The 71,890-nt window shown below is 48.3% G+C and overlaps 3 protein-coding genes across 5 annotated transcripts; 1 reads left to right on the top strand and 2 right to left on the bottom strand.

Annotated features, from left to right (window-relative positions):
* Nucleotides 1–19,794: 19,794 nt before the first annotated feature.
* Nucleotides 19,795–20,262, bottom strand: LOC136495629 (uncharacterized). Its single transcript, XM_066491509.1, has one exon. The coding sequence runs from the start codon at nt 20,260–20,262 to the stop codon at nt 19,795–19,797; it is 468 nt and encodes a 155-aa protein (XP_066347606.1).
* A 9,642-nt stretch (nt 20,263–29,904) lies between these two features.
* On the bottom strand, nt 29,905–60,425 carry LOC136497654 (prolyl 4-hydroxylase 1). Of its 3 annotated transcripts, XR_010769375.1 has the most exons (12): nt 60,284–60,425; nt 59,622–59,669; nt 59,362–59,408; nt 58,460–58,525; nt 45,841–45,915; nt 37,462–37,536; nt 31,504–31,574; nt 31,374–31,425; nt 31,179–31,268; nt 30,981–31,073; nt 30,667–30,865; nt 29,908–30,558 (listed from the first exon to the last, which is right to left on the bottom strand). XR_010769375.1 is itself a non-coding variant. In XM_066493494.1 (11 exons), the coding sequence occupies exons 1-11, from the start codon at nt 60,348–60,350 to the stop codon at nt 30,758–30,760; spliced, it is 792 nt and encodes a 263-aa protein (XP_066349591.1). In that variant the 5' UTR covers nt 60,351–60,425; the 3' UTR covers nt 29,908–30,757. The 3 variants fall into 3 exon arrangements, 2 of the variants coding, with proteins under 2 accessions (XP_066349592.1, XP_066349591.1); XM_066493494.1 differs by having other exon boundaries at nt 29,908–30,865; XM_066493495.1 differs by lacking the exon at nt 37,462–37,536 and having other exon boundaries at nt 29,905–30,865.
* A 9,846-nt stretch (nt 60,426–70,271) lies between these two features.
* LOC136495628 (uncharacterized) lies at nt 70,272–70,982 on the top strand. Its single transcript, XM_066491507.1, has one exon. The coding sequence runs from the start codon at nt 70,272–70,274 to the stop codon at nt 70,980–70,982; it is 711 nt and encodes a 236-aa protein (XP_066347604.1).
* Nucleotides 70,983–71,890: the final 908 nt, after the last annotated feature.

Genomic DNA, 71,890 nt, shown 5'->3' with positions numbered 1-71,890 from the left:
TAGGACCTTAGTTTTTCCTTTGAATATCCCAACATCAACCATATTTTGATCTCCTGGGAAAGGATTATCATCAACTTTCATCTTTTAAGGCGTATCGAACTTGAGCCTCCCTTGTTGAATACCCTCTGTATATGCTGCCAGAAAATTCTACACTCATTAGTGGAATGAGAAATAGCATTATGGAACTTGCAGAACTTCTTATTCTTCAACTGTTCAGGGGGCAACATAACATGATTGTCCAGCAATTTGATTTGGCCCTTCTCAAGTAAAAAGTCAAAGAGCTTGTCTGATTTTGTGACATCAAAGTCATAGCTCTCCTCGACTCCTCTTCCCTATGGATTTGGCACCATTACTGTCTTCTTGCTCTAATTCCATTCAGCTGCAGCAACCTCCTCTTCTTCATCTTCATAGCCATCATCTGCTGAGTATGGATCATAAGCTTCGGCTATGGTGGTATTCTTCTAGAATCGAGTGTCTCTGTGCATACTCTAGAATTGGCTATTGACCACTGCTACTTGTTGAGCCAATTGACCCAAGTTGTCAAATTCTTGTCCTAGCAGCTTTTCCTTCCACATTGGCAGCATTTCTTGGACAGCTAAAATAGCTAGCTGATCATCGGCCAAACTCAATGAGAAGCACAAATTCCTATTCTCTCGAAATCTCTGAAGAAACTCAGTGCCTGATTCATTAGTCCTCTATCTCATGGTCATCAGATTGGTGATCTTTTTTTCTCTAGTCCCAGTGTAAAAATATGTATGAAACTTCTTCTCCAGGTCAGCCCAATTGGCAATGGAGTTGACTGATAGTGACGAGAACCAAGTGAAGGCTAGCCCTGATAGGGATAAGGAGAACAAATGAATCCGATGGGCATCCTCAACTAATGCTTCACCCAATTGTGTAAGATACCGACTGACATGTTCTATTGTGCTTGTACTATCTTGACCAGTGAACTTGGTGAACTCTGGGAGCCTGTAATTTGTAGGAAGAGCGACCAAATCATACCATTCTGGATATGGATGTTTGTATGAAAAGGTCAGCCCTTTTAGTTTCAGACCAAACTGATTCTTCATCATCTCGGTTACCTTTAGCAGCAACTCATCAGCTTGTGGATTTGGATTTCTTGGTACTTGCTAACCCATCTGTGGATTGAAATCTTACATGCCTTGATATCCTGGATTTAGCATCATGTGGAGGGTGTTATAATCCGTGCCATAGTGATAGCCTTGTGGAATCTCAATCTATTGGGACCTTTGCTAGCTTGCTGCTTGTAGTCTCTGATTATAGACATAAGGATCTATATCTCTATGGATCTTTTGAATTGATGGTGCTATTTTTTGAGCCAACGACGGTATGTGGCCTGATGTGCCAAAATTGATCATCTAGTTATGACTTTGCCCCATCAACTATTGTACATGTTGTATTGATAGTATAGGATTGTACTGTACCTGATTCGTAGCAGTGCCTGGAGTTTGTTCAGATGAACCTTGAAGTGTCTGGACATCACCATTACTAGCTGGTACTGCTTCTTGGTGGCTGGTACCGACTTGATTAGTCCCTTGAGTCAATGGATCTAGAATGTTGTAACAAGTCGATCCAACCAGACCAACTGGAATCCCATGAATCGCCTCTTTCATGGCATTGTGAAATGCGTCAACAAAAGCTTCATTGTGGCTTGATATGGCATCATGAACAGATTTGTCTATGGCTTTTGTAAAGGAACACCTATCTTTAGCTTCAACTGTATTTGTCTGCCCATGTAGTAGAACTCTTGGTAGTGGAAATTTCTGAATAATTGTGTTGTCACGTGTTTTAGTGTAGGACAACAAACACTTTTTCTAAAATTCTTTTGTAGCCTTGCCAATGGTATCCTTATCCTCATTAGGTAGGTCTTCATAGTGTACCATAAGGATGTTGTCATTGTTGTGAGCCGCCATGACGATTGTGGGGTCCCACCGAGTGTGCCAGAAATGTGTGTCGACATAGAATTTTTGCCTTCGTGCTACGAACACCGTCAATGCTCAGGGTTCCCTCATTGACGCTTGTCTCCAAGACATCCTAGCCCACATTCAGGAGATTGCCCTCCACAGTGTTGGTCATGGTGCATTGGTGGCACTGACTGCGGCACAAGTTCAGATAGGGTACGAGCTCCACGCCATGGAGACCGATTTTCCAATGGGTGATGGTCCTGAGGAACATGAGGACTTGATAGAAGAATTCATCATAGCGGCGGAGGCCATTGTGGCAATCACATCCACGTAGGATGTGGTGAACAAAGTCTTTGATTAGATTATACTTAGAGAGAACCAATGAACAAAGACTCATGTTCTTTCATGAATGTGTCTCAGTGCAATGGCCTTGTGTATGACTGTTTTTGTTTTTATTCTTTGCTCTAGAGGCGATACATATCGTATTGGCTTTCATGTCTTTTAAGTTTTCTTCATTTCTTGAACTAGAGGTGATACCTTTCTAGTACCGGCTATTAGAGCCGACGACCAAATGAATCAACTATCAATGTTGATCAAATGCTAGGATAACATCCCTTTAAATATTTTGTCGTAGAACTTTTCATACCAAAGGTTAAATGATTGATCAACTTAGGTCAAGCATCCCATTAAGCAAAACAGAATTCCTTTAAGCAACCTGTCAACTCTGAATCACACTTACGATTCAACTTAGCATTCACATACGTCGGCCTAAACCCATCTCTAGGACTAATGCTTATTTTTTTCTTAATCCAATGGCCGACGTGAAGCTGTGACTTTTTACTAAAACAAACTCTTAGAGTTTATTGCTTGCATCGGCTGTTGGCTTTCATTACTAATTTTAATGAAGCCTCCTTCCCATAACTTGCCAGAAAAGCATTCAAAATCTCCTAATTCCTAGAAGACTAGATCAGCTGTTGCGATGCTCACAGATTCATTAGTATGAACTAGCTCGATATCATCTCCATGCCATTGACTCAAACACTGATGCATGGTTGATGGTACACAATAGTTTGCATGAATCCAATCATGACCAAGGACCAAACTATACGATCCTTTTCCATCGATGACGAAGAATGTGGTGAGCAAAGTCTTACTTTCAATTGTCAATTCAACGTTTATTGCCCCCGGGTCTTAGATGCATTACCTCTAAAATCCTTAAGCATCATGTCAGTCTCCATTAGATCTTCTGGTCCTTTGCCAAGTTTACAAAAAGTGGTGTAAAGCATAAGATTGACAGAAGCACCTCTGTCCACTAACATCTTGTTCATTGGCTTCCCATCAACAAAACATTTCATATATAAAGCCTTTAAGTGCTAATGCTTAGCTGGTTTATCAAATATTGCTTGTTGTACAACCGTCAACTTGGCAACTATCTCCTCATACTCCAATCCATCAAAATCTAAAAAAACTTCTTGATCTATCAGAGCTCTAAATTCTGATGGCAACAGAAAAGCCATTTGGATATTAGCCGATGATTGCTTTCTATTGGCTGTTTGCTTAGTACGCCATACTTGAGGTTTATCGGATGCCTAAACCTGTTTCAACTCTTTCTTCCTTAGGCATTGCACCTTTCTCTTCTAGCTTCTTATCAAACCTCTAGGACACCATTGGCCTTCATGCCAAACATATTCTCTTTCATTACCTTCTTCTTCATAATCATCCCAGTTTTGGTCAACAACTCATTTTCCAAGCCGATCATGAACACTTTTATTTTTTAAGCGTAGATCCATGTTATTATGATGATATGCATCTTGAGCATGGATAGACCAGCGGTTGGTTTGAGATTGTCTAAACTCCCAATATTGATTGTTGCATTCTGGACAGTCATGTCTGGTCAGCAACTTCAAACCTTTATTCTAGCAATATCTGAAGAAAGGACAATTCCAATGTGATTTGGCTTGTTTCCTTTCATACCTCTCTTTTTCTAGTTGACATTGGTATTCTTGATCCTTTAACGACGTTGATAATCATTTTTCTTCTGTCGCTGCCACTTATTCAATAGAATCCGAGATATAACTCGTGGCCTTGTCGCCCCTGACGTTCCTCCCTGCTCATATTGGCTCTTTTGCTTATCATGATGCCTTCTAATCTCTCTGTACTCATCAACCGATATTTGCATCTCGGGATCGACTGCTCTAGCTTCTCTTGATTTGGTCAATGTTAGGACCTTAGTTTTTCCTTTGATTAGTCTAGCATCAACCATGTTTTGATCTCCTAGAAAAGGATTATCATCAACTTTCATTTTCCAAGGTATGTCAAATTTGAGCCTTCCTTGCTGAATAGCCTTCTGTATATGTTGCCGAAAGATTCTACATTCATTAGTGGAATGAGAGGTAGTGTTATGGAACTTGTAGAACTTCTTATTCTTCAACTGATCAAGGGGCAACATAACATGACCATCGGCCAACTTGATCTGCCCCTTCTCAAGCAAGAAATCGAAGAGCTTGTCTGATTTGGTGACATCAAAGTCATAGCTCTCCTCGACTCCTCTTCCCCAAGGATTTGGCACCATTACTGTTTTCTTGCCCCAATTTCATTCAGCCATAGCAACCTCTTCTTCTTCATCTTCATAGTCATCATCGACTAAGTATGGATCATAAGCTTCGGCTACTATGGTACTCTTCTGAAATCGGGTATCTCTGCGCATACTCTAGAACTAGCTATTGAGCGTTGCCACTCATTGAGCCAATTGACCTAAGTTATCAAATTATTATCCCAGTAGTTTCTCTTTCCACATTGGCAACATTCCTTGAATGGCTAAAGCGGCTAGTTGATCATCAGCCAAGTTTAAGGAGAAGCACAAGTTCCTAGTCTCTCGGAACCTTTGAAGAAACTTAGTGCCTGATTCATTAGTCTTCTACCTTATAGTTGTCAGATTGGTAATCTTCTTTTCTCCAGTCCTAGTGCAAAAATATGTATGAAACTTCTTCCATAGGTCAGCCCAATTGGCAATGGAATTGACTGGTAGTGATGAAAACCAAGTGAAGGCTGGCCCTAATAGGGACAAGGAGAAGAAATGAACTTGATGGGCATCCTCAACTGATGCTTCGCCCAATTATGTAAGATACTGACTGACATGTTCTATCGTGCTTGTACTGTCTTGGCCAGTGAACTTAGCGAACTCTAGGAGCCTATAATTGGTGGGAAGAGCGACCAAATCATACCATTCTAGATATGGGCATTTATACAAGAAGGTCAGCCCTTTTGGCTTTAGACCGAACTGATTCTTCATCATCTCAGTCACCCTCAGCAACAACTCATCAACATTTGAATTTGGATTTCTTTGCACCTACTGACCCATCTATGGATTGAAATCCCATGTGCCTTGGTACCCTAGATTTGGAATCATGTGAAGGGTGTTATAATCTATGCGATAGTGATACCCTTATTGAATCTCTATTGGCTAGGTCCTTTGCTGGTTTGCTGCTTGAAGTCTCTGATTATAGACATAAGGATCTATATCTCTATGGATCCTTTTGAATTGAGGGTGCTATTTTTTGAGCCAACGATGGTATGTGGCTTGATGTGCCAAAATTGATTGCCTAGGTCTAACCTTGCCCTACCGGTTGTTGCACATGTTGTACTGATGGTCCAGGATTATACTGTATTTGATTCCTAGTAGTTCCTCAAGCTTGTTCAGATGAACCCTAAACTGCCTGGATATCACCATTATCAGCTGGTGCTGCTTCTTGATGGCTGGTGCTGACTTGATTAGTCCCTTGGGTTGATGGATCTAGAATGTTGTAATAAGCTGACCCAACTTGACCAACTAGAAACCCATGAATTACTTCTCTCATGGCGTTGTGGAATGTGTCTAAGAAAGCTTCATTATGGCTTGATATGGCATCATGAGCAGATTTATCTACAACTTTCATAAAGAAATGCCTATCTTTAGCTTGAGTTGTATCTGTCTGCCCATGTAATAGAACTCTTGGTAGTGGAAATTTTTGAACAATTGTGTTGTCACGTGTTTTGGTGTAGGACAACAAACATTTGCTCTGAAACTCTTTTGTAGCTTTGTCGATGACATCTTTATCTCCATCAGGTAGATCTTCATAATATATCATAAGGATGACGTTGTTGTTGTGAACCACCATGACAATTGTGGGCTCCCACCTGGTGTGCCAGAAATGTGTGTCGACAAGGAATTTTGTCCCGTGCTAAGGGCACACGAGCAAGCTAGAAGGGTCCGCTTGATGGAGCTGGAGATCCACCTAGCTTCAGCGCAGGGATGGTTGATCCTACTCACTCCTCTCGAGATGTGCCAGTCAATTTGACCCAGTAATTGACAAGGAGAGAAAGTTTATCAGTAATTTAGGGCGGAACATGCCGGTGTTGCCAGACAGTCCCGAATATGCGGCTCTGAGAGCTGATATGAAGGGAGATCGACTAAATAGTCGATTCTAGCATATTTATAAGAATAAATTAGTTAGAGCTCAAGGGGGTTGCGTAAGAAGAATCGGTTATCGTTCAGGATGAATATTATTTAGACAAATATCGGTCAATGGCAATAAGATGTCGACAGTAATTAGTTTATATTGAGCCAATGACTGCGAGTAACCGAACCGCTTTATAAAAGAAACAATTCATCATCATTTAACCATTTAATAGAGATAAATCTAATGAACATATTAGATCTCATCTATCGCTATGACTAGTGGGGCATGAGGCAGAATCATGCAGGCCATAGATACAACAACAGACTCGATGACCCTAACTTATTACTAATATCAGTGGGGCATGAGGAAGAATCATGCAGATCCTAATACAATAATAAGATCATGGGGCTAACACATCTTTCAATCTATCGCTACTTCAATGGTCTCGTGACATGAACTGTTCGTGAAAGCACTCGATATCGGCTAAAACAGCCGATTCAGGCATAGCGCACAGTTAAGGTCATGCCCTTTCTGGAACAGATCTACCAAATAATGATTCCCACTCCACGGTGCTAACAGTGAGGTGTGAGGCATAATCACATAGGCCATGATAACGGGCCATGAAATGGTTTTCGCTAGCCAATAGATCTACTCAAGATCAAACATGCCTTAACCGCACGCTATGCACGATCAAGATTGATATAAAACAGCTGATAAAAATATAACTCATCATTTAAAGTGCAGATTAGATCAGTTTAGATTAATAAATGATGGGTTAAACAAGATATAAGGCTGATCTAGATCAATCCCAATCGGGCGAAGTGATATTGCTGTAATTAAATAAATAATGGAAGCAATAACCAATATCGGTAACTTAATGAATCTATCCGAAAGGAATGCCACCCTTAGATAGAGCCGATAACTTGACCTTAATCTAGTTCGAGCAATGGAGGTCGATCAGATCGATGCAGCCATACTTGAACTAGACAAGAATCAATAACTAACTTATACCAGAGTCGTAGTGGAGGTCGACCAGATCGATGCAGCCATACGAATAGAGGTATAAGCCATGACGGTACTTACAGACAAGCAGTGGAGGTCGACTAGATCGATGTAGCCATACTTGCTGAAGAACTCGTCGAGATCTACTTTACTCCTACTCCTAAGGGGTGGCCGGAGCCGAAAAAAGTAAATAACTTGTATTTGATTGATTGTGTGTGTTTTACAATAGCCAGGCTTTGATATTTATACCCGAGACCTGCGCATGACTCCTATCTCAGCATGACTCCTCATAATCTTTGACCCTAGAGAATACATTCCTAATTTAAGATAACTTAGACTTTAATCTTTCCCTTTTATAGAGTCTGACATGTCTTGTCCCGATGCCGATTGTAGCCTTTGTCGTTATCTGCTAGCGCTACCTGAAGAAAGCCGATTCCCGTATTGCATTCGAATCAACTAATTCCGATCTGCACGCAATTGATTCCTTGATGACATGATTTTGGGAGCTTTTAAGTCCCTACGACTCTTCTTCCAAATTTTGGTGTAAACACTCTCTCACCTTTTGTCCACAATTTTAGTAGCTCCTCCATCAATGGCTCCAATAAGACATCGATGTCATTTCTAGCTTGCCTTGGCCCTTGGATTAGTATTGGCATCATAAGGTACATTTGTTTCATACATAGCCAAGGTGGAAGGTTGTAAATGCAAAGACTCACTGGCCAAGTGCTATGATTGCTGCTAACCATGTTAAACGGGTTCATCCCATCTGTGCTCAAACCAAACCTTATGTTCCTTATTTCATTTGAAGACGACCGCCTATAATTGTGATTAATAGCTCTCCATTGGGCGTCATCAGCTAGGTGTCACAACTTTCCATCATTCACTCGATCTTTCGCATGTCACCTCATTAGTTTCACTATCTTTGATGTGGCAAACAAATGGTTCAAGCGAGGAATTATAGGGAAATACCACATCATATTCATGGTCGGTCTTTTCTCGTGGCCAGCTTGCATCATGGCATCATTGCCAATTTTGTATCATGAGGCATGGCATCGAGGACACGAATAAAAGTCTTTGTAATCTCTATGAAACAATATGCAATCATTGGGACAAGCATGTATTTTCTATACTTCGAGCCCTGTAACAGAACCGTCCAATTTATAAGAGCACAAGTATAATAGCAACAACCAAGGCAGTCAAACCATCACACTTGAGCCCATATAAATCTGATAGTCCGTCGAGTATCACGAAGGATCTCGATTCAACAAACATACAAGCCAAGATCCTACTTGATTCAACACAACTAGTCACATGTTACATCACAATTCACAAATAGTTCACAAATATCTCACATACATCGGAGTTCACAAAGTTATTACAAACCAAGTTTAAATAGTGGAAGCAAAGTAGTTTAGCATCAACATCACACATAGTTTAATACATAGCCAGTTTTCATAGTCATCTCTAAGCAAAAGCACAAGGTGAGATGATATATAGAATGACCATGCCCATGGTCCTATTCCTCATCCACGCAGGAGCAAAGCAGTTCTTGTAGTAGCCGCGGTACATAACATTATCTACAACAATAGAAATAAAACCCTGAGTACAAGAAGGTACTCAGCTAGACTTACCCGTCATCAACTAAAATACTTAGATACCAAGGAGTATGCAAGGCTTTATAAGTAGAGTTGGTAGACATTATTTGCATAAAAAGCATTAGTTGTCCAAAATCTCTTAACTTGTGAATCACCATTTACTAATCCTATCTCATACTAGATTAGCAACTATCCTATTCCAAACATGTTGGTACCATTAAGTCAACACAATAATAACCATATCCAGTTGACTTCTTTCATAATCTCATAACCAACACTTCCATCAATTACTACGATGAAGTGTACTCCTATCAAGTTCTCACTATCCGGGAGAGACGGCGATTCAAATCGATTCTTACCCAGTTGGGGAATTATTCCTAACACACACCCATACTCCCCCCGTCGAGGTCGCATCAGGCCACCTTTGGTACAACTCAAGTTCAATCGCGGGTAAGACCAGCGCCGCACCCTCAAAGATACTACCAATCTACCAGGGAGCTCAGGACTCGAACCTGCCCTTGGACTTACGCCATTTGCTCTCCACGCATCCTTACTGCCTCTAGGGTGTGCACTTTAACTGCTCGTGTCCCTGGCCTTAGTTGAGCTACTTGGCTTCACGGTCGAAACGACTTATCTAGCCAACTATATGAGAGGCATGCATTCAACATGACAAGATGACCTCCAATGACCGGTCCTTAAACAACATAGGTGGAATCACTATGATTACCACAACATAAGACTCCGCTTGGTCTCTAATTATTCAATATCACCAGGTTATGTTCCATGATAGCACAATGAGAGAATTCCTTATTTGACACTGGGAAAATGAGTCGTTCCTTTCTTGGCCCTGAAATTTTCTTCGTTCCTTATTTGACACTGACTTCAACTTTCGTTCCTAATTTGACACTGCCGTCAATTCCGTTAGCTAACGGTGTTAACTGACCGTTAAAAAGACGTTTTTGCCCCTAGAAAAAAAACGGCGAAGCAAATTTGAGAAGAAAAAAAACCTGCGCCCGCCTCTGATGCATGCGCCCAGCTAAAAAAAAAAGGCGCAGGTTTTTTTTTCTCTCAAATTTGCTTCGCCGCTTTTTTTTCTAGGGGCAAAAATGTCTTTTTAACGGCCAGTTAACACCGTTAGCTAACGGATTTGACGGCAGTGTCAAATTAGGAACGAAAGTTGAAGTGAGTGTCAAATAGGGAACGAAGAAAATATCAGGGCCAAGAAAGGAACGACTCATTTTCCCAGTGTCAAATAAGGAATTCTCTCTAGCACAATATAGCCAACCATGATCAACTTATCGCCTATAGCTCGTAGGTGACAGGAAATCACCCGACTTCTACCGGTCTAAGTATAGCTAAGCGTAAGGAGCGTTCCTAGACTTAAATAGGATTCTAGGGTAGATATTTCTAGACAAGGAAAGGTAATATGCAGCAAGTGTTTCCAAACAACTCCTACCACGTAATGCAGCAATACGAGTAACTTAGGTGACATTAATAAAATAGAGAGACTTATAATGCTCCGGGGCTTGCCTTTCACGAACGTGGCAGGTTGATGATCTGGGCACTCAGGAAGATGATCAGCTTCAGGCTCTCCTTCTCTTGGAATCTTCTGGTACTGCACCTCTTGGCTCTACTCTTGTGGATCAGCGTCCAGTTCCACTAACGTGATCTTCTCGGCTACACCTATTGCATGCATATGCATAAGTAAGTTCCACGAATGTATAAAAAGGATCATGGATGATGTGACCTAGGAATGTACATGCTGTGATAATGAGGTTAAGTTACACAATGATAACAATGCTAACTCCCTGTTTACTGAGTAGGTGCATAACTATTCTCTATTAACATTCCAATATTCTTCACAAGACAATTTCTGAGCTACACATAGCAGTTACAAGTTTACATCATAACTGAAGTTCTACCTATCCAAATGCTGTGATTTTTTACTTTCTAGAAATCATATAAATTCTCCTACAACTCTTATTTAATCACCAAAAGCTAATTCAAATTCTATCCTAACCAAAATAGGCAATCTTTTCAGCTCTATCTAGAAATTCCAGATAACAAGCGTTTCGGGAGACCAACTATAAACAGCAAGAACTCCTAAACCATTTGGCCTATTGGTCTGAAATTTTGACACAAAATAGATGAAGAACTTCTCTACAACTTTGTTATTAACCATTTTTACAGTAAACTTCATTTTCACTATGAAAAATACCCAACAACAGAATCTATCCAAAAACACCTCAAAAATGAATTATAGAGCAATAATATTTTTACTGCATATAAGCATTCAAAATTGGACATCACTACATAAACCAACAGTTTAGGAATATCAAATACACTCAAGAAAACATAATGGTGAAGCCCAATTTATTTATTTAAATGCCTTTATTAATTTAATTAAATAATTAGATGAAATGACAAACATATACCAAATCTGCATAATAAATTCTCAGAAAATTACAGTAGCTTGCAAGTGATCCCAATAGACTACTGTAAACATTTCATACCATTTGAACATGTGTAACACCCTCTACAAAAATGAAAAGCTAGAAAGGTTTATTTTAGTGAAAATAGTTAACCCTATAGAAAAGTGTCAAACAATATATTTTACATTTTTCTTAGCTTCATCCTAGTGCCATAATACTATACAAAATTTTACATGGCAATATGTTACTTATTTTTATCCCTACAAATTTCCTCAAAAAACACCATTTATTAATAGATAAATAGAAAGGCCCTACTCCAATCAAGTTTACTACAAGTTTGTTATTTTTCCTATCTAGAACATGTGAACACAAGATCAGCAAAATTGGAATTACAATTTTATCACTTTCCTAGCTCAAGTTATACATTTTATAAGATTGCAAACATTCAAAAAGCACTTATCTAGCTAAATTTTAATAACCTTGAAAAGTACCATAAATAGTGCAACTCATATTTTTATAAAATACTACATTTCATGAGAAATCCAATAAAATTTGGTTCACCAAAATTGGACATTCCTAGCTCTATATATGATTTTCCAAAATTAGCACAAAATTCTAGAAAAGAAATAAAACAAAACCCTAACTGCAGTCGCTGACACATGGGACCCAAGGGTCAGCGGGTCCACCTGTCAGCCAAACAGAGATAGGGGAGCGAGTTTGACCAACACTAGCTCATCGGTGATGAGCTTTCTGCTGAAACCCACCCCACCATCGTACTCCACTCACTCTCCCATGTCAACAGGTATAGGTGGTGGAGGCACGGATGCACCGAAGAGGCTCGTCACCAGGCATGGCAGCACGGCGATGCTGTGTGGAGGTGCGTTGGTTGTTACTGGCTATGGCAAGGCCCTGCGAGAAGCACATGGGCTCCACGATGACCACATGAACCTACCTAGGCTACTTAGGTTACGTGGGAAACGCCGACGGGGTTCATCCACGTGCCTAGTGGTGCGGTGGTGAGAGCGCGGCGGCGCTGGCCATTGTTTTCAATGTCGACAAGGCTATAGTTCGCCATAAAGATCACACCTGAGGCTAGGCTACACCTGTATCTAGCGCTAACGCGACGAGGAAGAAAGAAGGAGCAAGGGAGCAGAGCAGCGGTGAGCTCACCGTGAAGGCGGCCATGGAGACCATGATTTCGACGAGGACAAGAACGGCGAATTTGCCCTCACCGTGGCTTGCCTGGCCCTGCTACTACGTTAAGGAGGTAGAGAGGAAGACAGCAAAATTGATGGTTAGCTGGAGGCGGCAATGGTGTAGTGGCGAGGGAACAAGGCGACGGCGGAGCAATGCGGTGGTGCGTCGGCGAATGCGCTTCTACTGTGCGCGAGATGGACACCAAGTGGTTCTACATCAAACAGAGTCACCCAATAATTCGATGCGACATCCACCACATCCCGGTGAACCATAGTAGCTGGTCGGAGAGACCCAATAGTGCTGACATGGAGCAAGTAATGGAGCTTCTTGACTTGATTAAGGGTGTGGAGCTTAGGGGTGAACTAGTTGCAGCTAGCTTCATAGTGCACCGCATCCAGCCCTGCAAAGAGAGGGCCCACCCGGTGTTTGACTACAAAGGTGATGATGATGGTACCTGAGAAAGCACAGATCGGCTGTCAAAGAAAGAAGTAATAGACTAGGCCATGGACCTATTCACTTCCAATATCTCATTTAGCTAGCCACAAGGAACGAAGGCCTTCAACTGCACCAATCCACCTCCCTAGGTAACAATTGCATTTCGCATTGATCAGGCAGTGATTGCCGAGTAGAGGACTGACTTACTTATGTAAAGATCCATTCACAGGATAGGGCAATATACTTTTCAAACGTGCTGAGAGCCGATTGGCCGAAAGGAGTAGACATTCGGTGGCCACTATAGCCCGAAGAGGAGGAGCTGAGCACCTCGTCGGATAGTCCATCCCTGGTATCAGAGAAGATCCATGGGAAAAGACCAGCGGTAGATGTGCCAGTCCAAAAAAGGAGAAAGACCGTAGGCTCCACTGCACACAAATCGGGCGGCATCTTGCTTGGTGATGACCGAACCGAACGACCACGAAGGACCATAGTGCTAGAGTGGTCTGACGATGATGAAAACCAGACAACGCATCCACCGAGCACAAAGGAGCCATCGAAGGGTGCTGAAGTCCCCGAGCAGCGAGCAAGGGAGAGTCATGCGCAAGCAATGATGGAAGTCTCGATGGTGCAGACGACTGGAGTCCCCGAGCACCAAGGGGGAATAACCGTAGAGTAGCACACAGAGGAGGCTCTAGGGCACCAAGTAGAGCAGCAGCCTACTGCAGAAGAGCAGGAACCCCCCCCCCCATTAGGCAGACCAAGCAGCAGCACCTGGGGGATCAGGAAGGCATCGCCGGTTCAAGAAGTTGAATTGGAAGACCAAACCGTAAGTATCTTTGTCTTGGAGTAATAATATTGTTCCTTGATTTCTTTTGGGTACTGACAGGCCGATATTATGTAGGGCAACACCGAGGCCTGGACCCTCAGTAGGGACAATACCGACTGCTCCCGTCCAAGAGTCCCTGAGTGCTCGACAAATAGAGGACGGGTCAGCTGCCGCTACCAGCGATCCTGGCGGTGGTGAATCCTTGGCGCACACAACGGGCGCATCGGCAACAGCGACCGAGGCTGTGACTGAAAATGTTGATATTTTGGAAATGGAAACTATAGCTGACGTTGATGTGCTGGAGGCTAAGGAGGTAACTCCGACGATGGCCGAGGAGCAACTTGCACTGCCCGCAGCGACATCAGGAGTTATCGGAGCGGCTGTCCGACCATAGAGTCCCCTAGTGGTGCCTCGAGCGACAAAGGAGGAGGATGAGGTTGAGGAGATCGAGCGTGCCAAACCTAAACCCCAGTCCATCTGGATTCTCTAAAAACACGGGGAAGAGGTAGTAGTTGTCGAGGAAGAAAACACCACCAGGGAGATAAAGAGGTTGAAATCCACCGTTGCTGGAGTTATGACTCAAATCGAGGTGAGTACCGCGCCTAAAATACTGATATATGTTGTTGGAGACCAAAGTTTATCACTAGCATTGTTCATCCATAGGGGATAGCTCGAACAGCCGAGCAACGACACCAAATGATGAAGAGGATGGAGCCCCTCGCCGAGGAGAACAAGAAACTCTGGGAGGCGTTAAATCTTTCAGAAAAGAGTATTAAGAGGGCCCAGCGCGAATGGGACCTTGCAGAGTCTAACTCACGGGACCTAGAACATCAGAAGGGCGTTCTGTCTGAGCAACTAATGGCTGCATCCGAGCAGCTGGAGAAGAAATCCGAACAAGTGGCGATTGTATCCGAGGAGCTAAAAAATATGTCCGAGCAATTGGGCAAGAAAACCGGATAGCTCAAAAGTAAATCCGAGCAGCTCGATCAGAAGTGCAAGCAGCTCGAGAATGTATCCAAGCAGAAATCTGGTATGCTTTATCAGCAAATGTACTTTTGTAATAGTTGGCCATCCGTATTTTCGATAGCTATTTTGCTTGCAGAGCAAGATGCAAAACTCAGCCAGCTACGCTAGACCGTCGAGCAAATCCAACAAGATAAAGTGAAAGAGTCGGAGTGAGCAAATAAACTGGTCGAGGAACTGAAAGGTAAATACCCCCTAGTTAGAAATAATGTTGTAGTACTTTTCTAGCATGATGAACCATTGTAATGCTTGTAGATTATCGCCATAAAGCCAAGACATAGTTCGATGTGCTGGTGCAGGAAGCCAAGGTCCAAAAAGACAACTTCAACACTATAACCACTGCAATAAAACCATTACTCGACTGCATCGATATTGAATCGGCACCTCATCCGGACGGCAGGCAGCAAGGGTCAGACACCATCATCCAAAGATGCAAGGCGGCGTGGGAGAATTTTAAGAACTTCAACCGCGACGTCGTTATGACCGCCGCTACTCATGCCCTTGCAGTGGTTCGGTCCCACTACCCGACTGTCGATATCCAGTCGATAGGGGGCGGGTTCACCGACGGGCTGAGCAACGCGGAAACCCAGCAGCTGGAGGATGATGTTGAAGATGTAGCAAAAATGCTTGTCGGCAACATAGACCTATTTGGCGAAATAGACGGTGTTGGCGAAGCTTAACAAACTGCTTGGATATTATCGCCTATACCACTTGCTTTATTTGGCGATGAAGAATCATTGTATTAACAACCCGATGCAATTATGCATAATATAAGCAGTGTCTAAGCAGTTAGTTTCACTAAACTCTATGCCTTAGCTAGCTCGTAGTCTGTAAGGCAGAGCGCGGAGCCCGAGCACATGTTGGAAAAACAAGCATGACCAAGGAACCGTAGCCTACCGCCCAATACGCAGAGCACGGAGCCCATAGCACGTGTAGGGGGATATTAGAGCCTTGGTATTCTCCATAAAGATCAGAGCAAAACACATGCTGCTCAGTGGCCAATTTGAGTAACTTGGCGAGAAAAAGTAGTTAAAGTGGCGTCCGAGCAGTTAGTTCATGCCTGAAATCTAGGCCTTGACTAGCCCATAGTCCATAACGTCAAGCGTAGAGACCCTGACACGTGTAGGATGAACAGGCATGACTAAGGAACCATAGCCGACCAACCATAACACATAGCGCGGAGCCCTAGGCACGTGTAGGAATTGATCGGAGACTGGGTCTTCTCCATAGAAAACAGAAAAGAAAACGTGTGCTGCTCGACGATCGGCGAGCTATGTTAGGAGATTTGGAGCGTAAAATCATCGTCGTTTTTAGGAGAAAAATTTATGTGATCTAGAGAAAACATAATCAGCGATTTTTGGAGAAATCGCGTTCAGCGATTTTTGGAGAAATCGTGTTCGGTGATTTGGAGAAATCATGTTCGGCGGTTTTTGGAGAAATCGTGTTCGGCGATTTGGAGAAATCGTGTTTGGCGGTTTTTGGAGAAATCGTGCTCGGCGATTTGGAGAAATCGTGCTCGGCGATTTGGAGAAATCATGCTCGGTGATTTGGAGAAATCATGTTCGGCGGTTTTTTTTGGAGTTATTGTGCTCGGCAATGTCGGCGTGTTTGGCGAGCGCATTGGAGATTGTCATGGAGTGGCGTATAGCCCGTCAACCGTAAGTGAAAATTATAATGGCGGAAAAAATGGAGGCAAATTATCGAGACCAGAACTTTATTAATCAGAAAGTAAATAATACATATCTGTGTTGTTTCAGGGATAGAAACATATAAGGTGCTCGATGTGCCAGGAGTTAGGAACATCAATTCCATCTAAGTCACATAAGCGGTAAGACCTTTGTCGAGTAACACCTTTGGCGACGTAAGGGCCCTCCTAGGGGGAAGATAGCTTGTGAAGCCCTTCGGTTTTTTGTTTCCTACGTAAGACGCCGATCACAAACGAACGACCTTTGATGTTGCGGTTGTAATACCTCCGCAAACCTTCGAGATACATGGCTATGCGAACGCAACTGATCAGACGTTCTTCCTCAGCCCGATCAATGTCTTCTGTCTGAATAGCTGTGGCTTGCTCTTCATCATAACTTTCTACTCTAGGTGCTCGAAAGGCAATATCCGCTGGAAGTATGGCCTCTGAGCCATAGACCAAAAAATATGGAGATACGCCGGTACTGCGACTAGCTTGAGTGCGCAGTCCCTAGACCACAGCTGGTAGTTCTTTGAGCCATCTGCCCGGATGCTTTTCTTCTTTTTGATAGAGCCTTTTTTTGAGAGCATCAAGGATCAAACCATTAGCCCGCTCGACCTAGCCATTAGCTCTAGGATGAGCAACGGAAACATATTTAACAGAGATGCACCGGTCTTCACAGAAGTCCCAAAAATGATGGCCAGTAAAAGTGGTCCCGAGGTCAGTGATGATGCTGTTTGAGAGACCGAATCTATGTATGATGTCTTCAAAGAGCTCGACTGCTTTCTTTGCAGTAGCTGAGATGAGTGGTTTGTACTCAATCCACTTGGAGAACTTATCAATGGCGACGTACACATACCGAAAACCTCTTGGCGCTGGCTTGAAAGGCCTGATCATATCTAGTCCCCAGCATGCGAATGGCCAGGAAGCTGGAATGGTCTACAGTTCTTGTGCCGGTACATCTATTTGCTTGGCAAAAAACTGGCAACCCTCACATCGTCGAACAAGATCTTCTGCATCAGAGATGGCCGTGGGCCAGTAAAAACCTGCTCGGAAAGCTTTGCCGACCAGAGTTCTCAAAGCCACGTGATTGCCACAGGAACCAGAGTGAATTTCAGAAAGTAGCTTCACACTGTTGTCTTGGATGATGCATTTCTGCAGTATCCCTTCCTTGGCACTTTTCCTCATCAGGTTACCGTCTACCAGCACGTAATGCTTACTTCGGCGAATTAGACGTTCGGCTTCGATTTTGTCGGCGGGTACTTCATCGCTGGTGAGGTATTTGATGAACTGCTCCCTCCAATCGGCGACCAGCGAAGGTACCACAAGTACCAACTGCTCAGCAGGGGGTACTTCTTCAACTTCCTTCTCTTCTTTAATGGATGGTGCCAGGAGGTCTTGAACGAAAACCCCCAGCGGAACCATGGCGCGAGAAGATCCTATCTTTGAGAGCTGGTTGGCTGGTTGGTTTTGATCTCATACCACGTGGTGGTACTCGATACCGTAGAATTTCCCTTTCGAGCTTCCTGATTTCGGTGCAGTATGCGTCCATTTTCTCACTGGAATAGGACCAATCTTTATTGAGCTGGTTGATAACCAGTGCAAAATCCCCATACACCATGAGGCATTTGACGCCGAGCTCGATAACTATACGGAGACCATGGAGACATGCTTCGTATTCCGCGATGTTGTTGGTGGCCGAAAAGTGTATGCGGAGAACATATCGGAGTTTGTCCTTGGGCGGCGTGATGAACCAAATGCCTACACTAGCACCGTTGATGTTAAGGGCGCCGTCGAAATACATCAACCAGTGCTCGGGGCAAGTGGCGGCAATGGGTTCTTGGATCTCAGTCCACTCAGCGACGAAATCAGCAAGCGCCTGTGACTTAACGGTGGGTCTACTTCTAAAGTCAATGGAGTAAGTGTCGAGCTCAATAGCCCACTTGATGATACGACCATTGGCCTCTTTGTTGCGGAGAATGTCCCCCAAAGGGTACTCAGTGACCACGGCGATCTTGTAGTATTCGAAGTAATGTCGGAGCTTGCATGACATAATCAAAATTGCATATAACAGCTTTTGTACTAAGGATAACGAGTTTTGGGCTCATTAAGTACCTCGCTGATAAAATAGACCGGACGTTGCACCTTTTAGGCGTGTCCAGTTTCCTCACGTTCAACGACAATAGTTGTACTAACAACACGAGAAGTGGCAGCGATGTAGATTAGCAGAGTTTCATCTAGTCGTGGCACTGTCATGATTGGAGGTTTTGTTAAAAACAACTTGAGCTACTCAAAAGCTGTGTCTACCTCCTCTGACCAAGATTGGAGGCCTTGAGGAGCTTGAAGAAAGGTAGCCCTTTTTCACCGAGGCATGAGATAAAACGGCTTAACGCAGCCATGCAGCCTGTAAGCTTCTATATATCCTTGACGCATGTCAGCTGTTTCATGTTGGTGATGGTGGAGACCTTATCAGGGTTTGGTTTGATGCCTCGAGCGCTGATGATGTAGCCCAACACGATACCAGATGGAACTCCAAAGATGCACTTTGAAGGGTTCAGCTTCCATCGGTATTTGTTTAGGTTGGAGAAAGTTTCTTCATGGTCGGCGATAAGATTATCGACGGTTTTAGTCTTGACGACCATGTCGTTGATGTAGGCTTCGATGTTGCGGCTGATCTGTTGGTCGAGGCACGTCTGGATAGCCCTTTGGTAGGTCACTCCAGCGTTCTTTAGTCCAAAGGACATAGTGGTGTAGCAGTATGCACTAAAAGGCATGATGAACGATGTCTTGACCTGGTCTTCTTTCTTGAGGGAGATCTAATGATAGCCGAAGTAATAGTCAAGAAAGGAGAGCAACTCGTAGCCAGCGGTGGAGTCTACAACCTCGTCTATCCGAGGCAGGCCAAAGGGGTCTTTAGGGCAGTGTTTGTTAAGATCAGTATAATCAACACACATTCTCCATTCTTTGTTCTTTTTCCTAACAAGAATAGGATTAGCTAACCAATCTAGATGATACACTTCTTTTATAAATCTGGCAGCTAAGAGCCATTTTATTTCTACCCTAATGGCCTCCTTCTTGTCCGGCGTGAATCGGTGAAGTTTTTGCTTGATCAGTTTAGCAGTCGGCAAGATATTCAAGGAGTGCTCGATCTTCTCCCGGGGTACCCCCAGCATGTCTACAGGTTTCCAAGCAAACACATCAGCGTTGGCACATAGGAAGGAGACGAGCGCGCTTTCCTATTTGGGGTCAAGGTGAGCCCCGATCTTCAGCATCTTGGAAGGGTCGTCGAGGCCGAGGCCAACCTCCTTGACTTCCTTGGACTTGGTGGAGGCACGAGGAGGCTCTGGGATCTCCATGTCGTCAGCAGACTCCATCTTGGCTTCACCGACCATGCTAGCCATCTGGATGGAGAGGTCGGTGGCTTCGGCGAGGGTGAGACTCTCTGTCTCACAAGCGTAGGTGACGGAGTGGTTGGCCCATAGAGATAGGACTCCTACGGGCAAAGGCATCTTCAACACCAGATATGCATAGTGTGGAGCGGCCATGAACTTGGCTAGAGCCAAATGCCCTAGTATGGGATGGTAGGCGATGTTGAAGTCGACGACATAGAAGTTGATATGCTCAACTCGGTAGCTGGTTGCCGTGTTGAACTGAACTGGTAGGGTAATCTCCCCAAGCGGTCTAGATGCCCTACCAGGTACCATGCCCTAGAAGAAGTCTGAGGTCGTGAGATCTGTTGTCCTGAGGCCGAGCTCCCTTAGGGCCCCGGTGAAGAGTAGATTCAAAGCGCTCCCACCGTCAACAAAGGACTTTTCTGAAGAGCATCTTCTGGACAGTCGCATCGAGGATGAGGGGAAAACGCCCTATGTAGGGTATGTCCACCCACTGGTTGACCCTGCTAAAAGTGATGGGGACTTCGGACCATGGGCGATAGCTTGGGTTGGCGGTAGTTTCCTTTGAAGCGATGGCGAGCACTTATCGGGCAGCGAGCTTCTGTTCCCTTCTACTCTCATTGGAGGCAAGGCCCCCGAAGATGGTGGTGACCACCTTGTCATGGTCCTAGATGGCATTGTTATTACCCCCAGGTGGTTAGCGTCCTTCGTTCCCACCATTGTCATCATCGTACTTTTTGTCCTAGAACTCCTTAGCCAAACTAAGGCAGTCTTTCATCTTGTGTTTGGCGTTCTTGTGCAGGGGGCATGGACCATCGAGGATCTTCTTGTACTTCTCATCGTAGTTATGCTTGGCACACGGCTCATTGACATTGGCAACAATGTGGTCTAGTCGGCGGCGGTGATTCTGTCCAGGTTTGAATCCATCTGGCCAATCACGTCCGCTGTCTCGGTGGAAACTACCATCGTCGTAGCGGCGGTTGTTGTGCTGTCGGTCATTGGTGCGGTCATCATGGTGGCGAGGCGGGTGATTAGTGCCCGTGTCTTCATTAAAACACACCTTCGCTTCCTCGGCATCGGTGTACTAGTTGGCGGTCGTGATCATCTCGCCGATGCCGGTAGGTGGCTTTCTATTGAACTTAGAACGGAGTTTGCGGTGATGAAGTCCTCGGACGAAGGCGATGATGACCTTGGCTTCCATGATGTTGGGAATAGAATTCCTCATCTCGAAGAAGAGTCTGATGTAGCTACGGAGGAGTTCAGATGACTTTTGGGTGATGTGGTTGAGATCGTGCTTGGTGCTCGGCCGCCTGCTTGTAGCCATGTAGTTGTCAGTGAAGACTTTCTTCAGCTCTTCCCAAGATTCGATGGAGCCCGGGGCAAGGCTTGTGAACCAGCTCATGGTGGTTGGCATGAGCATGATGGGGAGATAATTTGCCATGACGTTGGTGTCTCCTCCGGCGGCGTGGACGGCGGTGGCATAAGCCTACAGCCACTGAGTTGGGTTCATCCTTCCTTCATAGGGCTCGACCCCAGTGATTTTGAAACCACAAGGCCACTAGAGAGTTTGGAGCACCCTGGTGAATGCTGGGGGCCCTTTCGGGTTGTCGGCGCCGATATCATCAGTATTGCCAGCGATGATCAGCTCCAGAACCGAGTCTGGATTACCGTACTCTCGCTTGTACTCCTAGCGGTGTCGTACTTCATCTTCATGGCGCCTGAAGCGACGTTGATCGATACGCCGTCGTGCATCCCGAAGGTTACTGAGGTGCACTCGGGCATCCTGTTCGACCTCTTGGTCGTGCTAGCGATGATGCTCGGCATGGTGGCCTCCAGCTCCCCCCTGGGGAGGTAATGACTGGTCGGCGAACCGGTTTGACTAGAGCGGCGATTGGATCTAGGAACGGCTGATCGGCAAATCGCGCTTGTGGAGCACGAAGGTCTCTGATCCTCTCGGATCTCGTTAACTTGACAGTGTGCCGCTTTAAGCATAGCGGCGACCTTGGCGAGCTCGGGCGTCTGCGGGAGGCATGCAAGCTCGTTGGTGGCCACCGCCAGATTGGCACTCAGAGTCTTGAAGACGTCGTGGCCGTCAATGTGGAGGAATTCTTCATTGAGGTTGTGATGGAGGGGCCTTCCTTGCGAGTCGAACTGGTTATCATGAGCGGCCTCGGCCATCGCAAGGGCGCGCTCATTACCACGGCGTTGCATGCGGTTGATGTTCCTATTTTCACGAGCGGCGCGTTCCTCATCTATTTTGCCTTTCTGAGGGGGCTGTCGATGCTGACGTTGAAGATTGCGCCACCCTGGAAAGGTAGGAGAGGGGGTTGCTCGGTGGAGATCTCAGTGAGTAATGGAGACGGGTATCCCGATCTTCCGTCAGGTGATGGTAACTATCGTTGTGGCAGAGAATGACACACCGATCCGGCTTCAGATCGAAAGATCGAACCCTGCAATCTTAGCACCATAGCTCCTCTAGTTATCAACCAAGACATGGACCAGGTTGACCTCACCAAGAAGACTAATCCCTGCCTACACAATGAAGAACACAAGCAAGAACAAGAAAGAACGTAACCAAATTGCAGATGAAAGATTAATCTCACGAGTTGGGGTCTCACAAACCGAAGAACGGCGAAACTGTTTCTTGACAGAATAATCTAAGCAAAACCCAAAACCTAATGATGGCGGCGGCGTATGATTATAAAGGTCTTAGGGTCATCGCCTACCCTGGATGCGCCCCCTAATGGGCCCAAACAAGATACATGGTCCAATGGACCAAAAGTAGGTGTCGCAGCACCCTGGTAGATTCTAGATGCTGATTTGTTTTGACTATTCCTGTTGATTCCGAAGAGGTTTTGACATGAAACTACTTGGATTGGCTTCCTTATCGAATTATCTTTCCATCCATATGTGGATCATCGAAAACGGAGTTCAGATGCGTCCTAGGCGTCCGTTTTATTGCAGACTGGTCCTGACGGCCAAGGCAGACTCGAACTCGGATTGGACTGGGCCTCTGGCTTAGCTTGGACGTCCTTGCTGGCCTCCTAAGATGGTGGCCAAGGAGGAGGACATCCAAGGCCATCTCTTAGGTGTTCTCCATCTTCGTGGGGCGTGCTCCAACTTGGGCCTGGGTCCCAAGGATGTCTAACAAGCCCATGACGACAGTGTAGCTCCCGCTAGAAATAGCGACAGAATATATTGGTGATTTGGAGGCCTTGCCGATGTGATATTGAGATGGGACTAGATCTATTTGAAAGCTTATCAAACAAGCTTTCCATCAAGTGCTCATTGACCTCGATCGCACTCCGGATGGATGAGTTATGGCCTTCCAAATGAGACACTATCGGGCTGCCGACGAATCAAAAGTTCAACTTTGATGAACTTCCATTATGAAATACATTTGAACCTACAATCAAATAGTGACATGTACATGTGGAACCAAGTGAATTATAACCAAAGCCACTATGCAAATGTAGGAACGAGCGCACCTTATAATCCTTGTTCGTATCCGAAGGTGCCATGTCCTCATCATCCTCCCCTTCTTGACAACAAATCGTCCTCGGTTTGGGATTAGCTGAAGGAAACATTGTTGGTAGTAGCCAACATTGCTCCCCTTCTTGAAATTTAACATGTTTCTTTATAACAAAACTAGGAAAACTCGACATGACAAGATTATAGTAATTGGAATCCTTTGGTTGATCATACTTTTGCGCAATATTAGGAGATTTCAGAGTTGAACAAATATAGACACGATGCACCATGTACTCTCCTTTACAATTATATTTTCCAATAAAATGATATGTACAAGTAGACAACCATGGCAATTCAACACATTTAAGTTTCTCTTCTAAACTACTAAGAGCATATAAAGTATCAAACTCAATATAACCCAAAGTATTTGAAGAATACAATAATTTCTTTTCTTTTTTTCAGTAGCAATGGAAAGCAAACGTTTATGTTCAGCATAAGTAATTAGTTCCAAAACATGGAAAACTGAAGCATCATCAACTAATTCATCTTTATCACAAGGAACATCAAGCAAATTATCACAGGACAAAGATAAATCAACAGAGGGTTCCACTAACAATTGCTCTTGATAGCATGGTTTGTGGAAAAATTTAGTACATTAAGACAATTTTCACCTTCCGTGAGTGTAGCACCATGGGCATTACCTGTGTTCTCAGCAGGAGTAATAGGTGCATTGTGAAGTGATGGTTCTGAATTTGCATATGAGGTTGTGAGCTCCTCATTTTCTTCCATGTCATCCTCTCGCTTATGGATATTATTCTGCAGAAGGTTAGTCATAGCAAGAGGAATAACAATAGATTCTTCCTCCAAATGGTGCACCTCATCATATGAAATCAAAACAGGAGGTGGATTAACAAAGGTTTCTCGCATAAGAAGTTTCATATCATTCCAAATTTGAGGTTTATCAAAAGAATCTAAAGACTCCCACCAAGATAAAGCAGAATGTCGCAAAATACTAGCTGTATTTTTCACCTTCCTCCTTGGACACATAAAGCGAGTAGCAAATATGTTGTCGATGGCAATTTCCCACTCCATGTACTCATCAGCACCTATACCATCATAAGTCGGTGGATACGAACAACCTGTCATTGTAAACACAAAAACAAGGAACAAACGGTGAAAGTTATCCCTACCAAATGACTATGTGGTTGCAGTGGTATCACTTTTCACAGTAAGTGGAAGCGTCTTACCAAGCTCTTACAAAGTTCTTACCAACGCAAGCAGTGGCGGTACAACCGGCGGCTGGTTCGTGATACCTGTGAGGCAGTGGTACTGAGATTGCAAGGACCTTTTTTCTGTACTGATTTGAAGTATATATGTGGAGCTTGGGAGGCACAAAAAAAAACAAATATATATATGTGGCACACAAGTCAGTGACAGACAGTAATATTGAATAAATATCCAGAGCACTTGTCCTAGTTGTTGGCCTATACGTGTTCCTCACTAGTTGTGATAAACAAGAGAGGAAATAAGGATGAAAGGAAACAAGTATCAAAGGTAGCAACGGATATAAACAAGGCAAAAGGTACCACAAACAATAGAGCTATTGAGTGTTCCTTATGTGCTCCTTTTCGATATCTTCTATTCTCTTTTACTATTTTTTTCTTTTATTTTTTGTCCAATCTTTTTTTCTTGCTTTTGCTCTTTTGATATTTTTTCTTAGCAAGGAGCACACAAGAATAAACCACAAAAAATTTGAGCTCAATTGAATAAAAGATGTGGCCTATAGAAAATTAGGACTGTGCTCTAAAAAGCATACCAAAACTTGTGGGCCTAGAAATTCAATTTTCCTAATCGAATTTCGCAAATCTAATTTTTGCGAACCCAGCTAAGCTGAGATGAAATAAATCTAAAATTTTCTAGCATTCTCCGTAGATATAAAATTTTCCCCGTTTCGAGTTCGGATGCAAAAGTATGACTGTTTTAAGGAAGCTGCTCGAATAAGGGTTTTAGTGGACACAAGATGCAAACCGATGGTGATACGGAATAGCGGCGGGTGGAGGGATCAACACAAACTAGAAAAGAACACAATCTAAACTAGCAACAAGACTTTGACCTAGGACACAAACTCAACAACAGAATCTGAAACTGAAATATGCAAAGGCTATGCGGAAGGTTCTAGGATAGGAAATAAAAGTATGGCACTGGACTATAGAACGAATGCGAAACTCTCAAACTAGGGAATAAAAGTGAACCTGACGGTATACCTTAGCTCTGATTACCACTTAATGCAGACGGGTATCCCGATCTTCCGTCAGGTGATGGTAACTATCGTTGTGGCGGAGAATGACACACCGATCCGGCTTTAGATCGAAAGATCGAACCCTGCAATCTTAGCACCATAGCTCCTCTAGTTATCAACCAAGACATGGACCAGGTTGACCTCACCAAGAAGGCTAATCCCTACCTGCGCAACGAAGAACACAAGCAAGAACAAGAAAAAACGCAACCAAATTGCAGATGAAAGATTAATCTCACGAGTTGGGGTCTCACAAACCGAAGAACAGCAAAACTATTTCTTGACAGAATAATATAAGCAAAACCCAAAACCTAATGACGGCGGTGGCATATGATTATAAAGGTCTTAGGGTCGTCGCCTACCCTGGACGTGCCCCCTAATGGGCCCAAACACGATACACGGTCCAACGGACCAAAAGTAGGTGTCGCAGCACCCTGGCAGATTCTGGATGCTGACTTGTTTTCACTATTCCCATTGATTCCGAAGAGGTTTTGACGTGAAACCACTTGGATTCGCTTCCTTATCAAATTATCTTTCGATCCATATGTGGATCATCGAAAACGGAGTTCGGATGCGTCCTGGGCATCCGTTTTATTGTAGACTGGTCCTGACGGCCGAGGCAGACTCGAACTCGGATTGGACTGGGCCTCTGGCTTGGCTTGGACGTCCTTGCTGGCCTCCTAAGGTGGTGGCCAAGGAGGAGGACATCCAAGGTCATCTCTTAGGTGTTCTCCATCTTCTTGGGGCGTGCTCCAACTTGGGCCTGGGTCCCAAGGATGTCTAACAAGCCCATGACGACAGTGTAGCTCCCGCCAGAAATAGCGATAGAATATATTGGTGATTTGGAGGCCTTGCCGACGTGATATTGAGATGGGACCAGATGTATTTGAAAGCTTATCAAACAAGCTTTCCATCAAGTGCTCATTGACCTCGATCGCACTCCGGATGGATGAGTTATGGCCTTCCCAATGAGGCACTGTCGGGCTGCCGACGAACCAAAAGTTCAACTTTGATGAACTTCCATTATGAAATACATTTAAACCTACAATCAAATAGTGACATGTACATGTGGAACCAAGTAAATTATAACCAAAGCTACTATGCAAATGTAGGAACGAGCGCACCTTATAATCATTGTTCGTATCTGAAAGGTGCCATGTCCTCATCAGCGAGGGTCTCCGTGGAGCCTTGGGACTCGGAGTCTGGATTTTCCTCCAGGATGGTTTGGAGGGATGTTCTAGGACCCCGGCTGGCGTGCAGCATGTTAACGGTCGGTGGGAGCTGGTTGGAGATCTAGTCGGCGAATTTGCCCCTTAGGGCATCCTGATATGTAGCGACGGCATTGGCGAGCCCGAAGGGCAGGGCGACGAGCCCCGAAGCTTGCCGAGCACTGAGCACCGATAGATCGGGATCAGAAGGTGGTCAGTGCTGAATGAGGGTGTCCAGAGCTGACTCAGCAATGGAGAGGCAATCGATGAGTTTCAAGCCGACCCGATCGATGGACTCGATCAGATCGTCATTGTTGACATGCCTCCTCTAGTATCGAGGAAGCGAGCGGCGAGTAGCTGATGAAGACGACCCCAGAAGTGGTTCCAAGATTGGATCTACAGTCACAGGTGTGAGGGTGGTCGGCACAGAAAGGATCTGCATCGGCTCGAGGAGCTCTCCGACTCCGTCGGCGTTGATTACCCACGTGATGGATCCGACCGTGAAGATCTGGCCGGGCTGCGGGAGGGACGAAGAGCCTGTGGAAAAAGCCATCTTGTTCAATAAGGAAACAACACGCACACCCCTACCTGGCGCGCCAACTGTCGATAGATTATCGTCGGTAGTCCTCCGAGGGGTATGTAAGGCTTCTATGGAGGCGTAGCCCATGTGGTCTGCCGTGGGTATCTGGGGTCGTACCCCCCACAGAGGGGGAGAATGCAATTGCAGGAGTGAAATGAGTAGCGTGGCTTCTCTGATATCGCACGCCACCCTGCCGCAATGGGGCCCGACGCTAGCCAGCGGCGACCACGCGGCGGCCAGGCTCTGTGCCCGGTCGGCTACCCACGGTGCGGTGACTGCGGCCATCAGCTCCCGATGGTAAGCCTGACAGCATGATTTGAGGGTGCGCTTAATCCACAACAAACTGGTGCACGATGTTAAAACAAACTTTGTAGAGCTATGTAAGGGCTATAATATTGCTGTAGAAACCAACTCGTAATTCACAATGGTTAGGAAATTAAATCATCTCAAAGTTAGGTACATCAAAACAGTGAAATCAATTTGACTTAGAAAATTTTCTAAGTTCCAAAAATAGTACAATGTTGATACTTGTGAGCCCTATTTTACCATGTTAGACACAGAATTAGACCTTGACCCAAAAATAAAAGTTGTTGCTCTAATCAAGTACTACAACTTTGCTTAAGGGAGCACTGCCATGCAAACAATCTATGCTATAGTTCAACTTAGGTCAAACATACAACATGAAAATGGTGAGTTACACAATAACCATGACTTAGAGGCCAAATTGATCCAAGTCATGAATACCAAAGTTGTTTCATATGACATTCTAAACATGTTGAAGGTACTCCTAGGGTCCCACAAACATTTTACACATTGGTTACTTGTAAACCATAGCATATGTAAGGCATTTTAGTGACAACACATGCAATATAAGCAAACATAGAGATAATATTTGAGATGCTCATGCTCATGAATGATCAATGATTCTTGTGCTCATGCAATGCCAAGGCTAAATGCATGCTTAACACCTAGGGTGTTACAAGCCCCAATGGGTAGATCATTTGCTTGGCCTCGTACGTGTTCTCAAGCAACTCATTTGGGCTTGGAACAAACTTTTGCAGGAGGGATAAGACATCATTGAACCCAATGTCTGACATTCCATTCCTTGTTTTCATCTCTAAAAGCAAAATATCAGCTTCCAACTTTGTCACAGTCGAACCTTTGTACAGTGGAGTTCTTGAATGCTTCCTCATCTCCTCCAACTTCTTTCGATTTTTTCTTCAAAGAAATCTGGCTTCCCAACATGAATCATCTGGTCTAGAGCATCTACCACTTCAACATTTGCTAAACTATTGTTCCCCGAGACAATGATGGTTTCTTCAACACCTTCATTCACGGTCTCTAGGACTGTCTCATTCTCATTCATGTGCCCTGTTTCGCCTACATTTGTATCCCTCCTGCGCTTCCATATGGAGGAACCCACTGAAGCTTGTTCGTCAGGTGGGTTCTCGCCTTCTTCCCCATGTTTTGTCTAAACCATATAGTTTGTCATGAAAACCCTTCGAAGCCGATGACCCCTGATCAGCTCCATGCTATCCCACTGCTTAAGATTTTTGCAATCCCTGTATGGGTAGTTTATGAAACCAAGAGCCCTATATCCTTTGGGGCGAATTGCTTGGGTTATACGAAAGCTTGATAACTGGTTTGTCATGTCGCTCGACAATTACAATGATCCTGAAGAGAAGGTGCGGATGGCACTCTCCTGAGGGCCCACGACTAATATAGGTTGGTCAAATGGTCGACACCTGTGATAGTCAAGCGGATACGGGAACGAACCCCTAGCAGGGGTATAGCCACCGAGCGATCCTAGAGGGGTCGGTCGGGGGTCTTTCTCCCAGGGACTTGGCATACCCCTATATTTGACTCTCGTCACCTGGTTCGGTATATCACTCTATCCCTTGAAAATTACCTTCCTAGTATACTTGTGTAGTGATTGCTTGTTTACCTTGCTAGTAGTGGCAGCTAGTAGTTGTTTCTAGTTGTACTAGTTTCCAAGCTTGCTCTCTAGCTAGTTTGTTAGTTGATAGTTTGTTTTCTTGAGTGAAAACATTTCCTAGCTTGCTCTCTAGCTTAGTTGATTAGTTGCTACTTTGTTTTATGCGAAAACAACCTAGAGATCATAGCAGCTAGCATGTAGTAGGTGACTTGCTTTTGGTGAAGTAGAGCTAGAGCAAAACTACATAATTACCATCTTGTTATCTAACTAAGTTTGCTCTAGTGTTTTATAGAATTTTTATTGGGCTATTCACCCCTCTAGCTATTTAGGACCTTTCAAAAGGTCCCTTAGGTTAATCTCAGTGGATTATTTTCAAGACCACCATATCATATAGAATGAAATGAAATATAGATAAAACACGTAATCTCAATGAAAAATTTTATTTTACAATTTCTTAGGGATTTAATTTCCTAACTCATAGAGTTTCATCTAAATAAAACTCATTTCTTCTCCCTTCTTAAATACATTGGCATGTCTTCAGAATTGCCTATGCGGCAATCTATTTAATGCAGATAAAACTTTTATAAAACTACCGCTGAGACTAGCCTTAGCAGTGGACCAAAAGCAGTGAACGAAATGTAAAAAAAGCACAATAGTCGCATATGGCATTCGATCTCTTGTCAATGTTGGGCACCGTGTCTATAAGACATACGACGTCTTTTTACAAATTACACAGTTCTTGCACTCCCCAAGGCATATTTTGAGCACATTCGGGGTCAAACTTGTCCACAGCGCTTTGCGAAACGCCTCCTGGTCAGGGTGCGCCATCAAGGACCTTCGGCGAGGTTAAGCCGTTGTTTCTGCAGCCGCCGTACACGATGTCGACGAAAGAGAGGGGTGGTCCAAATGTACCATCCCCAACACGGTGTGAACGTGAGCACAAGAGACTAGCAGCTTTGTTATGTCCCATACGCCGATTAGCTATTATAAGTGCAAACAGGAATCCCAGCTGTTAGCTGTCGAGTCCCAAGCGCTGGAAAACGGCTACCTGAAGAGCTCTGGAAATCCAAACGATCGAAGAGCAGTGTCGAAGACCTCGCCAATGTCTTCGCCAACCCTGTGAATAGGCATGGAACGACAAAGCGTTCACAGGAGCACGATTGCACAGGTGTGACCCTGCGAAATCCATGTGTTTTTCTGTATGCATTGCTATGATGAGACATACATGTACGTTCTTGCAGGTATTGCCCTGGAGTGGCACCTGAGTTACAATGCAAAACTGAACCGACTCCTTGTACCCACCAAACCAGTTCTAATCAGAAAGTCATCTTCTGCCTCATCCATTTCGTCGCAGACCATTTCTCTCCTTTCAGAACAGGGCACCCGCTGTGGATACTGTTTGGGTCTGTATTACCATCCAATCCCTGAAACAAGCCCCCCAGGCCAAAAGAACACCATTAAGAAAGCAATTGAGCTGACTCAAGTTTAATAAAGATCTGCATTCTGATCAGGATATCAAACTAGAGAGAATTAACTCACCATGCTCCAAAAGAGAACAGCGTCCCCTTTGTTTGGCTTAACACACAATCCTTTGACCACGTTTCCTCCACAGCTGCACTCTCCATCTCCTGCCTGGGACAGAGATAACAGCCGCCGAAGTATCAGGCTCCCACAAATGGCATGGAATGTACAGTATATGATTTGATAACAAGTTAACTTGATAAAGTATCAGCTAACCTGCAGAAAGTGAGTTTCACCACCTTCAACACCATCTGTCAAATACATAAGCATTGTAGCAACACGCTGCCCTCCACGCTTCAGGTTAAACTAAAGGCGTACAAATCATATTGAGTTGTGCAATTGATAACAAGGACGGTCAGGTCAATCGTAAATCTAGAAGCCTGAGACTTGCCTTAGAGATGTTCAACTTACAGTGTCAGAAAAGTAATCATGATGTGGTCTATAATACTGACTAGCTTCATACCTGCAATTATTAAAGTTAGCTCACAAAAATAGTCAAGTAAAAAAAATACAGAATTACTGTCTTAATTTCATCAAGTACCTCAATACTTGAATGAGCTCCCCATTTTCTTTAGGTATTTGAGAGAACACAGATATTCGCTTCTCTATAGCCTACACAAGGGAAAGCAAGTGTTCACAGAACAGTCTTCAATAGAGCTGCTAAGGTAAAATTGTAGTGTTTAGGACTTGGATCTAGTTCTGTGATACAGGTTAGATATCCAAACTATTGCCACTAATAGATGGTGAACAAGATAGCACACAACATAAAAACAGAATTAAACACAATAAACATATTTTGAATACATGATATTGTAATAATCAATAATTCAGGAGCCATGGAAACTGCTGGGCTTGAATGCACTAATACAATGCTGAACTAAGCTTTGCATCGTGCATATGATAAGATTACAGGCACATAATTAAATCTGATGTGTCTTGAACACTATATCTATATGATATGCAATTACTATGCTCAGGAGCAACATGCATTTAAATAAAAATATATCATAAGTAAATTTTGAGAGTGCCCCTGTTGTATCTTCACATAACAGAAGATTAGGATATAAACTGATTAGTTGTGTATAATAGTATCATGATTGCTTCTAGTAAGGTGCATTGATACCTTATTAGTGCCAAGCTAGCATAGTAGCGATTAAGATTATCTTGTTAGATTGTTTAGGCTTTGCATGACTTTGTTAGCTGGTTGTTAGGATTGGGCTATAGCCTATAAGGCACAAACATTTGGTTAATCAAAGGGTTCGCTGGACGTTCCCTGCCTCGACGCCAAGCACGGCGTCGCAGCCTCGCTACCGCCACGACCAGCTCCACCGCTCCACCACCGGCCACCACCATTCCACCCGCCACCACCATGCAGATCATCACCACAAGACCCACAATGACCACGGTGCACTGCATTTGCCCTTAAAGCTCTCACGATGGCAATCTACGGGTTGCAGCGCCAAATGGGGGACTTTGCCACCTGTGTCGCCAACGTCGAAGGCCGGCCGCCGCCGCCGCCCACGACGCAGCAGCTTCTGCCATACGACATGCTGGGCCATGGGGGCATTGCATCGTTGCCGCCATCGGCCCTGGTCATGATCGTCCACACGATGGCTCAAGGCCAACCGCCGTTGCGCTCCACGCCTATGCCCATCCATCAGATTCCATTTCCACATCCACCTTCACCCATTCCCTCCATGGCGTTGGCGATGCACATGCCACCCCCACTGTCTTACGAGATGGCTGATCCAGCATGTGCGGGTGTCTCACGATTCCACAAGCTCTCCTTCCCAACATTTGATGGCAAAGATGATCCACTAAGGCTTCGTTCCACATAACCAGCAGTGCTCAACAATGATACTAAGTCCTGGAGCACGATGTTGGTGCCCCGGAGTGGGACGATTTCAAGGTGTTGTGCCATCAACGCTTTGGGCTGCCGCTCTGCACAAATCACTTGGCGGATCTTGTGCGGCTTCCGTTTGGCTCCTCCGTCGACACCTCCAAGAGGCCTTCCAAGAACGAATGGCTCATGGTGGCCACCTGACGCCATACCAGCAGGCCCAACTCTTCACCAGGGGTCTGCTGGACCATATCCACATCGACGTGGAGCTCCACAAGCTCTCCTTCCCAACATTTGATGGCAAAGATGATCCGCTAGGTTGGTTGAATCGCTGCGAGCAGTTCTTCCGTGGACAAAGTGTGGCTGGCTTTGTTCCACATAACCGGGAGTGCTCAACAATGATACTAGGTCCAGGAGCACGATGTTGGTGCCCCGGACAGGGACGATTTCAAGGTGTTGTGCCATCAACGCTTTGGGCTGCCGCTCCGCACAAATCACTTGGCGGATCTTGTGTGGCTTCCGTTTGGCTCCTCAGTCGACACCTCCAAGAGGCCTTCCAAGAACGAATGGCTCATGGTGGCCGCCTGACGCCATACTAGCAGGCCCAACTCTTCACCGGGGGTCAGCTGGACCATATCCACATCGACGTAGAGCTCCACAATCTGCAAGATCTCCAGCGCGCCATGAGCTTGGCCCGCGCATTTGAACGGCGTAATGCGCCCTCTGCTTCTGCCGCCGCTCATGGTGAACGCCCGCAACGTCCTCCGGCGCGCCAGGGCATCCATCCAGCGCCTCTTCTACTTGGTGGTGACAGACTTTGATGACGACGTTGCATCAAATCCAGAGGACACTGAGCACCGGTCATGTCCCTCCACGCCATTGCCAGCATTCGTACAAAAGACATGATGCAGTTACGCCTCTCTGTCAGCAATCAAGACTCCGTCATCCTCTTGGACTCCGGGAAGACCCACAACTTCGTCAGTAGCACCGTGGCATGCTGCACAGCCCTGCAATTCCACTCCAGCGAAGGTGCCCACGTGGTAGTGGCCAATGGCGATTGCGTGGCTTGCCACGGCCTCGCTCGCGACGTCTCCATACGCATCAACAACAAGGACTTCACCATGGACTGCTACGACATCCCACTCGACTGCTACGACATGGTCCTCGGCGTCTCCTTCCTAGCATGATGGGACCCATCCTCTGGGACTTAGACGACTTATGCCTAGCTTTCTGGCGCCAAGGCCGCCGCATCGTCTCACGCAGCGTCTAGGCTCACCACAGAGCAATGTCACACCTCCCACCCACCTCCACTTTGTATGCGGCGCCAAACCCACCATGTTGGAGAGCCTACTCGTGTCATTTGGCGACGTCTTCACCGCACCGTCCGGCCTTCATCCAGCCATCACAGTCACCTTCCTAACACAACGCCAATGGTGGTCCGACCATCCCGCTAGCCCCAGCTCGAAAAGGATGAGTTGGAGGCCCAATGCGCCAGCATGGTGGAAAAGGGGTCATCTGCCACAGCACGTCCCCGTTCTCAAGACCGATCCTGCTCGTCAAGAAGCCCAATGCCTCCAAGCGCTTCTGCGTGGATTATCGTGCCCTTAACGAGCGCACGATCAAGGACAAGTTTCCAATCCTGGTGGTGGAAGAGCTCATCGACGAATTTCACGGCGCACGCTTCTTCACCTAGTTTGACTTGCGCGCCGACTACCATCAAGTGCGGGCGCATCCCAATAACGTCGAGAAGACAGCCTTCCGCAGGCTAAACGATTGCACCACTTTGAATTTGTGGTGCAGTCGTTCAGCCTCACCAACGCGTCGGCGACATTCCAAAGCTTGATGAACACCGTCCTCCGATCGTTTCTATGTGTGTTTTGGTCTTCTTCGACGACATCTTAATTTATAGTTTGTCGTGGTCAGAACACCTGTAGCATCTTTGCATCGTCCTCGATATACTCCGCGCCAACCAGCTACGTGAGAAGCGCTCCAAGTGCACTTTCGCCACATCCTCGGTGGCCAACATGGGCCACATCATTTCGGCAGCCTATATTGCCATGAACAGCAACAAAGTGGAAGCAGTCGCTACCTGGCCACAGCCGCGATCCGCGCTCACCTTCCTCGGCTTGACGGGATACAATTGCCGCTTCATACAAGACTTCAAGACGATGGAGGCCTGTCACGCAGCTCCTAAAGAAAGACGGCTACCAGTTGACGGGCGCGGCCACAACGGCATTCCTGGCACTAAAGGAGGCCCTTTCTACTGCCCTCGTCCTTCACCTGCCGAACTTCGCCAAGCCCTTCACCTTCGACTGCGACATGTCAGACACCGACTTTGGCGCCGTTCTTCACCAGGGCACCGGACCCCTCACCTCTTCACCTAAAGGTGGCGGCCTATGAGCGTGAACTCATCGGCTTGGTCCAGGCCATTCGCCATTGGCGGCCGTACCTCCAGGGCTGGCCCTTCATCGTTCGCAACAACCACTTTGCGCTGAAATTCATGCTCGACCAACATCTCTCCATGGTACCACAAGACTAGTGGATCAGCTAGCTCTTCGGATTTGATTTCACCGTGGAATACCAGCCAGGGCGCTAGAACACTGTGGCAAACGATCTCCAGGCGCGGCACCGACGAGCTTCACTTGGCAGCCTTGTCTAGGCACTCGTTCCAGCACTTTGTCGACCTCCGTGCGGAGCTCGAGGCAGACTCGATGCTTTAGACGCTCCACGACACCATCAACATGTCACGTGGGCTCCCGTGGCACGTTGAGGATGGCTTGATCCTACGGGGGTCTCGCATCTTCATTTCGCCCCGGTCCGCTCTGCTCCAGATGGTGCTCTGGTAGGCACACACCACCTAGCCACGAAGGGATTCAAAAAACCCTTTAGTGTCTCCGCGCCAACTTCGCCATCGACAACGACCGCGCACTCATGTGCGACTTCATGCGCGCCTGCACCATCTGCCAGTGCAACAAGACGGCATCGCTCCACCCAGCGGGACTTCTACAAGTGTTGTACATTCCCTCAGCATGTTTGGGCTGACATCTCGATTGATTTCATGGAAGGGCTACCGAAGGTAGACGCGAAGAGTGTCATCTTGACGGTGGTCGACCGCTTCTCGAAGTATGCTCCCTTCATCTCCTTGGGCCACCCCTACAGGACACCATCCATTGCCCGGGCGTTTCGTCAACGACATTGTGCACCTCCACGGGTTCCCCGCATCCATCGTCTGGAACAGCGACCCCGTGTTCACAGGAAATGTCTGGAGGGACCACTTCAAGTGTGTCAGCGTCAAGCTCGGGATGAGCACCGCCTTCCACCCCCAGACGGAAGGCCAATCTGAGGCCATCAACAAGACCATCGCCATGTACCTCCGCTACATCACCGGCAACCGCTCGCACGCCGAGCAAGATTGGCTTCCCTAGGCTGAGCAATGCTATAACACATCTTTCCACTTGGCGCTCTACGTGTCCCCGTTTAAAGTGGTGTATGTGCGGCCCCCTCCTATGCTACTTCCGTACACAGCCAACTCGGCACGTGGACGCCCATGGTGGACAATCTCTTGTAGGATCGCGACACCTTCCTCGCCGACGTTCGCAAACGATGACAAGCTCAAGCCTACACCAAGCAGCACTATGACAACCACCATTGCGAACCAGAGTTTGACATCGGCGATTGGGTCTGGCTCTGTCTCCTTCCATCATCGACCAGTCCAGTCCCTGGTACCCGACACTTGGGGCAAGATGGGGCCTAAGTACGCCTGGTCGTTCCAGGTGCTTGAGCGCGTGGGTGCCATCGCCTACAGCTTACAGTTGCCTACATCGAGGTCATGAAACCGTTCCACGGGACTCTGCCAACTGCTCCACCACCACTGCCTCCAATGCAGCATGGGTAGTCTCTTCAGGTGCTGCCACATGCCCGTTGCGTCCAACTCCAAGCGTGTGGCACATGCTGATCTAGTGGGCAGGCCAGCCAACAGCCAAGGCCATCTGGGAGCCGATCGAAGCATTCTGCATGGCTCATCCCTCGTTCCAGCTCGAGGATGAGCTGTTTGTCGAGGGAGGGAGAGATGTTATGGTAGACACGGTGTATCAGAGAAAAAGCACAGCCATGGCTAAGCCGTCGCACGGCGTGGGCCAGGACGTGCCCAGCGTGCGGTCACCACGCGGTGACCAGCGGCCTCCGACTTCTCAGGAAGGGATTAAGATTAGTTTGTTAGATTGTGTAGGCTTTGTATGAGTTTGTGAGCTGGCATTTAGGATTGTTGGGCTATAAGGCACAAACATTTGGTTAATGAAAGGGTTAGCTAGAGATCGAGTTCCATCTCTCCCGCTCCTCTGCTCTTGCGTGCAAGTTCCCTGCCAGCCTCACTGCCGGGCGATTAGACCTCGTCCACCCACCTCGCACTCCTACTTCCTACGCAATAGCTCAAGTTCCTCCAACATGCACTCTTCTGTGTCACTGTCGTAGAATGATAACTAATAGGGAACGAGAAACAGAAAAGATTAAAAACCAGGTTAGGCAACACAAAGGAATGTCTTAATCTTATAAAAGTTCATTGTCACAGCACAAGGAGATCAAGGGGACATTAGTTGAGTATTTATAGATCAAAGAAGTATTTCATATTTACAAACCTAGAATAAAGTATGGAAAAATGACCTGAATGACTGGAGATTTTCTTTCTTCAGAATTCACAAACATACCAGAACTCGTCCGAACATCACTTTTTACACCCTGGAGAACATAGGACCAGTGACATCATAAATACAGAAAACACAAGAAATGCATGACCTAGCGTGGATTTTCAGATACCCACAGCTACAGAGAATAAATCTAACGGGGCACAGATTCCCAAAAATACTTGCAGCCTAATCATTGATGTTTTCTGAAACATATAAAAATGCCATACAGAAGAACATGTTAAAAATAAGATCTAGAGAACCTGCTTTCTGTCTTAAAAAAATAGTACATGATAGCATGGCTCTACTTATGTGGGCCAAAAATTGAAGAAGCATATATCAAGCTTGTTCTAAGAAAATGAAGACATATCTTGTTATAATATTTCTTATTAATACATACTTGCACAATAAAGGAGAGGTAGTTAAACGATAAAACCAAAAGTTTGCCAAATAACCCACTACAATGAAAAAATCTTAAACTAAAAATAAAATACATATTGCTAGGATCAGAGATCCTAACGGAATTACTGCCAAGGTTGTAGGGATGGAAGAGGGGACGACGAGGCTTAGGCAGGCGGCAGCGAGTTGGCGCCGTGGTGGTCATGGCGCCGGCGGCAAGGAAGAGAGTCGAGAGGGCTTCAGAGGAAGCCTAGCAACAAAATTGTTGCTTTGCTTAATTCCTTCAATCACTGTTTACAGGATATTTATCCTCCTTAAACAGCCATCTATGAGATCCTATATTTAAGGAATAAATATTCTATTTGATGAAATAGCAAATCAAAGGGATAATTTGGGCTATTAGCCCCCTAATGGCTAGCGCCACCTTAGCCACTCATGGGCCAGCGCGTGGAGTAGTGGACGCCGGTCATAACATCTCTCCCTGCTTCTGCAAACAGCTCATCCTCAAGCTAAAAATCGGTGTAGAGATCCTTGAACGCTTGGAGCGGCTCCAGGTAGCGTCGTCGCTGGACATGCCGTGCCACTGGATGAGGACATGCCAGGCGCCTCGCCGAAGTTGGGCGCGGATGGCATGCTCGGGTGCTGGTAGAAGACGGCCGTCCAGTGTGGGCCGTAGTGGTGGGGCTTGAGCAGTCCCACATGGAAGACATCATGGAGGCGAGCGCCTTCCAGCAGCTGGAGTCGATAGGTGACGTGGCCGATATGTCCAACACCTGGAACAGATCGACATAGCGGGGGCCAAGCTTCCCTTTGTCCCGAGGTTCGAGTGACTGCGCCGTGCGGTGAAGAAGGCGCAACCACACCCAATCCCCCACATTGAACTCCAAGTCGCGGTGGGAGGCGTCGTAGTACTTCTTGGACAGCTGCTGGGCTTGAAGAAGGCGCTCGTAGGCTTCAACGAGGAAGTCATCGCGCTCGCGGAGGAGGCGTCGACCTTGTCGGTCCTAGCAGTCCCGGCCGTGTACGGCAGCAGGGGCAGGGGCGGCCGACCATAGACCACCTCGAACGGAGTGGTGCACAGGACGGAGTGGAACGACGTGTTGTAGCAATACTCCGCCCATGGCAGCCAATCGATCCATGCACGGGGCCGATCGCCGGTAACGCAGCGTAGGTACATGGCGAGCACCTTGTTCACCACTTCGGACAGGCCAAACGTCTACAGGTGGAAGGTCGTGCTCATGCGCAAGGTGACGCCGGCCATCTTGAAGAGGTCGCGCCACACGTGGCCCGTGAAGACCGGGTCAGTCGCTGACGATGGAGGGAAAACCGTGCAGACGAACAATTCCCTCGAAGAAGGCACGGGCGACGGACGTGGCGGTGTAGGGGTGGCGACGGCGATGAGGTGAGCATATTTGGAGAAGCGATTGACCACCGTGAGGATGATGGATTTGCCATGGACTTTGGGCAGGCCCTTGACGAAGTTCATTGAGATGTCGGCCCACACCTGGGATGGTACGTCGAGGGGCTGGAGCAAACCCGCCGGCTGCAAGGCCTCGGTCTTGTTCCGCTGGCAGGTGCTGCAGGCACGCACAAAGTCCTGCACCAGGGCGCGGTCATCGGGGATGAAGAAGCCACCCCGAAGGCAATGTAGCATCTTCTAAACACCTCATGGTCGGCCGCGTGAGCCACGACAAGGGCCTGGTGGTGCAGCTCCCCGTGCGTTGCGATGTAAATGCGCGACTGTAAGTGCAATGAAGCCCTAAATGGGTTTTGATGATGTTGACAACATAATTAAAGGACTACTGGCTTCTCTAAGTGTTTGACAGCTTATCATTAGCCGTGGATGCAAAGAAATAAAGGAGGAGACCCCCCCCCCCCAACTCAAAAGAATGGCGTTCTAAGGCTCAAGGATCAAAGTTTAATTTATTTTATATTTTGAAATTGAGTTATAGGACAAGCCGTCCTATCAAGGGGATACTAATAGTGCGTTGGGTGGAACCAAGTGCTCAAAACTCCATCTACATATCAAATTATCCCAGCCACAAAAAGCCAACCAAGCTAAACTCTTATCCTTGCTGGCCTGCGCGGAACCTCCGCATGTATATGTGGAGGCTCCGAGCCCTGTCTGGGCTGACAGTTTTATGGGTGTTGAGGGAGGTATTTATACCTTCTCTCACCCCCAACAGTCATCTTCTACCTCACTCATTTTCGAACTGAAGCTCTCTCTGTCTCCTAGTTTGGTGTTCCCAACTCCCTTGCTCAAATCTTGGTGACTCCTTGAGGTATTTGGCACTAGAGAGTGTGAGAAAGCTCGAGAAGATCCATCTCCATTCTTGTGCACTTGCTTTAGCCCTAGCCGCTTCATGTGTTCATTACTCTTGGAGCTTGACTCCTAGCTGGCTAGGGGTCACCCGGGAGCTCCCAATCCTTTGTGGTTGAGCAGCGGGACGTTTGTATTACCCTTTGTGACTTAGTGGAACCCTCTAACCTATTGCCTTTGTGATAGGTTGGAGACGAGGCGCGATTTGAAAGAGACTCCATAGCCTTCGTGGCTAACCTCAACAACGTGGACGTAGACAAGCCTTCGTGGCGAGTTGAACCACGGGATAAATCCTCGTGCCTCTTGTGATTGTGGTTGTTGTTGCTATTACTTGTGATTTTAATTGATTTCTAGGGTTTCGTCTCGATCTACGATTTCCCCAACAACTAGGTGCAACCACTGGTTTGGATAGGTCAACATACTCCCCAGGAAGGCTGGTATCACATTAGATCTGATTTCCATTTGTTATATTCCGTAGAAGATCGAATTTGTACTCTGATCCCGGAGGCTCCGTGGCCTGGAACCTCCACGTAAATTCCCGGAGGTTCTGCAGTCTAACAGTTTGCTCGAAGTTTGTTAAATTTCAGAAAAAGGCGAATTCACCCCCCACCTTCTAGGCCACTTGCTAGATCCTTTCAATGACCCATGAAGCAGGAGGCAACTGTTGCGCGCCAGGGCTCGCCGAGCTCGCCATCCTGGAGCTGCTGGAGGAGGCGGTGGTTATCTGCGACGGTCGCGGTGGCGACACGGATGTCGTCGAGGAAGCGGAATGAGGGCGAGAGGGCGTTCGCCAAAGCGTCGGAGTCACGGCGGGACAGAGCGTCAACCACCGTGTTCAACTGCCCTGGGCAATATTCCACGGCGAAGTCGAAGCCGAACAGCTTGCTGATCCACTGATGTTGCGGCACGGTGGAGAGGCGCTGGTCGAGCAAGAACTTCAGGCTGATGTGACCGGTGTGCACGAGGAAGCAGCGACCCCACAGGTACGGGCGCCAATGGCGGACGGGCTGCACAAGGCCGATCAACTCCAGTTCGTTGGCCGCCAGTTTGAGGTGGCCAGCAGCGAATGGCCAGCTGAAGAAAGCGAGGGGTCCCCCGTCTTGATGGAGGGCGGCGCCGAACCCCGCGCCGGACGCGTCACAGTCGACGATGAACGGCTTGTCGAAGATGGGCATTTGGAGAACCAACCTCGTGGACAAGGGGCGCTTCAGCGCCTAGAATGCGGCCTCGGCCTCCTCTAACCAGGAGAAGGCGTCTTTTCGCAAGAGCCGGGTGAGGGGCGCCACATTGGTGCCGAAGTTGCGGATGAACTTGCAGTAGTAGCCAACGAGTCCGAGAAATCCACACAGACCACGCGCCGAGCATGGTGTTGGCCATGAAGCGACGACATCCACCATGTTGTCCATGGCAACGCCGTCCGCGGAGATGACGTGGCCAAGGTAAGCGACCCAAGGAGCACTTCGACCACTTGAGGTGGAACTAGTGCGCCCGGAGCGCGTCGAGGACAAGGTGGACGTGTTGTAGATGTTCGGCCCACGACGAGCTGTAGATCAATATGCCATCTAAAAATACAAGGACGAACCTACGCAAGAACAGGTAGAGCACGTCGTTCATGAGCACCTGGAAGGTCGCCGGCGCGTTGGAGAGGCCGAACGGCATCACGAGGAACTCGAAGTGGCCGTGATGCGTGCGGAACGCCGTCTTCTCAGCGTCCGTCGGGTGCATCGCACCTGGTGGTAGCCCGAGCGGAGGTCGAGCTTGGTGAAGAATCGTGCGCCATGGAGCTCATCGAGGAGCTCATCAACCACCGGGATCGAGAACTTGTACTTCAACGTCTTGTCGTTGAGGGCGTGGTAGTCAATGCAGAAACGCTAGGTATTATCGGCCTTCCGCACCAAGAGGACACGGGCAGAGAATGCCGATGTGCTCCGCCGAATAATGCCCTGGGTGAGCATGGCGTCGCACTGGCGCTCAAGCTGGTCCCTCTGGATCTGCGGGTAGCGATAGGGCCGAACCTTGACCAGTGCAGTCCCCGGCAGCAAGTGGATGCGGTGGTCGTAGGGCCGTGCCAAGGGTTGGCCACGCGGCTCCTCGAACACGTCGACGACCTGGTGCAGCAGGCGATCCAGTAGCAGGTGGGTGGGTGCCGCAGCAACCGTGCGGGCCGCTGGCTCCTGAATGTTGTCGCGGGAGAGCCAATGCCCTTCCAGAGGATGCAGCACGATCCCCACGTGAAGGCCATGCACAGGTCCTCAAAGCCCAAAGGATGGGACCCAGCATGCGAAGGAAGTCGACACCGAGGATGACGTCGAAACCGCCGAGCTTGATGCCAAAATAGCCGATGGAGAATTCCTCGGTGCCGATGGCCATGGCGACATTGCGGGTGACCCCTTCACAAGAGGCACGATTGCCATTAGCCACCACGATGAGCATGTTGGGGTAGGCGGATGTAGACAACTGAAGCTGGCGCATAACCCCGGCATTGATGAAGTTGTGCGTAGAGCCGAGTCGAGGAGCGCGAGGAGATGGTGGCCGTGGATGTAGACATGTAAGTGCATCGTGTCCTCCGTGCGTATGCCGCAATGGCATGGAGGAAGACGATTGGCGGCGGTGCAGCGTTGACAACCATTGTGGGGTCGGCTGTCTCCTCTGGGAACACAGCAAGAGCCACAACTACCGCGGGCACATCATCGTCGAGATAGTCGGCCAACTCTGGAGACCGCAGAAATAGGGCTCGTCGCAATTGTAGCAGAGCCCATGGCGGCGGCGCTCCAGCTCCACCGGCGTGAGGCGACGGAAGGGACGAGCTAGAGCCGGTAGAGCGCCAGGAGCGGCCGAGGAGCCCCCGGCTGGACGAGGCGGCACCGAGAGGCCCGGGCGCTGCGGTGGCCGAGCGACGCGCTGAACCAGAGTCGGCGTCATGGCCATAGCGCGACGCTCGAAGGCTCGCGCGAGGTGCATGGCCTCGTCTTGTTCCAGCGCATAATACCAAGTCTAGGCCGCGCTGACCAGATGGTAGGAGGTGATCCAGACGCAGTCCGAAACAAGGGTGCGCTGGCCCCGGAAAAACTACTCACAATGGTTGAGCCAGTTTAGGGGATCCTCGGAGCCGTCGTAGGTGGAGAACTCGAGCTTGTAGAAGCAAGGAGGGGCCATGCCTGGCCCTGCACCGAGGGCAGACGGCTCCGGAACGCTAAGGTACGGCGACGCGTCAGGGTGTGGATCGCCGAACGGGTATTGGGGGATGACGCCATAGAAGAATTAGCCGTTCACACCCATCCCGTGGGAGGACCCTATGCCCTATAAGTAGTGGTGGCTCGGCCCACCAAGGACGGGGGCACCGCCGTTGGCGGCCACTGTGGAGACCGTTTCGATGCTTAAGACTGGAGCGCCCGCAGTGAATGCGGGGGCGGCCGCCGAAGCCATGGCATAGGAGGGGATCAGTGATTGAGAAGAGGGCATGCGGATTTGGTGGATGGGCAGTGGGGCGGAGGCAGAGGGAAGGGTGGTGGGCGAAACGTCCGGCATCGACAGGGCCGTCGTGCCGTAACCCGGTAATCAATAGGGGAAGATCAATGGAAGGGTGGCAGCAGGCGATGGTGGCAGCGGTGGGTTGGACTCGATGCGGGTAAGGCAGGCGGAGAGATCAACGACGGTGCGTGCCAGGTTCGAGATGGCCTTGGCCATAGGATCGGGCACGGACGCAGAGGCCGCAGTCGGCGGTGTAGAAGTGGTCGACAACAACGAAGTGGGTGGAACGGTGCCCGTGACGAAACCTGACATAGCCGATACCAGATTGATAGGATCAGAGATCCTTCTAGAATTACTGCGGAGGTTGTAGGGATGTAAGAGGGGAGGACGAGGCTTAGGCAAGCGGCGGCGAGTTGACGCCGTGGTGGTCACAGCGCCAGCGGCGAGGAAGAGAGTCGAGAGGGTTTCAGAGGAAGCCTAGCAACAAAATCGTTGCTTTGCTTAATTCCTTCAATCACTATTTACAGGATATTGATCCTCCCTAAACAACCATCTATGTCCTATATTTAATGAATAAAAATTCTATTTGAAGAAATAGCAAATCAAAGGGATAATTTGGGCTATTAGGCCCCTAACAGCTAGCGCCACCTTAGCCAGTCGTGGGTTGGCGACTGGAGTAGTGGACGCCGGTCATAACACAATCAATATTGAAAGGTGTTAGGTTTAGTCCCTCATGGGAAATTGAGGGTGAAGGAGTACAACATATAAGCTGGGGGCAGCCCTCACCTATCAGTTTGAGTTGAGTGAGGCCTCAGGCCGGTATGTTGTGGGCTACGGTGGACTGTGGCACCGGCTCCATTAGGTTAGGCCCGAGGCCTTGGTATGTTGTGGGCTATTGTGGACAAGGCCTATTGTGGCCCTAGCTTTTGTGTATAGCCATGGTTCTAAAAAGCCAAATTTCACTTACGTTTCCTCTCTGTTAAACCTGAAAACAGACCCCAGTGTCAAGTCTAAGGCCTAGGCGTCCAATAAAACTCTGGACACGTCTAGGCGGTGTGCGTATGTGTGAGGCAGTGCTTAAGCGGTGTAGAAACGCGAAAAAGCGGCAGCCTGGCTGGCTTAGTGGGCTATGTGTGACTGGCTGGCCGGGAAAGAAAGCACGCAGAAGAGCTAGACGTGAAGGGATCAAAATTACAAGTCCCTTCACCAATGCTTTGCAAGTTTGCAAGAAATTGGAATCAAAATTGCCTGAATGTGTTACAATTTCTTCTAAGATCGAAGTTGGGCATCTAATGAGCAATATGTGTTGCTGGAAAAATAAATAAAAAATCACAAACGCTTATGTCCCCTTTGGTTGGGCTTTTCAACCTGCCTTGGCTTCCCCAAAAGCCAAAAGCCAACCAAAGGGGACCACCCTAAGCCACAACCAAAAGCATAGTTCACCTTCCCCTGCTTTTACCAACTTTTCGTGAAAATTACCCACCTGCCATTTGTTATGTAGATACCGGTTCGTTCTTTTCCCCTTCTTTCCCGTCCACGACGTCTTCTCCTCCACAACGTCGCGACTTCCATCCGCACTGCCCAGCGACCTCGCCGGCGTCCCGCTCCACTGCCGCCCATCAACGCGAGCTCTACCTGCCGCCCCCACGCCTCAGCTCCGCGGCCAGCTGCCGCCCCCATGCCTCCCCGCAGCCCCAGGCCAACCCCGGCTGGCGGGCATGGTGGTGCGGTCAGCCCCGACAGGCGGGCGCGGCCACCTCCATCGGGTGAGCGGTGCCATCCCCCTAGTTTATTGTCCATGACATGTAGGGTCCGCTCTTAAGTGAGAGAAGCTTTTCCACAAGCAATCGTTGTTCAACAAAACGGCTTCCAGACACCGCACAGCCCATGACCCACAGCAGCTTTTCAACAACACACAACCTCACAGCTACTTTTTCCAAAAGCCACCGCTCAACCAAACGAACCCTTAATCATGTTTAATCTATGTTTAGTCCATCTAGGCGCTAGGCAAATGCTTAATAATGTTTATTCTACTTTAGTCCATCTAGGCGCTAGGAAGTAGCTTAGCGCCTAGGGTCTTTTGGAACCTAGCGAGCTAGGTTGGATCTGTTGCGCACTCTAACAAAAGCCAAAAGCAAGATGCTAAGAATTAGAACCCAACCAACATACCTTTCCAGTCGCAACATCCACTACAGTGGACATTTGCAGTCTTGGTCTAGCAATTGCCATTAGGTAATCACACTCCTGCAAAGATTAAATGTACACCAGAAGAACCAAACATAAAAAAAAATTAGCATCCAAATACAAAGTAATATGCATTTTGCTAAACATTTGGTGCCTTGGTTACGAACAACAAAGGAATGGACTTGAAGTCATAAGATAATACTTGTATAAATAGATGAAAAGCTATTACATTAGAAAGTATTTTTTTAAAAAAAAAACAGACTGAGAGGAAAGAAATCATGCACAGAAGAATGGAAACTGAAGTATGTTATGCTGCCAATGTGATTTAGAGTTCTGACTGTTACGTATTGTTTGGTTAGGCATCAATTATGCAGAATACCATTGTGTCAAGGCCGTCGAACAACCTCAGAAGAAAACAGCTAAAATTAAGGCCTAGATAGGCCACGCTAACAAACTGACCGCATAGGCGCGGTGACCCCCGCGCGCTACGGCGCAGGTGGCGCGGCGTTCGCAGCCCTAGGCACGGGTCCGGCGCGTGTAGTGGCGGCCCCACATGACATCTCTCCCACCTCGACGAGCAGCTCATCCTCGAGCTGGAAGGATGGATGGCGCTCGATGAAGCTGTCGACGTCCTCCCAAGTCGCCGACCCAACGAGGGCTCGCCCTTGCACTGGATGAGGACCTGGCGAACACCACGGACAAGGCTGACACGGACGGCGCATTCTGGTTCGGTGACAGCGGCGCTGCTGTGGATGACCGGCAGAGGCGGGGGTGCATCGGGCGGGTGCCGATGAACTTCTTGAGGAGGCCCACATGGAAGACGTCATGGAGACGGGCACGGGTAGGCAGGGCGAGACGCAGGGCAATGTCGTTGATCAGCTCAGTGATGTAGTACGGGCCGTAGAAGCGGGGCTTGAACTTCCCTTTGCTCGCGGTTGACAGGGAGGCACGGGTGTGGTGGCGGAGACGCAGCCAGACCCACTCACCGACGGTGTAGGAGACGACACGGTGAAGCTTGTCGTAGTGGCGCTTCGGCCCTATCCGCCATGTTCTTGGCCACCGCAGCGACCCGCATCTCGCCGACCTCATAGGAGCGAATAGATGGAGGATCGTGCTCGTAAACCACCCGGAAAGGAGTGTCCTGCAGCGAGGACGGGTAGGCGGTGTTGTAAACGTACTCCGCCTAGGGAAGCCACCAGAGCCACTGTCGAGGCTGGTCACCAGCAAAACAGCACAAGTACATGACGATGACACGGTTGGCCACCTCCGTCTGGCCGTCGGACTGGGGATGGAACGTTGTCGTCATGTGCAGCTTAGCGCCCATGAGGCGCATGAGCTCCCACCAAAAAGAGGTGAAGACGGGGCCGCGGTCAGAGACCATGGCCTGGGGCACACCGTGTAGACAAACGACATCGGTGAAGAATGCTTGCACCACTGATTCCATCGTGTAGGGTGAGCTAACAGAATGAAGTGGCAATACTTAATGAAGCGGTCCACCACCGTCAAGATCACCAATTTGCCCCCAACGCGAGGCAAAGCTCCGATGAAGTCAAGGCTGATGTCAGCCCTATTAGGCTTATTGTACAGCTAGCGTTCTGTCTATTTATAGCTAGCGTATTGTACGCACTGTGCATGTACATGCCTCTATATATATCTGAAGGCACCCCCCACAATGGGAGTGTGGTGATTCTCCCAAACTTCTCTACCTTTCTACATGGTATCTTTCGCCTAGGTTCTCTTCCTGCTCTCTCTGGCCTCTTCCTCTTCTCTGACTCTCTTCCGCACCACCGCGCGCTTCTTCCCCACGCTGCCGTTCTACAGCTGTGCGCTTTCTCCTTCCCCGAAACCCCCCTGGTGCGCACCTTCCCGGCGACGCACCCACGCGCTTCCTGCCCTCCCGCGCACGCGTGGCCCAGGACACGACCCAGCTTTCCATCCCGCGCCCGCTGCATCCCGCGCGGACTGCAGACCACGCCCGCGCGCTCCCTCGCCCCTTCCCTCCACCCCGAACGCGGACCAAGCCCACGTGATCTCGCGCTTTAGCGTCGCGCGCTTCCTCCCCTCTCCCCTCCGCTCGTTCTCCTGTGCATGACCGGCACCTCGCGTGCACTCCTCCCTTCCTCATGCAGCCGTGCATGCATAGCTTTTGCATCTTGCTTCCGCATGTAGTTGTACGAGCATATCCTTTCCTTCTTGCTTCCGCATGCAACCGTGAGCGCATAGCCTTTCCTTTCCTGGTTCTGCAGTGCTGACCGATCGAGCGCACAACCCAGCCGCTCACGCCCGCGCAGACCCGATCGCCCGCACCCAGCGGCGCGTACGCCCGTGTGCGCGATTCTTCTTTCCCGCGTCACACGCGCTCTCTCGGCCACACACATCTCCCGCTCGCAGCCCTACCACCGGGCGCATCTCCCTTCTGTGCGGCCCTGACCTCTTCTCCCTCCCTATGCGTGGACCCCGCTTCCCATGCGCCTCCACTCGCCCACCGCGTGATCTACTCCACGCACTGTGTGCGCCTTCACGGACACTGCACGCGCTAGCCCCTCCCCTTTCTTCCCCAGCCAGCGGCCTCGGTAACACGCCCACCGCTGCCACCTTCAACCTTCCAATGTCGCCATGACGACCGCGTCTATGACCAATGCCGCCACTGGCGCCCTCACCAACTCCTCTGAATCTGCCTCGGCCCCAGCGTTCAACATCCCACCGTACGCCACCATCTCCGTCAATTCCCACGTGCCAATCACCCTCGACCTGTAGCACCCCCAACTACACTCGCTGGTCAGCCTTCTTCCTCTCCTTGTGCGGCAAGTTCGTGCTTCGCTCGCACATTGACGGCACGGCGGCATCGTGTCCTGATGACCCAGCATGGGCGACGGCCGATTCCTGCGTCCACAACTAGCTCATGACCGCCACTAAGGATGGTGTCCTCGACCTCCTCGCCTTCGAGCCCAATCAGAATGCTCGACGGCTCTGAACGGCAATCGCAGACCTCTTCCACCCGAACAAGGCATCCCACGCCGTATTCCTCAACCACGAGTTCCACTCCATGACTCAGGGCGATCTCTCTATCGACGCGTACTGCCAGAAGATGAAGGCCACCGCCGACGACCTTCGTGACGTTGGTCATACCATCATCGACTCGCAGCTTGTCCTCAACCTCCTGCGTGGCCTCAACCCTCGCTTCTCCAGCACCGCTGACAACATCACCGATTCCAACCCGCTACCCAACTTCACCACGGCACGTGAGAAGCTGGTGCTCAAGGAACTCCACCTCGCCAATGAAGGGCAGGCTACGACGCAGACGGCCCTCTATGCGGGGTCGCCCTCCTGTGGCTCGGCTTGCCGTTCAACCTCCTCCGAAAGTGGCAGCGGTCACAGCGGTGGCAGCTACGGCCGCTCCGCCAGCGGCGGTGGCGGCCCTTGCAACAAGTGCGAGGGTCGCGGTGGAGTTCCTTTCCACGGCGGCGGTCGCGACGCCACACCACCGGCTGGCCCCTGGGTCTGCTTCAACCCTTGGGGCGGCCAGCAACCACAAGGGGCCCCCTAGTTCCCCATCCGGAATGGCGTGCCCCAGGCGTCGTCGGCACCTACCCACAGGCACACCGCCTTCGCGCCGACGCAGTACTCCGACGTCGCCACCACTCCACCTGCTGCTTCCCAGCAGGGCGCCGCCGCGTGGAATCAAGCTGGCATCATCGTCGCCATGAACTAGCTGGCCCTCCAGGACTCCAACCCCTGGGTTCTCGACACTGGCGCCACTGCTCATGTCGTCATCGAATGGTATACTCCTCTCTCGCCTCCCTCAATCTGACTCCTCCATCACCGTCGGTAACAGTAGCACCATTCCCATTTCCTGTCGTGGCACATCCACCTTGTCGGCAACTGACACCACCTTTCATCTTAATAATGTTCTTATCGCTCCTGCCCTTGTGCGGAATCTTCTCTCTGTTCGCCAATTTACTCGCGATAATTCTTGTTCTATTGAGTTTGATGCTTTAGGTTTTTCTGTTAAGGACCAGCAGACAGAGCACGTGATTCTTTGCAGCGATAGTAGCGGGGACCTCTACACCATCTCTCCATCACCACCCCATATCTGTAGCCTCGCCACCTCGTCCACATTATGGCACCACCGCCTCGGACATCCCGGTCCTTCTACCCTCGCCACACTAAATAGTCTGTCAGTCATTTCATGTAATAAGCAGTCGCGCTCTCTGTGTCACACCTATCAGCTTGGCAAACAAACGCAGCTCCCCTTCAGTAGTTCCACCACCACCACCACTACAGCTTTTGAGTTGATTCATTGTGATGTATGGACATCCCTAGTACTCAGTACGTCAGGGTACAAATACTATCTTGTGTTGCTTGATGATTACACTCATTTTTGTTGGTCATTTCCTTCACGCCACAAATCTGATGTACACCACCATATTGTTGAGTCCATTGCCTATGCTAACACGCAGTTCAACGTCACACCACGGTCATTTCAGGCTAACAATGGCATTGAATTCGTCAATCATGCTACCACCAGCTTCCTCTCCGCCCACGGTATCCAACTGCACCTCTCATGCCCCTACACCTCTCAGCAATATGGCAAAGCTGAACGCATGCTCCACACCATCAACACAATTCGCACCCTGCTAATCCACGCGTCCATGCCGCCACCCTATTGGGCTGAAACCCTAGCTGCCGCCACCTTCCTACTCAATAGGCGCCCTTCCGCATCTGTTCATCACGCCATCCCCTACCAACTCCTGCACCAGAAACTTCCCGATTACTCCTCCCTTCGCGTCTTCGGGTGTCTATGCTATCCAAACCTCAGTACCACGACTCCTCACAAACTCGCCCCTCGATCGACTCCGCGTATGTTCCTCGGCTACCCCTCCTCCCATAAGGGGTACCGCTGCCTGGACATATCCACTCGTCGTGTCATAGTGTCTCGACATTTAGTCTTCGATGAGTCGGTATTCCCATTCGCTATGGCTACCTCGTCAGCCTCTATGCCGTCGTCACTAGATTTTTTGATGCAGGGTCTTTCTTCACCGTCGCCTTCAGGCGTCGAGCACCTGTGTCTAACTACGATTGCTCCCTCTCTCAGCGAGGATGAGCAGCCTGATCTCCAAGACCCGGCGATCATCTACGCTGGCCAGCTCCTCCTACCCGAGCGCGTCCCACCTGCTGCCCCTGCACCTGCGGATAGGGGCCCTGTCACTGCTCCGCTGCCGAGCAGGTCTCCTGCTCCTCCGCGCTCAGGCGGGTCGGGCCGCTTTGGTCTCACCTACCAGCGGCGGCCTCGACCAGACCCCATGCCATCGATGACGACGCCGTCTGACTCCGGCGGCAATGGTGCCGTCCTCCTCCACCAACCCGGTGCCCACGGTTCTACTGGCACCAGCGCCCTCGGTGCCGAACGTACAATCGGCGCCACTGCCTCTCTTGCACCCGGTGGCGCGATCTCAGACCGGCAACTTGCGTCTAGTGGAGCGCCTCAATCTCTCCACCACGACTGCCTCGCTAGTTCCAGCGAACTATCGCAGCGCCCTCTCCGATCCCAACTGGCGTGCTGCGATGGTCGAGTACAATGCTCTCATCACCAACAGTACCTGACGTCGTATACCTCGACCGCCTAGTGCCAATGTAGTCACTGGCAAATGGCTGTTCAGGCACAAGTACCACTCCGACGGCTCCCTCGCTCGGCACAAGGCGCGCTGGGTGGTCCGCGGCTTCTCACAACAGGCCGGCGTCAACTACAACGAGACGTTCAGCCCGGTTGTCAAACTGGCGACGATCTATGCCGTCCTCAGCATCACCGCCTCGCGTACCTGGCCCATCCATCAGCTGGACATGAAGAACGCCTTTCTCCATGGCCACCTCGAGGAGACTGTCTACTGCCAGCAGCGATCCCGCTTCGTTGACCCCGCCAAACCTGACTATGTTTGTCTGCTGCAGAAGTCCTTGTACGGGCTCAAGCAGGCACCCAGGGCCTGCCAACCAGCGCTTCGCCACGTACATCAGCAGCATGGGCTTCACTGCGTCCAAGTCTGACGCATCTATGTTTGTCTACAAGGACAGAGATCGCGTCGTATACCTACTCCTCTATGTCGACGACATCATTCTCACGGCGTCGGCCCGTGAGTTGCTATAGCTCATCACGACACGTCTCCACTCCGAGTTCGCTATGACGGATCCTGGCGACCTTCACTACTTCCTTGGCATCTCCATGACGCACGACAGCTTGGGGTTGTTCTTGTCGCAGCATCAGTACGCCATCGATCTTCTCTGACGGGCTGGCATGTATGAATGCCATCCCACTGCCATGCCCGTGGATGCGCGGAACAAGCTGTCCGCCACCACAGGCGCCCCGGTCGCTGACCCCTCCGAGTACCATAGTCTCGCAGGTGCCCTCTAGTATCTCACTTTGACACGGCCTGATTTGGCATATGTTGTTCAGCAGGTGTGCTTGTTCATGATTGATCCCTACGAGCCTCACCTTGTGCTGATCAAGCGCATTCTCCGCTACATCAAGGGCTCCCTCTTCGCCGGTCTTCACCTGGGCACTAGACCCGTCGGCCAGCTCACCGCCTACTCCGACGCTGGCTGGGCGGGTTGCACCAACACACGCCGCTCCACCTCCGGCTTCTGCGTCTTCCTCGGCGACAATCTGGTGTCCTAGTCCAAGAGCCAAACTACGATGTCCCACTCCAGTGCTGAGGCAAAGTACCGTGTTGTGGCCCATGTGGTGGCCAAGTGCTGCTGGCTACGGCAACTCCAGGAGTTGCACGTCTCGGTTCACTTGGCGACGATCGTCTACTGCGACAATGTTAGCGTTGTCTATATGACCGCCAACCCCGTCCATCATCGTCGTATCAAGCATATAGAGATCGACATCCACTTCGTCCACTAGAAGGTTGCTCTGGGACAAGTTCGCGTTCTCCATGTCCCTTCGGCACACCAGTTCGCTGACATCATGACCAAGGGTCTCCCCATACAGCTGTTTTCGAATTTTTGCCCCAGTCTGTACGTTCGTGATCCTCCCACTACGACTGCGGGCGGGTATTAGGCTTATTTATAGCTAGCGTGGCACCCCCCCCCCCCCACACACACACAATGGAAGTGTGGAGATTCTCCCAAACTTCTCTACCTGTCTACAAGCCCACATCCACGTCGGCACCGACAGTGGCATGAGCAGTCCCGCCGGGTGGAGGTGCTCCGACTTGTAGCGCTGACAAGTGGCACAGATGCGGATGTATTCGTGCACCGTGCGGCAAAGGTTAGGGGAGTGAAAGTCCCGGCGCAGGGTGCGTTGCACGCCCTCATGGCCGTCATCAAGGACGGTGAGCAGGGGCGACATCGAGGCGATGTAGAGGCGGGAGTCGTACGCCACCATGACGGCACGGCGTGCTGGCCCGCAGCTATCTCGTCCCAAAGGGCCACCAGGGCCGCATCCGAGGCCTGTGCTTGGCAGAGGCGCTCGATGAAGTCGAAGCGGGGGCCCGAGATGGCAAGAAGAGCACTGTCTTCCATGTCCCGACGGGATAGGGCATTAGTGACGGTGTTTGTGGCGCCGGGCTTGTATTCGACAGCAAAGTCGAACCCCAGCAGCTTGCCCACCCAATGATGTTGCAGGATCGTAGCCAGGCACTAATAAGGAGGAATTTCAAACTATAATGGTTAGTTCTCACAAGGAAGCGATGACCCCAGAGATACGACCTCCAGTGGCGTATGGCGTGGACGATCCCGATTAGTTTGCACTCATACGCAGCTAGGGAGCAGTGGCGGGCACGACGGGGCAGCTGAAGAAGGCGACAGGGATCTTGTCCTGGATGAATACTACCTCAAACCCATGGGAGGACGCATCACACTCCATGATGAAGGGTTGGCCGAAATTGGGGACGACCAGCACCGGCGCCGTCGTGATTGCCGTCTTCAACGCCTCAAAAGCTTCGGTGACGGCATCGATCCACACGAAACCATCCTTGTATAGGAGCGGCGATGGTGTCATAGTCACACAAACTTGCGGTAGTGTCCCGACAGGTCAAGGAACCTCGGGACTGCGCGCGCCGAGCGAGGGAGGGGCCAGTCACACATGGCTTGGACCTTGGCCGGATCCATGGCCACGCCGTCCGCCGAAATGATGTGGCCCAAGTACGCGATGGAGGTGACGCCGAACACGCACTTGGACTGCTTGACGAAGAGGTGGTGCTAGCGTAAGGTACCGAGGACGGCGCGGATGTGGCAAAGATGATCGGTCCACAAGTTGCTGAAGATGAGGATGTCATCGAAAAAGACAAGAACGAACCGGCATAGGAATGGGCGCAGGACGTCGTTCATGAGAGCCTGGAAGGTTGCCAGCGCGTTGCACAGGCCAAATTGCATGACGAGGAACTCGTAGAGGCCATTGTGGGTGCGAAACGCCGTCTTGTCCACATCCACCGAGTTCATGCGCACCTAATGGTAGCCCAAGCCAAAATCGAGCCTCGTGAAGAACTTGGCGCCGTGCAGCTCATCCAGGAGCTCATCGACGACAAGGATCGGGAAGGCGTCCTTCACCGTGATGGCATTGAGGGCCCTGTAGTTGACACAAAAGCGCCATGAGCCGTCGGCCTTCTTGACGAGGAGCACCGGTGAGAAGGCGGACGAGTTGCAGCGGATCTAGCCCTGGTCTAGCATGGTGGCGCACTGACGCTCCAGTTTGTCCTTATGGGTCGCTGGATAGCGGTAGGGTCTGACGGCAACCCGCTGTGCCTCCTAGACCAAGGTGATGTTGTGGTCGTGGAAGCACGGCGGCGGGAGACAGTGGGGCACATCGAAGATGGAGAACTCGACGAGCAGAGCCTCCAGGAGGTTATCACCGGTGAAGAGCTGGAGGGCCAGGTTAGGTGGACCTGCGACATCGCGCCAGCTCACGCGGTGATCCCGGCGCCAGAAGGACATGGTGAGGGCGCCGAAATCGCATAGGATGGGCCCCAACGAGGCAAAGCCACTGGGTGCCCAGGACGACGTCGCAGCCAGCAAGAGGAAGAGCGAACAGGTCTGCCTGGAAGACCTCGCCGGCGATGGAGAAGGTTGTCTGGCGGAACACGCACAGGCAGGGGACGCGCTCACCATTGGCCACGGTCACCTTCATGTCGCCATGGTGTTCCAGCTAGGGGAGGTGCCCCGTACCGCCTCCTCGGAGATGAAATTGTGGGTCGAGCGCGTGACGAGGAAAGCGAGCAGGGTGCCGCCACCGAGCTGGACGTGCATCTGCATGGTCTCACTCATGCAGACCGCGGAGATGGCGTGAAGGGAAATGTGCGAAACCCCCTCCGCCACTGTGTCGTTGACCGGAGTCTCCTCGTCCGCGCTATCTAGGAGGAAGAGGCGCTGGCACATCTTGTGATGGCCACGCTCAAACTTCTCGTTTACAATTGTAACAGAGGCTAAGGCGGCGCCGTTCCTCCATCTTGGCCAGGGACAAACGCTTGACCGGCAGCCCTCCACGGGGACCGTCGTCGGTGCTAGTGGTGCGGTGTTGGGTGTCGTTGGTGCGGTGTAGGGTGCCGGCAGGGCCAAGCGCGGTTGCGGCGCCAGCAACAAGCCACGGCCCTGACCGCGCGTGGCTGGTGGAGACGCGTTGACAACCGCGCACTGATCCCGGAGCTCGAGCTTGCGGGCTAGGCTCATCACGGCGGCAAAGGATTGCAGATTGTGGACTTCTTCATCGAGGCTAAGGGGCGGCAGGAGGCCGGCGGTGAAGAGTTGTACCTGCTAGGCGTCGGTAAGGGTGCCCACATGAGGTAGCAGTGCCTCGAAGCGGTCTTAGTACTCGAGAACGGAGCCCGTGCACCTGCACTCCACCAACACGCCGAGGGGATTGGAGCGCAGGGGTGGACCATAGCAGAGGTGAAAGAGCTCGTTGAAGCACCGCCACGACGGCATACCCTTGTCCTATTAGACTTGGATATACCACAATTGCGCCACCTCCTCCAGGTTGTACAACTCCATCCACACCTCCTTGATGCGCTATTGAAAAGTACGAATCGCAACGATTGATGAAGGCGAGGGGATTGGACTTGCCGTCAAACTTCAGAAAGTCCATCTTCTGGAAACGTGGGGGATGATCGTTGTGGTGCTCGCCCAACGCAGGCTTCGCGTCCGATGACGATGACTGTGGGCGCGACGCATCCAGGCGTTGGATCGCTTGGGAGTTGCTTTCGACGGCGGTCTGCAAGGATTTGAGGGTCTCCGTAAGGGAGGCGAGCGCGGCCTTCACGTCGTCGTTGTTGGTGCCATTGTTACCCATGGCGGACATGCGGTGCGGGGTGGGCGGGGCGAAAGCGGAGCATGGTGGCGACGATGGTGCGGTGGGCGGCTACAGCAAGTAACGCCTGGAACATAATACCAGGTTGTAAAGGGTGTCAAGGTCGTAGGTCGGTCGACTGCGGCTACGGAGTTCGTAGCCCCGATCGTTAGGGTTGTGGCAAGGTTTTACCCCCGATGACCTATTTTGGAGAAGAGGAAGACTAAGGAAGGAGATAACTGATATTGCTTGAGTCTGGTCACACGGTTACAACAAGTAAATAGGGCTTTCCCTCTAACAACCTCAGAAGGAAACAACTACAATTAAGGCCTAGATTGGCCACACTATCAAACTGATCGTGTAGACGCGATGACCGCGTGCACTACGGCGCTGTTGGCTCGGGTGGCACGGCGTTCGCAGCCCTGGGTGCGTCTCTGGCGCTGGTGCGGTGCGTGTAGTGGTGGCCCCACATGATACTTTGCAGGGACTTTGGTCAACTTTCTTGGCAATCTAAAGCGATTGGATCTAATTCATGTCTAACCAAATTAGCTCATGTATCATAACATAGTCAACTACTATATGCAGCAAACTGAGATTGAAAGATGGAGTAGGTTCATTCGTCCCATTCCTCCAAAACTTCCCAAGAACCTCTAACCAAATACCAAAAAAACCCTCCCAAACAAACTTCTTAATGCATCAACAATCTCCTCCCTCTAACAAATTCTTTTAGTGGATCAAATCATTGCCTTCCCATAGTATCGATTCGCAACATCAAATGTGCAATGTAACCAAGCAACATGTGAAGCACAGATAGTGTGTTTTTGCCCCTATTCAAACCCGAATTGTGATTTTACCCCCACTTTCTTCCACTTTGTGTTTTTACCCCTACTTTTCCAAAATGAAGGCACCGTTTACCCCAATTCTTAACTCAGTTATCTACATCCGGATCAAAGCAATTAAAAATTAACAAAAGCCCTATGAAAAGACAAACTTACCACTTATCTCTCGGTCATCTCTCTCAGGGTCGTCCCTCTCAAAGCTAGCAGGCAGCGGGCGGCTGGGTGCGACGGCGGTGGTGGCGGAAGGGCAGCGTCAGGCCGTCGGGTGGGCGCGGCGAGCGGGCGCGTGCGGCCAGGCGGAGAAAGCGGCGCGGGCGCGCGCGGCTTAGCCTAACGTGGGCGCGCAGCTAGGCACGCGGCTCTGCTTGGCGCGGGTGCGCGCGGCTTGGCCGGCGTCGCGAGTGCGCGTCTCGTGAAAGCAGCCGACCATGGAGCCGAAGACCCGCCTCTCTCTCTCAACTCTAGCGGATGGCTGGGTGCGGCGGCGGCGGAAGGCCAACAGCGGGCCCGTCGGGCGGCGTGCGTCGAGTGGGCGTGTGCGGCCAGGCAATGGAGCCGGAGGCTGACAGGTCCAGAGCTATGATTTGGTGTTGCCTAGGTACAAAATTTTTCATCCGATGGGATTTGGTGGGATTTGGTCTACTGATCCAAAATGGCTGAGATAGTATGGCTGCCCATAGATAGATGTTGCGTGCAGCTGATGCCTGATGGATTTGCTTCGATTAGAAAGCTCACCGTTAAAATTGATTTGATTGCAATCCAATATTGCTTCCGTGTGGCAGGCAAGAAGTAATGAGTTAAAGTAAAGATGAGGGCATGAGGCCAATCACTACCTATTTGCTTTTGTGTCATGATGTCAAAATTTTGATAAATTTGTGCCAAATTTTGTTAGCAATTTTCTATCAAATTTTTGTTGGCAAATTTCTGTTCAAATCTATCGAAATGCTGCTTAAATATACACGTAATCAAACAGGGGTACAATCACAAAGTTGTCAAAAAAGTAGGGGCATATTCGGAAGGGCAAACTTGTCATCTTTCAACTTTTTTAACACCGTTACCTGCTGCTCACGGAATAGGGGTAAACTGAACCTTCGTTTTGGAAAAGCAGGGGTAAAAACACAAAGTGGAAGAAAATGAGGGTAAAATCACAATTGAGATTCAAAATAGGGGCAAGAACGCAATAGCCCCCTTTATAAAATGCTCAGTTCTTTCCCAACCATTTTAAAAAAAAAAAATTGTGTGCAGTTGCGTTTTGTTCCTGCACAACACACTTCACCTACTGCTGGACTGGAAACAAACATTCCTGTTCATATGTAAAAGTTACCAGCAATAAGAGCAATCTACAGTTCTACATAACTCCATTTTCCAGCAGGCAAACGAATCTAAGTGGCACTGGTCTTGCCTACTATGATTTATGTTGGTGCTATGAATGCATAGTGACTGTGCATACCATTAATGCCTTGGGGTTATAGAGAGAGGGACAAACCTCTGAACTAAGAAAATTGTGGAAAACAATTATCCTTGGCGTCCAGCTGATAACTTCAGGCTTCACCTTCACATTATAATTATAAGGAAATTTGGTGAGAAACAAGAAAATGCTGGATAGGTAGATGCCAAACTGGACCTTTAGTAAGTGTAACTGAAATTATTTGGAAAAAAAAAACCTATGCAATTATGTTTCATGACTGAAACAGTGAATCCAACATCATTCATGCCACAAGCTGACAAGTTCTCAAATTATACTGATCTAGCAAATTTTACCAAGAATTCAAGATACTTTTCTCTAGTGACCTGCACAGAATTTCATAAAAAAGAAATAGAAAGGCTAAGACTACCACTACACTTTGTTTCAGTACATTCCTCACACTAGAAGTTGCCATCTTAAATTGCTTCTCTTCTAAATCTATTTGATGGTTCCCATTTTTGGCAAAAATTAATAGCTAGACAATGTCCAGCAACAGTATCTGATTAGTGAAGACATTTAGGGCATGTTTGGTTTGCCTAGCAGCTACTAAATTTAGTAGCTTTTAGTCACTTTAGTAACTTTTCAACCAAACGCTATGACTAAAAGCTACTAAAAGAGCTTTAGTCCTCTCTAGTAACTCTGGAGTTACTAAAAGTGACTAAACCGTTTAGTAGCTACTAAAGTTTAGTAGCTCGAACCAAACATACAGTTAGGGTGGATTGCAACAAAATAAGCCAGATGAAAACTATATTGGCCAGTCACTCATGTAAATCATACCCTAATGGGCTTGTATGAGTCTTCTTAGATTCCTAACTTCTTAATATAACGCTGTGCGTTCGAGAGAAAACAATCTATGCCTCACGCATACATAATATTTATGGAGATTATACAGCTTAAGGCATGAATGTGATACCAGAACTTACATATCCAAGGCGAAGAAGACCAGCCTCTGGATCACTATCTGCGTGCACTATATTTGTGATGCATAAAAAAGAAAGTTCAGTGACACACACTCAAAGGGAACCTAAACGAAAGTTGAATACAAGGGAATAAACAGGTAGAGAATTTTATATTACAAAATAGAAACAAAAATAACAGAATGTGTATTATAATGCAAAATAAATGAGAAAAGACACCCAAGCGTGCATATTGGAGTTCAGCAAAATAGGGAGGGGACACATACGTGAATAGCCATCTAGTCGATGGTGAAATGCTAACTGAAGCAAAGATCCTGCATTCATGGAAAAGGAAGCAAAATGAAACTAAAATAAAATTACTGAATTATGTAAGATCTACACAATTTTGTAAAATACTAGCTGGAGTTAAGAAACCAGTATTTGAGGATAAGAGAAGCATTGTGAAACTAGATGCTGAAGCTAATCACATGAAGAACATTAAAAACTACAGAGGGCATCGTGCATGCCATGACGCCCAAAGCAACCATGCTTCGTCACGACACCAAGTTCAATGCCTCCTTAAACTGACCTACACTGAAGCCGCATCCACTCCGGCAAACTGTAACTGCTCCGAAGTGAATCTGATGAGGGGTGTAGATGCGTAGAGCCTGAATGGAGTAGAATTTCCGCGATTTACCCTACGCGCCTACGCAAACCACTAATCGCGCACAGATGCGTCAGATTTAACGGGGAAACTGACAGTTCACGGGCACCTGAGCAGCCAGAGAGAAGCATGCTCGACATTCCGCCGCCTCCCCCAACTAGCCCGAGCCACGCTCAGACTCGATCCAGTAAGAAGCCAAGCTGAGACAAGAGAACGCAAACCGAGGGACCGCAGGAGCCGCCGGGCGAAACGAGGGGAGTAGATGGAGGCGCGGTGCGTGCTCACCAAGGATCATGCCGAGTGTGACGAAGGTGACCAGAGGCAGCAGGCGCCGTGCCCGCCACCGCGCCATCCCCGCCGAATCTCGTCGTGCCCACGGGTGACGGGTGCCCACTCTGGAGCAGAGCTATGGCGCCTGAGTCCTGACTGCCTTAGAACAATACTCATTGGAGGAGATTTTTTAGCTAGGACTCCCTCGTCTAAAAAAAATTACAATTCTCACGTTTCGAGGTTAACTAAAATTATATAAAAATATTAATAAGTATCGTTATATTTGTTATAGAATATATTTTTATAATAAATTTGTTTAGAGATATTAATAATACTATTATTTACTATAAACTTGTTCAATATGAGCAAATTTAACTGATAGGTTTCTATAATTGTGCACACTGTTCTCTTATACTGGAAGTTGGCTTACGTTGAAAGTTAGCTTATGTTGAAATATTGTGAGAGCGCACTAAATTCAAACGAACATAGCAGTATTCTTTTGTGAACCCAGACTGTATTTGTCACTGACATAGAGGGCGTTCGCTGGTCTGAAAGTTCAGACCAGCCGGCTGGTTCCCCACTCATTTTACTGTTCATCCATCCAGTCAAACAGTATTTCTCTCTCACAAAACCAGTCCATTTCAGCCAAGATTCTGCCAGCCGAACGGGGCCATAGACCCACTATCCGATTGGCAGTTTTAAGCTCTATTTGGTTCATCAGCCGCACCATGCCACACCACGACGTAGCTTTTGTGCCACAAGTCAGTCGGCTGTTTGATTGGTTCCTCGAGTTGTGGCGTTGCCCGCCTTTAACACACGCGAATAGTTTATTTTTGCGCCTCAGTTCGCCAAATGTTTGGCGACAAATCCTCTGTCGTATCTTTGGCGTGGCCACGTCTCAGGGCGAGTCTGGCATAGGTGAACCAAATATGTCCTTAAACCACTACCTCTGTTTTAAATTATAACACGTTTTAATTTCTCAAGGTACATAATTTTTATTATGCACTTATATATTTATCTACATACATAACAAAAGCAAGGTATCTAAAAAAATAAAGACGTCTTATAATTTAAAATTAATAGAGGACATATTTGCTACCGTTAACAGTAACACTACATTCTCACAATTTTTGTGTGGCATACCATATCACAATGCCAGAGTGGATCCTAACTAGGTTGAGACAAAGAGACATGCAAAAGTCCATTTTACCCATACCTCTATCCAACTTAACAGTCCGTTTGTCCTCTCAGTCAGGGGCGGATTTGGGCCTGGGGCCGCTAGGGCCACGGCCCTAGGCGTGGCCCAAATTTCCCTTTATAATATAGGTATGTTTTCAGCCTGACCCTAGTCGTTGGGCCGAATCCTTCGTAACTCCGGCCCAGGAAAATCCTTCACAACTCCGACTCGGACTCGCTCAGACGCTCAGAAAGCCCGCTGCCGCTGCCCCGCTCCTGCCTCGGCGCCTCGCTGCGACGCCGCCTCCCCTCGACGGCTCGACCTCGGCTCGCTCGTCTCGGTTTCACCGTCGACCCGTCGCGGCGAGGCCCCACTGCGGGCCTGCGGCACTGCCCCAGCCGGTCAGCCCCCAGCGCCAGTCCTGCCCAGCGCCCCAGGCCCCCAGCGGCAGTCCCCAACTCCCCATCCCCACTCGGCCGCTGGGCTGGGCGGCTGGGCGCCGCCGTCCTCCCCTGCTCTCGCTGTCAGTCGTGCGGGGGTGGGAGTGTGGGACCAGCGGCCCGCCCGCCGCTGCCCACCGGCCAGCCTAGGGCCTGGCGTGGTGGCGCACTGGCCGTGGCCGTCCGCCTGGGCCTGGCGCAGGTGCTGCACTGTTGCAGGCCTGCAGCGCCATCAAGATTCAGGAAGCACCGAACTACCGAAGCAGTGGTAATATCCAAATCCCAATTCCAATTCTCAAATCAATCGTTCCGATCTAGAAATTCCATGAATGATACTGTAATTGATTTTAATTATGTCAATTTTTGTAGTCTGTAGAGTTCTAGAGTTGCACAATGAAGAGGAAAAGGACATTAAAATGTTTTTTTTCTCCTGCTCCTACACCAATTATACAACCAGTGTCACAAATCCAACCTTCTGCATCAGTACAATCAGAAGTAGTAGAAGGAACATCGATTTTCGAAGAACCAGTAGGAGTAGAAGAACCACCTACAGCAGGCAGTAGTAGAAGATCCACCTGGACCTGGACCTAGCAATGCAAATGGTTTGCAAAATAATCCCCAACCCCAAGTTACTCCTAATAGCGATGATATTGTTGCTGATCCTAGGGCTTCGGATACCTGATTGATCAAATGGACCCAAACATAAGGGATGCAGTTAGAAGAGCTTATATTTCAAAGGGTCCATGCCAACCAAAAGGTCATGCTTATCCAAAAAGAAAGATAGGCAATCGTAATAGATCATTTCAAGATGCATGGTTCAATCATGCATGGTTGGAGTATAGTTTTGTCAAAGACGCCGCATTTTGTTTGTATTGTTATCTCTTTAAACAACCTAGAGCTGAAAATTATGGTGTTGATGCTTTCACGGTTAATGGATTTCGTGGATGGAAGGATGGGCGTGATTTGATTGATGCCCATTCTAATGGTATAGATCACAATAAGTCTAGAAGGGCTTATGAGGACTTTAAAAATCAAAGGCAAAGTGTGGCACATGTGATGAACCGTGGTGGTAAGAAGTCGGAGGAGGAATATAAAGGGTGGATGCTCATTATATTAGGAGTGATAAGGTTCCTTTTATTGCAAGCACATGCTTTTCGTGGACATGATGAATCCTCTAGCTCAGGCAATAAGGGGAACTTTTTAGAGATGGTAGAATGGTACAAAGCTAAGGATAAAAATGCGGCAAATTTGCTCCGTCACAATCAAATGACTTCACCAGAAATTCAGAAGGACATATGTAGAGCTTGTGCAGAGCTGACCACCAAAGCCATTCTAGCAGATCTTGGGGATAGGCCCTTTGCCATTCTTGTCGATGAGGCTCGAGATGCATCTATTAAGGAGCAAATGGCCGTCGTTTTGAGGTTAGTTTGTACTGTTTAGCTTGCTATAATTAAGGAGCAAACTATAATGCCATCCTTGCTGTTTTTGAACTGTAATGTCATCCTTGCTGTTTTTCATGGCTGATGTAGGTATGTCAATGCACGAGGTGAAGTGATTGAGAGATTTCTTGGCATTGAAGAAGTTCCTGACACCTCATCATTGTCTCTAAAGAATACTTTGGATGGTCTATTTGCATCCCATGGATTGTCAATGTCTAGATTGCGTGGACAAGGGTATGATGGGGCATCAAACATGAGGGGAGAATTTCATGGGTTGCAAAGACGGATATTAGATGAAAACCCATATGCTTTTTACATACATTGCTTTGCACACCAATTGCAATTAGTGGTTGTTTCTGTTGTCAAGTGTTGCTCTTCTGTCTTTGAATTCTTTAACACCTCCACTTTGATTGTTAACAATGTCAATGCTTCTTGTAAGAGAAGGGATCAAATGGCCCAACAACACCATGAGCATCTTGTGAACCAATTGGAGAGGGGTGAGATTTTTTCAGGGAGAGGAAAACACCAAGAAACCAACCTTGCACGGCCAGGGGATACTCGATGGGGTTCGCATCATAAAACCTTGTGCCGAATTCTTCTCATGTGGGATTCTATTCTAGAGGTACTAGAGAATTTGGCTGAGGATACCACTAATGGGGACAAGAGATATGTGGCTTCAGGTTTGTTGAAACAGATGGAGAACTTTGAATTTGTGCTTGTTTTGCATCTCATGATCCGCTTGTTGGGAAAAACTAATGATTTGTCTCTATGCTTGCAAAAGAAAGATCAGAACATTGTTCTTGCTGTAGGATTGATTGGGACAACATTGGAACAAGTTAGTGAGGTACGAGAGCATGGTTGGGAAGAACTATTTGAGGAGGTAAAGGCCTTTTGTCTCTTACATAATATCATTGTACCAAATATGGAGGACACATTAACTGTTAGGGGTCGCGCAAGGGGACGAGGAGGGCAATTAGTGACTCACTATCACCATTTCAAGTATGAAATATTTAATGTGGTGCATGACAAGATTATTGTGGAAATGAATAATCGCTTTGCTGAAAGGTCTACTCAACTATTGAGATGCATTACTTGTCTAGATCCAAGGAATTCTTTTGCCAACTATGATAGATCCAAAATACTAGAGCTGGCTCAGATTTATAAAGATGACTTCTCCTCATATGACCTTTTATGCCTTAGAGAACAAATTGACATATTCATTGGTGATGTGAGAAATGATTCTAATTTTGCTAATTGTTACAACCTTGGAGATCTTGCTATTAAGATGGTTCAATCTGAGAGACACAGTTTTTCAATTGGTTTATCGTCTCGTTGTCTTAGCCTTGACTTTGCCAGTTGCGACCGCCATGGTTGAGAGAGCCTTTTCAGCTATGAAATTTGTCAAGAATGAGTTGAGGAGTAAGATGGGGGGTGAATGGTTGAATCATAGGATGATTTGTTATATTGAGCGGATGTCTTGCAAAGATCAAAGATGAAGATATTTTATATCACTTTCAAGAACTGAAGACTCGGATGAAAAAGTTACCTCCATTACCTCAAACTAGAGCAAGTGGTACGTTGCATACTTGCATTGATATTTTTCTACCTTCCTTGTCATTGTCGAATGATCAATTGTATTTTATGGATTACATTACTAATTTGTATGTATGTTCAGGTTCATATGATGCTCTTGATGAATATATGATAGACGAGGCCGATCCAAACCATCATTAGTTAGGTAATTCTGTAACCACTTTCATGTTTCTATCAATTATGTTATGGATTTTAGTATGGAATTAAGATATAATCTAAACTTATTACTTATGTATTTATAAGCTAGTTTTGTTATCTATCGGTATTAGACCCAGGGGCGGGCGGTATTTTTACCCGATGCGAGCGTCGAGCGCTATATACGCTTTGATAGCGGCCCTAGGCGTCAAAATTGAAAAGCTCCGCCACTGCTCTCAGTGGTCGCTGCGTGTGCTCTCTCTCTGTTTCTTCTCTCCCGCAAGGAGTCAAACCAGAGCCAGCCTCGACGTGGATTTGGGCGACGCCACCATCTTCAACAAGATATTCAAGCACAAGGACCGAGGCCCTGCCGCCCTCCTGCGTAGCACCAGGCCACGTCTCCTTTTCCCTCCACAAGAAGGTCGTACGGGAAATGTAGCAGGCGCCCATATTCTTTCTACTTCCTCTGTCCCTAAATAACTGTCGTCGTTGATATGCGTACCATAAGTTTGACTCGATTTATAAAAAATACGTACAAAATTTATATCTCGAAACAAATTTATTAAAATCCTAGATTCATAGATCTTTTCAATAATACTAATTATGTACCATAAATATTAATATTTTTAAGAGTTTTTGGTGTTCTTGCTCCTTATTTTGAAGTGCAATTGTGATTTTGCCCTCATTTTTCTAACTATGTGATTTTACCCTTCACTGTTAGCAAGTCAACGCGATTTTGCCCCTTATCTTTGTGAATTTGCCCTTGTTTTGACCATTGACTAGGGGCAAAATCGCGTTGACTTGCTAACAGTGAAGAGCAAAATCACAAAGTTAGAAAAACGAGGGCAAAATCACAATTGCACATCAAAGTAGGAGCAAAAATACAAGAGCCCCTATTTTTAATATATATTTAATCAAAGTTGTTTATCACAAAACGAAAATGATGTATATTTAGGGACAAGGAGTACATGATAACGAGCCGCCGCCTCCCCGTTCTTCGATCCGCTGGGAAGCTGGTGCATTCATATACTTGAGGATAATGAAGAAACACTCAACCTTATTCAATTATAGCTCTCAAAGACCAGGATAGATTAGTGAATCAAAACTAGTAAGTGTAGGGAATTCTAACGATCCGAAGCATGAAGTCTCAAGGATAGCAAAGTAAATATTCAACATCCATGGCCACGGGTGACTGGGAACTTGCACTAGTGAAAACGTGCCGCCATGATCCACTTCAAGTTGACCAGAAACTTGTTTTCCCACCGCGCCTTATTAGGTAGCATTTGGTTAGGAGTCAAGGTAGAGTGGAATGATCCTGTCTCCGTTCTTTTTATGGAACGGAACCATTTTCTGTTTGGTTGAGGAGGGACGGGACCGACCCATTTTATGTTTGGTTGGAGGGATGATAGGATGGAGGACGTATTTGACACCGTTAAACACTGTTATACTGGGACCCACATGTCAATCTCTAAACTAACCTTATCTTTTTGTTCTGTTTTATATTAAAAATATTGAGAAAAAAGCTTCTTTCCGCCCGCATCCCCATCGCGCCCTACGTCGCCGCACACAGCGCGTGGCCTCACCGCTGCGCCCCCACGCCGGCAGCGCACCAGCTCGCCACCGCGGGACATCCCACCGCCGTTGCAGACCACGCACAGCCTCAATGCCGCGCCTCCACACCAGCCGTGGGCGAGCTCACCACCGCTAGGTCACGTACTGCAAGCGCCACCGCCGTGTCACGGACACGTGCCCCAAGCAGGAGCTCGTCGGCGCTTCCACTGTGTAGTAGCTCGCCGGAGCTTCCGCGTCTGCCCTCCACGCCTCACGCCCAAAGTCCTATGGGGTAGCTTGTCGACGCTCCGACGCCCTACGCCCCCTGTCTGGATCTGGCCCCGTCCCAGGTGGTTCTGCCGCGTCGCTTGCTCGGCGGCGTGTCGTGCCGGCCGCTCGGGGTGTCGTGCCGGCCACTCGGTCTCGCTGCCCATCCTACCACGCCACCCAAGCCGGAGTATGGAGTAGCATGCGTGGAGAGAGGAAGACTGACCAGCGACCGTAGAAACGGCGCTCGAGAGAGGACGCCCCCATCCCTCCGATTTCTAGGGACTGGGTCATCTTTGAATGTACGAGAATATTCCCATCTAGAGGCGATCCTATCCCCCTGCCCCTCAACCAAACACCCTTGAAGGTAGGATCATCCCACCACATCCCACTTCATCCCATCAACCAAGTAGCACCTTAGTTCACGGATCCAGCATGACAACATCGGTGATTGTGGCATTCATGTCACTCGCATAGATGGTGCCTAGCTGCTTGGCTAGCTTCCACAACGTCCTCGATCGGGATGACTAGGCTGAACGTCACCATGCAACATGTGCAATAGCTCATGTCGCACAACCCTAATCACCTTGCCTGACATTCGAAGCAGCGACTGTTCGAGGACAGAGTCAAAGAACCCTTAGTGGACGTGCCTCATGAACTGGAGTGCCACGACCAACATGGCATTGTGTTCCCTTTCCTCGTGCCTTAGCTTCGCTAGGGAGCTCACCCCATAGTCAAACATTGAGAGCCCTAGTTTGGTTTTGGCTAATTGACAAAACCTAGTGTACTAACCCTTGTCATCAAGTGTTGTGTTTGAGATAGGGTGGTACATACCAAGTGGTGGAGCTAGATGATGGTCATGGTGATAGAGGTGACCAAAAGAGATGATCAAGTGCTCCAACCTGGAAAAGAAGAAAGAGAAAAAAATAAAAACCAAGGATGATTAAGGCAAAGGTATCAAATAGTTTTTGTGTTGTCACTCAATACATCATAGAGGGTGTGAGTGTATTTAGGATAGATAGCCGTACTATGAATAGGGAAATCATGGTTAAGCGGTTATCAAGTACCACTAGGTGAAGTCATACATGCATATGCATTAGGACCTAGTGTGCTAACAATTAACCATTGAAAAATGCTTGGAAAAATGCTAACTCACGTGCACATGATTTATACACTATGGTTAGCAACTTGGAAGAAAGGGTGAAGTGGTTGAAGTGAAAGAAAAAGAAAAGGAAGAGGAGGAGCAGAGGGGCCGGACCCTGGCTTCGATAGGACCAGACCCTGAAGGGGTGAGTCCGGTCCAGACTCAACCCTAGGCCATGGGCGCGGAGTTGGCCCCAAACCCACCAAGGTGGAGTGATCAGACCCGACGCTGAGGGTCCAGTTGAGCAGCGACATTGATGAGTGGGATGCGTGGCGATGCAGGGTACTCCGGACTCTGCGAGTGAGTCCGTTTGGGTGCACCGAACCTAGTCCACAGTGCCCTAGAGCTCTCGGTGCGAAATTTGCTTCGACCGAATCCTTAGAGAGGCAAGTCTGATCTTTTGGTGAGGATCGTGTGTAGTTGCTTCTTAGTGCTTGGGAAGCTCTCTAGATGTGTTTGGACTCACATGTGAGGAAGCGACCGAACCCAGCTAGGAGAGTCTAGTCCAGAGCAGTCAAGGCGCACACGCAGTAATGACCGTTGAAGATCAACTATCGAGGTTGAAAGCTGACGACATGTGGCATGTATCTGAGGACCATACCCTACTGGGTGCGCCCAGTCCAGATGGTGCAGGCAGGTCCGGTCAGTCCTCCAAGAGCCCAACAGCTCTTTGAGCCAAGGGGGCTCTATAAACAGACTTGGGCCGGCTCTAGCTCACTCCCTTACACATTTTCACTAGTGATACATCCTTGTGAGCTAAAGCAAACACCTCTCACTCATCTCTATCAATGATTCATCATCATAGTGAGATTGGCAGTGATCCAAAGTGCATTGCTTGAGTGATTATACCTAGGGGCACTTGGGGATCGTTGGAGCTACCATTTTCTTGTTACTCTTGGTGTTTGCTGACACCTAGATGGCTTGGAGCAGCTTGAGGAGGTTGGCACGAGTTGGTGATTGTTCAGTCGCTATCTCCTAGTGGATTTGTGAGGGGTTCTTGGGCTTATTCCCAAGCAGAGCAGCCAAAAGCACTTCTAGTGGATTGCTCATGAAGTTGAGTGCCCACATCTTGTGTAGGTTCTTGAGGCACCCTAGTGTAGGGCTTGGCATCATGCCAATTAGCTCGCGAACCACCAAGTGAATCGGCCTTCACAACGAGGACGTAGCGTGCTGGCATGAACATGAACCTTGGGATAAAAATTGGGTGTCAATTGTCCCTTAGCTTTCATTGCTATTTCACTTGGTGTTCACATTGTCTCATGCCACGGTCGGTATATCAATCTTCATCTCATCCCTTGTATTTACTTTAGTTGATATACTTGTGTAGCTTGTTGTTTAATTACTAGTGTAGTTAGCTAGTTAGTAGTTTTAGTGTTAATTAGTTCTCTAGCTAGCTCAACTAGAGTAGCACTAGTGACATAGCTTTTGTGTGTGCCTAGAGATCATAATCTACTAGAATTGTTGGAATAGGTGGCTTGCAACCTTTGAATGGAGCTAGAGCAGAAAGCTTCGCTTTGTAATTGACTAACTAGTTGCTCTAGTATTTTGTAGAGATTTTATTAGGCTATTCACCCTACTCTAGACATTTAGGACCTTTCAAGTGGTATCAGAGCCATAGCCACCAGTTAATCAAGGATTAACAACCTTCGGTTTCAAAAGATGGCTCAAGTTGTGTTCAACCAGTGTTGTGGGGCAAACCACCGTTCTTTGATGGCACATCATATGATTATTGGAAGAGAAAGATGAAGATGTATTTGGGTTCAATCAATGACAAGGTGTGTGATGTGATGGAGAATGACTTTGTGATTCTTGATCCCACCAACCTCACTGAGAAGGATCAAGCCAACAAGCAATGCAATACAATGGTTCTCAACACCATCTACAATGCCATTGATTCAAAGGTGTTTGAGCAAATCAAGGATCTTGAGAATGCCAATGAACTTTAGAAGGGATTGGAGGAGACCTATGAGGGCACACCGATGATCAAGAGTGCTAAGTTGTACATCCTCAAGGATAAGTTGACAAGCTTCAAGATGAAGGAAGATGAGAGCATACCGGAGATGTTCTATAGGCTCTAAGTGATTGTGAATGATTTGAAGAGCTTGGGTGAGAAGGTGAATGGTGATGATGTCTCTCATCGGTTCTTGATGTGCTTACCTCTAAGATTTGAGACATTAAGGTTGATCATCATAAGATGATTGAAAGATGTAACCCCTAACCAAGTACTAGTGATGTCATGACACAAGAGATATACCGTATGGAAAGGGAGATGGTTGACCAAGATGAGAAGAATGATGAGAAGAAGAGTGTGGCATTCAAGGCTAGCACATCATCCAAGAACAAGAGCAAAGCAAAGAAAGAAGAATCAAGTGAATATGAAGATGCTAGTGACTTTAATGAAGAAGCTATGGCTCTCTTTGTACACAAGTTTGATAAATTGATGAAGAAGAAGGGCTATGGTGCAAGAAAGAGAAGAGACAACTATAAGAACAATGATCAAGTGAGAAGATCCTACAAGTTCAAGAGCAAGGATCATGTTGTAGCAGATTGTCCCTACAATAGTGACAATGATGAGGATGAGAAGAAGAAGAAGAAGGAAAAGAAAGAGAAGAAGATGACCTTCAAGAAGAAGAAGAAGGGCGGCTCATATGTGGTGACTTGGGATAGTGATGCTTCTTCAAATGATAATGATTCGAGTGATGATGATAAAAAGACATCCAAGAAGAAGGCACTTGCAAGTATCGCCATCAACAACAAGCCTTCTCTCTTCGACACTCCATCGACTTGCTTCATGACAAAGGCCACCAAGGTAAAATATGATGAGAGCGATGGTAGTGAGAGTGAGAGTGATGATGATGAGGAGTACTCAAAGGAGGACCTCATGGATATGTTAGAGCAAGCTCATACTTGTCTTGAGGCAAAGAGGAAGGAGTGCAAAAAATTGCGCAAGTGTAAAACTCTTGAGTAATCCTTTGATGAGATCAACGCCACTCATGGGAGTCTTGTGGAAGCCCATGAGAAGCTTGGCAAAGCTCACACTAAGCTTGAAAAAGCTCACTCCTCCCTCCTTGAGCAAGATAAGGATAAGGTTGTTGTAACATGTAACGTAGGCTCAACTTGTGATCTAACTAATGAATCTTTCTCTGAGCCTATCATTGTTGCTCCCACTAACCCTTCTTTAGCACATCCACTTCTAATTCACCTTTGAGTGATGGTTTCACTTGTGATGTCTCACTTATGGTGGAAAATGAGACTCTCAAGATGGAGGTCAATGAGCTCACTCGTGTCTTAGACAAAGCCTATGGTGGTGAGGATCGCTTGCTTATGTGCTTGGATAGCCAAAGAGTGTCTCTTTTCAAACAGGGACTAGGCTATACCCCCAAGAAGGGCAAGGCGACCTTTGCTCCTCACAAGATTAGTTTTGTGAAGAACAATGGTTGGTATTACTATATATGCAAGCAAGTTGGTCACAAAAGAGCATGATTGCAAGAACAAGAAATCACAAGCTAATATATCCTCAATAAAGTTTGATTCTTGTTATTTGCTCACTAAGGGTGCCAATGGTGTGAAGGCTAAGTTTGTACCAGCCAATGGTGTGAAGGCTAAGTTTGTTTGTACATCCATGTTGGGCCCAAAGAAGAAGGCCATTTGGGTACCAAAGAGCTTTGTGACTAACCTTCAAGGACCCAAGCAAGTTTGGTTACCTAAAATGAATTGATCTTCTTTTGTAGGTCAATTATAAAGCTGAAGGAAGGCATTGGATGCTTGATAGTGGGTGCACACAACACATGACTAGTGATTCAAGAATGTTTAATTCAATCAACACAAGTAACAACAATGGATTTGATATTTTTACATTTGGTGATAATGGCAAAG

Source organism: Miscanthus floridulus, chromosome 12 (genome assembly GCF_019320115.1).
Source record: "Miscanthus floridulus cultivar M001 chromosome 12, ASM1932011v1, whole genome shotgun sequence".
Lineage (NCBI taxonomy): Eukaryota > Viridiplantae > Streptophyta > Magnoliopsida > Poales > Poaceae > Miscanthus > Miscanthus floridulus.
Note: the sequence above shows the minus strand (reverse complement) of the source record. Positions and strands in the feature narration are given on the sequence as shown.

What these genes read in the sequence shown, in the direction of transcription:
- LOC136495629 (XM_066491509.1), bottom strand. Translation starts at nt 20,262, where the DNA reads ATGGTACCTGGTAGGGCATCTAGACCGCTTGGGGAGATTACCCTACCA.
- LOC136497654 (XM_066493494.1), bottom strand. Translation starts at nt 60,350, where the DNA reads ATGGCGCGGTGGCGGGCACGGCGCCTGCTGCCTCTGGTCACCTTCGTC. An exon ending in ACAATTTTCTTAGTTCAGAG is followed by an intron (nt 45,916 to 58,459) that starts GTTTGTCCCTCT and finishes TAATCTTTGCAG; the next exon opens with GAGTGTGATTACCTAATGGC. An exon ending in ATGATTACTTTTCTGACACT is followed by an intron (nt 31,269 to 31,373) that starts GTAAGTTGAACA and finishes GTACGCCTTTAG; the next exon opens with TTTAACCTGAAGCGTGGAGG.
- LOC136495628 (XM_066491507.1), top strand. Translation starts at nt 70,272, where the DNA reads ATGGAAAGGGAGATGGTTGACCAAGATGAGAAGAATGATGAGAAGAAG.